This window comes from Tachyglossus aculeatus, chromosome 16 (assembly GCF_015852505.1).
Source record: "Tachyglossus aculeatus isolate mTacAcu1 chromosome 16, mTacAcu1.pri, whole genome shotgun sequence".
Classification (NCBI taxonomy): domain Eukaryota; kingdom Metazoa; phylum Chordata; class Mammalia; order Monotremata; family Tachyglossidae; genus Tachyglossus; species Tachyglossus aculeatus.
Genome location: NC_052081.1, coordinates 26,336,876 through 26,408,964, shown reverse-complemented (window position 1 = coordinate 26,408,964; position 72,089 = coordinate 26,336,876). Strand labels below are relative to the sequence as shown.

General features: G+C 42.4%; 1 protein-coding gene across 1 annotated transcript; it reads right to left on the bottom strand.

The window, feature by feature from the left end:
- Window positions 1–18,611: 18,611 nt before the first annotated feature.
- FAM204A (family with sequence similarity 204 member A) lies at window positions 18,612–55,712 on the bottom strand. The gene is made up of 8 exons (XM_038758415.1): window positions 55,587–55,712; window positions 51,716–51,957; window positions 49,816–49,903; window positions 49,658–49,691; window positions 49,324–49,423; window positions 41,068–41,157; window positions 20,953–21,059; window positions 18,612–18,934 (listed from the first exon to the last, which is right to left on the bottom strand). The coding sequence occupies exons 2-8, from the start codon at window positions 51,950–51,952 to the stop codon at window positions 18,883–18,885; spliced, it is 708 nt and encodes a 235-aa protein (XP_038614343.1). The 5' UTR covers window positions 51,953–51,957; window positions 55,587–55,712; the 3' UTR covers window positions 18,612–18,882.
- Window positions 55,713–72,089: the final 16,377 nt, after the last annotated feature.

The window sequence follows — 72,089 nt, the reverse complement described above, 5'->3', positions numbered from 1 at the left end:
CAGAATCATAGAGAATGGAGACGAAAAATGTGGTGACACCTCTATGGTCTTGCTGCACATTCTTCACCATGCAGCTTGAGAAACGATCTCCATTGCCTGCCTGTTTAAGATAATTACAAGCGGTTCTTCCCTGCTGGCTCTGTTGAAGCAGAAAATACCTCATCATTTACTTCAGGCTTAAGAAGAAAGGGAAAAAAATCTGGAATATAAACACCATTTTTTCTATACATTCAAAGGCAGGGCGGAGGGTTGGAGTTTTGAATAATAAGCCCGAGTTGGCAATCGAGCTAATAAGTATGAAGTCACTGGGGCGAAATCTCCCCCCTCCCGCCCCCCTGCCCCACATAGCTGGGAGCAGAAGGGGGTGAGGAGAATTTTTCGTTCCGATGTAGGTAAACAGCCTTTTATTTACATACAGTTATTTTCTTTTTCAAAATATAGTCAAGGAGTTTCTTGAGTTGCTGAAAACGGGAGGAGAACATATCTGATTTTTTAAAGAAGATTTAGCCTGAATTAAATTTACATTATTCTGAGAGATCGGTGGCTATCTTGGGCTTAATGTTGGAGCAAAAAGCGGTGGATGTGATTAGCAGTTGTGTGAGCACTGTAGATGCAGGCCCTTTCAGAATCCCAACCAGAGCTGGGAAAAGAGAAATCATTAGAAAAGTTAAAAGTGATACAGTTTTAGCGTGCCATTTCCAAATATTTTGTTGTTGTTGAAAAGGGTAACACTTGATAGCCACTGACAAATCCGTTCAACCTCAAAAATCATGCAGAGGTTTGAACATGGAGTTCCACATAACAATTTTCCTGCGCTAGATAAGAGTAGCACTTCCAATTTGGATGCCATCCCAATGAAATAGCTGAGGCAGGTCTTAATGTCTGAAAAAATAAAGGGCGGTCCTTTAGAAGGAATGAAGTACTATAACCGAAATCTTCATTTGGGTGAAAAGAAAGGCTAAAACATTACCTAAGAGTTCAAGATTACAACATCAGGAGGATAGAAAATAAATCCATTCTAGTGGCGAAACATCAGAATCCATAATCCTTTCTCAAAGCCCTTTTGTTATTATAATGTCCTACGAATCATGCTTTTTTTAGAAGGAAAACACTTAGATGTAAGAGGTTTCTTTTACTTGAGCTAAAAGTAGTTTCACTGTTTTAAAGATTTTAATTTTCAGTAACCAATAGTATTTACCATGTTAGCTCAGCGTTAGCTGAAGGAGAAGGTTATAACAGTCTCAATAGAGACTGTTGAGAGCGATCACCACAGACCAGTTGTTATGACAACTTGAGTTCTAAAAAGTTCTTAAGTTTAGTGGGGCATTTTTTTTGGGGGGGGGGATTAATATGAAACTTTTCTTCAACAATCTTTTAAGCTACTGATAATCTAAGTGCACACTGCTGTATTTGCTGAGACTTTCCTTTTATGATGCTATGTGAATTTTCAGAACCACTTTTATGATGCTATGTGAATTTTCAGAACCAACTATTTTTCTTGGGAAAAATCAAAAACAGAGAAAGAGAGATCACTGCACTCATCAAAAGACCTTGAGGTAAAGATGACTGAAAGCATGAAATACCCAGTCTTTTCCTCCCTGATGTATCATTTGTTAGCTGCTAAGAGCTTTATCTGGTCTGTTTCGACTTGTGTCTTGCCAAAAAGAAATTTCTATTATATTTTCCGTTCTCCAACACAGGCTCCTGAAAAATTTCCTATACTCTTCTTTCACTACCTCCTAGCTTGCTTTCTTCACTCTTCCCAGTGAAGAAACTCACTCTTGACTCTTCGGTCCCCTTCCCCATTGCAAGTACTTTTCCTCCTTCATGGAAATCCACCCCCACTTTTAAATCAGTGTGGCCTAGTAGAGAAGCAGTGTGGCTTAATGGAAAGTGCAAAGAGATGGAAGTTAGAGAACCTGGGTTCTAATACCAGTTCTAGCCACTTGCCTGCCAGCACAGTTTTGGTTTTCTCAGTTGAATCGCTGCTCTTATACTTGTTCCTGTGGCAGGTTTGCAATTTGTATCCAACTCCATGAGACTTGGAAACTCAGGGGAGCAGCCTGGCCTAAAGGAAGGAGGAGGAGGAGGAAATCCGGATTCTGTTTTTGTTCAGTTCTGGTCAGTCAGTCAATCAATCAATGGTTTGAGTGTCTAGTACGTGCAGAGCACAGTGCTAAGCGCTTGGGAAAGTACAATACAAAAGAGTTAGTTGACATTTGCTCTGCCTACGAGAGGGAGCTAGTATTTCCAAGCTGTTAGTACAGTGCTCTGCACACAGTAAGCTCTCAATAAATATGATTGACTGACTGACTAGCTCTAGTCTTGACTCTGCCATGAGCCTGCTGTAGGAACCTTAGGCAAGTCACTCAACTCTATGTGCCTCAGTTTCTTCACCTGTAAAATGGGGATTAGCCTGTTCTCCCTCCCACTTAATGATAATAATAATAATAATTATGGTATTTGTTAAGTGCTTACTACATGCCAGGCACTGAACTAAGCGCTGGATTGTGAGCATCATGTGGGACAGGGACTGTGTCCCAACTGATTCTCTTGTTTCTACCCCAGCACTTAGTACACTGATCGCCTTAGAGTAAGCACTTAAATACCACAATTATCATTATTATTAAGGATGGCAGGAACTGTCATTTCCATCATATCATCTCTCCAACAGTCAGCATATATAGTAAGGTGATGCGTACACAGTTAACTAGCAGCCCACCGGTACAGCGCTCTGCATGCATTGTGAGCTAACAACAGTGCTCTGCACAAAGTAGACATGCAATAAACACTGACAAAGTTGGTGAAGATGACGAGGATGTCTATGAGCTCCCCTATGCTCTAGAGGAACACACTCCAAAAGAACGGCTTTGTGACTGCAGACCAACGCACTGATCAGACTGTGCTCTGATTATACTCCTCTAAACTAGAAGCTCCTCCTCTAGCCTGAAGCGTTGCCTCTAATAATAATAATAATGGTGGTATTTGTTAAGCTCTTACTATGTGCAAGGCGCTATACTAAGCACTGGGGGAGATACAAGCAAACCAGGTTGGATATAGTCTCTGTCCCACATGGGGCTCCCAGTCTTAAACCCCATTTTACAGATGAAGTAACTGAGGCTTAGAGAAGTTAAGTGACTTGCCCAAAGTCACACAGCGGACAGGATTAGAAACCAGGTCCTTCTGATTCCCAGGCCCGTGTTCTGTCAACTAGGCCACATTGCTTCTCACCAGCCTGTGAGCTCCTCATCTTGACTGTAAGCTCCTTTCGGCAGGGAATATGTCTACCAACTCTGTGTATTTTACTCTACCAAGCCCTTAGTAGAGTGCTCTACACAGAGTAAGTGCTCAGTAAATACCACTGATTGATTGATCTGATGGGAGGTGTGAGGGAAGAGGAAATCAGTCACATATCAGCCTATACCCAGGAAACCCTAACAACCAAAAGATTTTGACAGCAATGCAAATTCAAACAGGGGGGAGAGGGGACCCCTGCAGTTGATTGTTGAAGACCCTCCAGGCCAAATATACTGATGAATACGCATACTCATCAGAGCATCTTAGCTGTAATCTCTCTCCTCATTTCCAACACAGAATTAGTACATCAGTGATGTACTGGCAGCAGACACACCAGGATAGATGAAACAAAACACTAAAACGACATAAAGTCAAAAAACAACGATCGGTAAGTATGGGGCTGTGGCTAGAACAGCAGAATTGCAGGCTCCTTGTGGTCCAATCAATTAATCAAATGGTATTTATTGAGCACTTACTATATGAAGGGCACTGTACTAAGCACTTAGGAGAGTACAATACAACAGAGTTGGAGTCCGCAGGCAGAACTGCAGTCAAAATGAGTGTTGCAGTGTGGCCTAGTGGAAAAAGCACAGGCTTGAGAGTCAGAGGATCTGGGTTCTAATCCCAAAGTCTGCTGGGTGACTTTGGGTAAGTCGCTTAACTTCTCTGTGCCTCAGTTTCCTCAACTATAAAATGGGGATAAAATCCTGCTCCTTCCTACTTAGATTGTGAGCCCCATGTGAGACAGGGACTGTGTTAGAAAAGTGCTGGACACATAGTAAGCGCTTAACAAATACAAGAATAATGATAATGATAATGAAAGCGATGATATAATAATAATAATAATAATAATAATAATAATAATAATAATAATAATAACCACAGAGGGCAGAAAAAACACTTTAAGGACACGGTGAATGACAGTCTCAAAAATGAAGCAGAGTTTTGAACCGTTGAGGTACCATTGCAACCGACAAAGCAAATAAAAAAGGGACAGGGTGAGTAGAAATCAGGGCAACGTTTGTGCTCTGAGAGCAATAGTTCCATGGAGATGGGGATTTAAGGAAGCAGAAGTCAAAAGCAGATGGGAATGATGTGGGACAAATGCATCACTTTAGACTGTCAGTATGTTGTGGGCAAGGAATGTGTCTGTTGTACTCTCCCAAGCACTTAGTACAGTGCTTTGCACACAGTAAGCACTCAATAAATACGATTGAATGAATGAATGCACCAGCGCAAAAAGGATCCATCCTTACTTGTAGACGGTATGGGGTAGTGTGTCAATCCTGTATCACCTTTTCTGATACATTCGCATGTATGGATTGGACTTTACGGTCAGCAGCAGCATCTCTGAAAATGAAATGTGTGTGTGTGTGTGTGTGTGTGTGTGTGTGTTGTGTGTTCATGTGTGTGTATGTGTGTGTGTTTTGCATGTCATACAAAAGCCCACATTGGCAGAATAAATGTGAGGCAGAGATGTAGCATATTTGGACACAACTTCCTCTTTGTTTCACTTCCCTTCCATACAGCGTTACAGTGCAACTGATAATAATAATAATGCTTTCTACATGCCATTCACTATGCTAAGCACCAGGATAAATACAAGATAATTGGATCAGACACAGTCCACCAAGGAAATAACCTGTATTATTTGGGGTCTTAAGCTTGACCAGCCCTTGATGGTTTTGATGGAGTATTACAGGTAAGTAAATCCCTCTTTCCTAGCTCCCTTTTGAGGTGAGATTAAGTAATCAACAAGGAATGGTTCTTAGAGGAAGGTCAGCCCCAGTTGGCTTCAGACTTTCAAGATGCTGAAGAAACCCCTGAGCAAATAAGCAAAGAAGCTATTGAACTGGGAAGACCACCTTATTTAGAAATGGCTAATGTGGATTTTGATAAATTTATCACAGCTTATTCCAAAGTATCTTCCGATGAGGATCTCAAGGATCACCTATAGTTAAAATCTCAGGATTAAATTGTCTTGCATCAATTTTCAAGAAAGTGGATACACTTGTAAATATGATTGAGGAAGAAAACCCCTAATGAAGAGAGCGTAAAGGGGCATAGAAGTGGTTTAGAAGGAGTAAGCCTGTTTAAAAATTTTAAGAAGAGAAGACTGTTGAAACTAAATTGCACATATTCTACACTAAACTAAAAAATCACTACAATCAGTAAAACAAGTTTTTTTTTGGTCCTGCAGCCTCCTGTGAATATTCCTCAATTACAACTCCTGATTTATTTGCTTTAAATTGTCTTACGTGGTTTGGTGAGATCTATCATTACACGATATAATAAAAGAATTTCAAATTACTGTTATACCCCAAGTTTGCTCTCTTCATTGGTTCCAGGAAAATATAATGTTAAGAAGAGAGTGCTAAGTGACGTACATTTCAAAGAGAAATAATGTATAGTGCATTCATGCATTCCAAAAATTCAAAAAAAAGTATTAAAAGAAAGATAAACACAGTAAAAAGCACACCAAAATAACAGCGCAAATATATTCCAATCATGAAATATTTTTAAATTAAATTTTTGTGTACATATGTACATGCAAGTGTTTAATTTTCTAAGTGTTTTCACATCCTGTTCAGCAAAAAGCATCTGATGCTAATATCTAAAAATGTCTGGGCTAACAGATATGCCCTTGCCTACTCTGTGCCCAGATTATTTTTCTAAAACATACTGCACACTTCTCCTCACTCCTCAGTAACATCCAATGGTTACTCATTCCTCCCTGCATCAAGCAGAAACTCCTGACCATTGGCTTTAAGGCAGTCAATCTGTTCTCTCTCTTCACAATATGGTCAAGGGGAGATCAAATAAAAGCTCCCTACATCTCTTGCATTGTTGGTGATTATACCTCTGAGAGACCCCTAGAACTCTGGGACAATTGGAGATGTTTTACGGTCAGCTAAACCTTAGGGTTTAGGGGTCTTTCCACTGCAGTGCTTTAACAATCTCTTGAGGGAGAATGGGCTCGGGGGTGGAAAACAGGGGCATATCCAGGGAAAGCTTGCATTCCCATTTTTTATGATATTTATTAAATGATTACAATGTGTCAAGCACTGTTCTTTATTTGTACTGATGTCTGTCTCCCCTCCACTCTAGACTGTGAGCTCACTTTGGGCAAAGAATGTCACTGTTTATTGTTGTACTTTCCCAAGCACTTAGCACAATGCTCTGCACACAGTAAGCTCTCAATAAATATGATTGAATGAATGACTGACTGTTCTAAGGGTCGGTCTACAGGCCCTACAGGCCTACAGGCCCATGCTCTTTCCACTAGGCTACAATGCCCCTATGCAGGATGAAATACTTTGCAGATTCAGAACAGGGGTCTGGTCTGACAATAAGTCTTAAGAAAATGGAAATTATATGGCACCCTACACCTGGGAAAGCTTCCCACAAGCAAAGGATTTAAATTAGGATGTAGTGTTGATTTGCAGTTGTTTGCAAGCCTCCACGCCACACAATCTTAAAGAGATGAATTTACCTTTCAGAATACATGAGAATTGAGCCCACATTTTCTTTAAACTCTCATTTCTTGAGCATTTAAGAACTGATGCCAATGATATGGCTTTTTTCCTTCAGAACTTTTGAGTGGGTAATGTGTAAGAGTAGAGATTTTTTCCAAATGGAAAAAAAAGCTTCACTTCCAGGTATTCTTTCCTTGTCAAAGGTTATTGGGTACAATATTTGTTTCCCGAGTTCCATATCATTAAATTCCTATACGCTGAAAAATATGATCCTAGCAATTAGCTGGGTAATCACAGCATCATTTGTGATTGCCAGATTTGAAAACCAAACTTTGCTGAGAAAGAAGCTTGCCAGTTTTCTCTGTTATTTGGACTGAAAGTTGAGGGTGAACCAGAAGGTAGCAGTGAGCATGAATACTGCGGAAACAAAACCCACTAATGGTCTAAACAAAGGCCATTCTAATACTATTCTTCCCTCCGAATTTGATTATTTATGGCCCTAACTTGATGGCCTGCAGGGCACTGCAGCTCTACTTTAGAGCAATTATTTCCGGGCCGTAACTTGGAGGCGTGGGGACTGTAGAACGTTCTTGGAAGATGATTTTGTCAGACATTAAAGTTCAAAGCTTTCTCAATAAGATTAACATAACCTTTCGCTGTCTTGATTACCTCAGTCCCAATTTCACTTCCAGTTGTGTTCCCCACCCCATAAAACAATAATTCAGAACAATATAAAAAGGCAGATGATTTTGAATGGAAAAGGGCAGCCAAGGACTATGGTTGCCTAGCAACCACCAGACACTGCATTTTGCTACTTCATTCTAAAAAAGCCAAAATGGTGGGAGCGATCTTCTCCTGAAGCTCTCTCTGTTGGACAGTGCAAGCACAAGTGACAATTCTCTCTGGGCACAAATCCTGCCATTTTGATCTTTTCTGCTTAAAGTCGGGTAAAACACCAGTTAATTTATGAAGACTCTGATGTGCATATGTACAGAGGAATACTAATATTCAACAGAGAATCGTAGCTATAATTTATCTCCCCCTTTCCAATTTGGAATTAGTACATCAGTGATTTCCAATATCCCCACGAGAATTCTAGCAACCCTCTTCTTGGTTCAGAAACCAAGGACCTTTTCTTTCCTCAATAAAGGGCTTTTCTGCTCAAATTTAAATGATGGGAGCACAAACAATCATGCTTTTCAGTCAACCTGTCCTCCTATTTGGGATAGAAAGTTCTGTGAAAATGGCATTTTAGATTTATCGCCCTACACCTAGATCACACCAGCAGATGAAACCCAGGAAATCAGTGGCACTTACTGTGTGAAAAGCACTGTACAATTCCACAGGGATTCCAAAGCCTGCCTACAAGAAGTTTATGGTCTAGAGAGGAACTCACAATCAATCAGTCCATCAATGGTACTTACTGGGCACTTACTGCATGCAGAGCACTGTACTAAGCGCTTGGGAGAGTATGACATAACGGCTGGTAGACATGGTCCCTGTCCACCGCTTACGGTTTAGAGGGAGGATTAGAAGATTCACCACTGCTTCTCAGGGGAGCTTCACAGAGCTGCAAGAAAAAGGAAAAGGTGAATTTGGAATGAAGCATCTCCAGAGAGAGGCTTGAATTTCTGGGCCAGGACTCCCTGAGCACTACAGTCAAAGGGTTTCTCAACATGCCTCTTAAAATCATGGAATCATGTGGCTTCCAAGTTTCTAGGCACATCTGAATTTCCTCCAAACCAGGATCCTCCTACCACAGTCTCTGACTGGGATTCAAGATCGTTTCTGTATAGGGCTCCAGGGGATTCATCCAACGGAAAAATGTTACTGAGATACTTTCCACCAGTTGACTTTCCTTGGTAAAGATGGAAAAGCTCTTGGTAAAGATCTTCCTTGGTAAAGATGTCCAAGGACATCTTACAGGCTCTCTGGAGAGTAAGAGCCTGGGAAGTGCACAATAAATAAATGGGGATGAGGAATTGGTAAAACTGCTTCAATGGTGAACTTTAGTGTTAAATAAGTTTAGTTTCCTGTTGCCCTCAGTCCATTTTCTGCTTTCCTTCAACTGAATATGAAAAACGGAGATCTTTGAGATGGCTAGCCTGAGGTAAAACATTCCTAGAGTGAAAAAAACCCCTTACTATTCAACGTGGTGCCTCTTGATATGATGTGTTCTTACTGCATATTTCTTCCAAGAAGCTGTAAGCATTTAACTTTGCTTATTGAACCGGGTTTTCTGTTATTTCTTCAAGAACATCATGCGCAGCGCTAAATAAGAAACACATCTTACTTAGTCATTTATGACTCCACATTACCCAGCAAGCAATTACCCTTAGAGTCGAAGAATGTACAACTTGGAGATTAGGCAATATACTCACTTTTTGATGCAATGCCAAAATCCACAGATGAATAGGAATAGACATCAATAATTGTAGCAGCTGCAGCTGTGTCTCAACGTTCAGTTCGATGAACAAGTATTAACTGGACAGACACACCTTCACAAATTAGAGGTGGGAAAGCATTATCTCACTCCTGGCCACTGAGTGACACCCTGTTGCACCTACTCATTCATAAGAAGTTAAGGGTGGATTACAAAGAGCAGAATTCCATCGAGAGATGGGGGTGGCTACAGATATCCAAGCTGGCTGAGGGAGAAAAGTTTGACGGTGAGTGTTTGTGGGTGTGTATTTGTGTATGGGAGGTAAGCAAGGGGGCATGATGGTGGAAAGAAAAGGAAGAATGAAACACCGGAATCAACTGACCTTTTCCCCACTAACCTTCCTCCTATCAATCGACTATTTATTGAGCGCTTACTGTGTGCAGAGCACTGTACTAAGCACTCAGGACAGTACAGTATTATAGTTGGTACACATAATTCCTGCCCACAAGAAGCTTTACAGTCTTGTCACCCACTCCTTCAGGGTGCATTTTTGCTTCTATAATGCATTCTAACATAGCATTCTAACTCAAGGCATAGCCATATATATATATTTAAACCAAATTGTTCACATAATCTCAGTTGTTGCAATATTCACCATCTTTGTATTGTGGGTAAAAAAACGTTGAATAACTTTATCACTTTTTCCCAGACTTTAAAAGCACAGACACAAATGTGTTTAATTGGACAAACTATAAACCTATGCATTTTAATGAAAATTAAAAGAAATTACCCGGGACACTAAAATACCATAGGCAAAGAGAACTTGAATCTAAATTTTAGGAAAGGGAAAAAAAATTCTCCCAGTCTTAGACTCTAAGCTTGTGGTGGGCAGGGAATGCGTCTGTTATAGTACCGTGTGGTACTCTCCGAAGAGCTTAATACAGTGTCCTGAACACAGTAAGAGCTCAATAAATACGATTGATCAGTTGGGAATGAGCTATGTACCGGCCCAAGTAACCAGCACACTGTTTGACCAGATAACTCTTTTATTTTGGTATTTGTTAAGCGCTATGTGCCAGGCACTGTACTAAGCGCTAGGGTAGATACAAGCTCGTTACGTTGGACACAGTCCATGTCCCACATGGGACTCATAGTCTCAATCCCTATTTTACAGATGACATAACTGAGGCACAGAGAAGTTAAGTGACTTGCCCAAGGTCACACTGCACAAGTGGCAGGACGGGATTAGAACCCAGGCCCTTCTGATTCCCAAGCCTACTCTATCCTCTAGGCTAATCTGCTGCTTTGGTGAAGAAGAGGCTTAATACAGTGCCTGGTACATAGAAAGCGATTAACAAATACCATAAAAAAAGCTTGTTGTGGGCAGGGAATGTGTCTACCAACCCTGCTGTTTTATACTCCAGGAGGTGCTAAATAAATACACTGCAAACCCGGCGTGGGCAGGGATTGTCTCTCTTTATTGCTGAATTGTACTTTCCAAGTGCTTAGTACAGTGGTCTGCACACAGTAAGCGCTCAATAAATACTATTGAATGAACAAATAAATACCATTGATTGATTTGTCAACACCCCGGGTTTCTTTTAGGAGTGAAATGCTCAACGCAATGGTGTGAATTTGAATTGCACTTAGATGACTTTTCTCTATGTGCCTTTGGCTCAGGATAGGGATCGTCTGAATTGTCTTCCAGATATTCTGCGTCAATGCTTACCTTGGATGTTATTAGATGTCAGCATGGCTCAGTGGAAAGAGCCCGGGCTTTGGAATCAGAGGTCATGGGTTCAAATCCCAGCTCCGCCAATTGTCAGCTGTGTGACTTTGGGCAAGTCAGTTAACTTCTCTGTGCCTCAGTGACCTCATCTGTAAAATGGGGATTAAAACTATGAGCCCACCTGTGGGACAGCCTGATCACGTTGTAACCTCCCCAGCGCTTAGAACAGTGCTTTTCACATAGTAAGCACTTAATAAATGCCATTATTATTATTATTATTATACTTAGATGACTAGATACGATCATTTTCTTAGGTAGAATTCCCAATATCTGAGAAATAACAAGTGGCAGGATTTCCATTCAAGGATCTGAAAATATGATCGCTTTTATCTGGTACTTAATTCAACCAAACCCTAATTTTGATAGACTTCTGAAACAAGTCCCAAACATTTTCTAAAAGTGAAACAATATTGCATATTAGAAAGGATGAACTTGAATTGAAAAAAGTGATGGTCAATGATGTGTTCATTTGGTAAAATAAAAAGAATGGATATTTTATACCCAAATATTAGTAAATATTTCAGAGTCAGTGCTGAGACTTTAACAGAGTGTAAATTAAAGAGGAGCAGTGAGACCTAGGGGAGAGAATACGGGCCTGAGAGTCAGATGACCTGGGTTTTAATCACGGCTCTGCCACTTGCCTGCTTTGTGACCTTGGGCAAGTCACTTAACTTCCCTGTGCCTTAGTTGCCTCATCTGTAAAATGGAAATAAAATATCCACTCTTCTTACCTATTAGACTGTGAGCCCTGTGTGGAACAGGGACTATACTCAAATGGGCTTAGAATGTATTCCCCAAATTTGCTTATATTGTATCAACCACAATGCTTAGTAAGATGTTTGGCTTACTATGTAAGCACAAATTTAAAAATCACACTTTATTATTATTGTTGTCAGTAATAATGATAGTAATAAAGCCCAAGTGAGCAATTGGCCTGAAGAAATCCAAAACATTGCGCTTATGCCCAAACTTTTATTCATCTGCCAGTTTTTTAAAATGTGGGTTTTTTTCCAATATAGAACAGTAAATAATTTGCTTTCAAACAACATGAAAAGTACTTGCCTTATATTTTTCATGGTCAAACAAGACGTACTATCACCTGTTCTTCCAAAATACTTTTAGCACCTAAAAGAAAATCACTCCAGATATTCCACAGGCAAATTTGATTATTTCAATTATCAACCTGATATCTTTTCTACATAGTAAAAATTTATCTTCAGGAGTTGAATCAAAATGAAAGCTTACTGTACAGATAGATTTGTACAGGGAAGCAGCACGGCCTAGTGGATAGAGCGCGGGACTGGGAATCAGAAGGACCTGGATTCTAATCCTGCCTCCGCCACTTGTCTGCTCTGTGACCCTGGGCAAATCACTTAATTTCTCCGTGCCTCAATTTCCTCATCTGTAAAATGGGAATTAAGACTATGAATCCCATGTGGGACAGGGACTGTGTCCAATCTGATTAGCTTGTATCTACCCCAGAGCTTAGCACAGTGCTTGACACAAAGTAAGCGCTTCACAAATATTATTATTATTATTATTATTAAATCATAGAGATTAAGGATAAAACAATCGCTTAAGCAACAGATTCTTTACAAATCCCATTTTCTCAAGTAATTCGTACTAATCTGCCACTTTATATTTGCTATTTTAAGCCAATATTCAAAGTAGACAACCTTTAATCTTCACTTCTCCTAACAAATATTTTTTTCTGCATCTGGACGAATGCATTTACAATACGCAGCTTGAAATTTACGATGAGTTGTACAAACCTGTTTAGTTACTGATTTACGATCTTGGCAGAGGTATTTAACTCTGTCATCAGAACTGATTATAGATAGCTCCAGATTTCCATATCCAAACTCCTCCCTGAGTGAAAGAAATAGAGTGCTCTGCAGAAAATCAGAAACATCCTCGGGGTACCAAACAAGCATGCTTTGCAAACTTTAGTGCTCAGAACCGGAGCTGTAAAGTTGGAAATTGCTATTCTTTTGTGAGTTGTTTTAGCCTGAAGTCTTTTCACAGTAAATCACAGTTACATTAATGCTATACTGATGGCCTGAAACATATTAATCTCAGTTAACAATAACTGTCATTTACATTACTAATTTAATTCGGGCATTCTGGTGGCTGTAGATTTACACTTGGAAGCTTCAGGGAAGAAAGTTAAATTCCGAAGCATTTATCCTTATTTTCACTACGAACAGTGTCAAGAAAAATTATGAATATTGCATTATTGTTTGCAATTTTGGCATTCTCAGATTATTTCATCTATTTTACTGGGTACTAGCTTTGAATAATACTTATAGATTAAATATGGCCAATTGGTAAAAATGGCCATGGTTTCGAATCATCAGTATTGATTGAGTCCAAGTGCTTAGTACAGTGCTCTGCACACAGTAAGGGCTCAAAATATATGATTAAGTGAATGAATGAGTGTTTATTGTGTGCAGGGAATTGAGAGCATACAGTAAAAGTAGATGACTGTGAGCTCATTGAGGGCAGGGAATATGTCTGTTTATTGTTGTATTCTCCCAAGCGTTTAGTACAGTGCTTTGCACAGAGTAAGTGCTCAATAAATATGATTGAAAGAATATAGTCCCTGCCCTCAAGGAGTTTGCAACCTAACAAGAAAGGCAGGCTGGCAAGGCTTGCGTACATAAGTGAAATAAGAGAAAAACTCATTTGTGCCACTAGCATTACTAAAGATAAGCAAACCATGAATAAACCAAAAATTGAATATCCCAGCTTCACCGCTTGCCTGCTGTGTGAACTTGGGTAAGTCGCTTAACATCTCTGTGCTTCCTCATCTGTAAAATGGGGATTCGATCCCTGTTCTCTCTCCCGTCTAGACTGCGAACCCCATAAGGGGCAGGGAATGGGTCCGACATGACTACCTTTTATCTACCTCACTGGGCAGCAGCGGTATGGGAAAGTGTCAAGTGATCGAAATGTTGATCAAAGACAACGGCAGAGACTTGGGTTTTTAGCAGAAGCAGCGTGAGAAGCATTGAGAAGCAGCACGGCTCAGTGGAAAGAGCACTGTCTTGGGAGTCAGAAGTCATGGGTTCTAATCCCGGCTCTGCCACTTTGCTGTGTGACCTAGGGCAAGCCACTTCTCTGTGCCTCAGTTCCCTCATTTGTAAAATGGGGATTAAGACTGTGAACCTCACGTGGGACACCCTGACTACCTTGTATCTACTCCAGTGCTTAGAACAGTGCTCGGCACATGGTTAGCACTTAACAAATACCATCATTATTATTATTACTCTTACTGCACAGAAGGCAATCATAAACCACTTCTGTATTTTTACCCAGAAAACTCTATGGATTAATGGCCATAATGTTGCTGTGAATCGGTAACGACTCATTGATTCAATCGTATTTATTGAGCGCTTACTGTGTGCAAAGCACTGTACTAAGTGCTTGGGAGAGTACAATATAACACCAAGCAGATACATTCTTGCCCACAGTGAGCTCACAGTCAAGGAGGAGACAGACATTAATATAAATATATTACATATATGTACATATATACATATATTAGAACAGTGCTTTGCACATAGTAAGCACTTAAATGTCATTATTATTATTATTATTCGACAGCAATTAAAGGTGACCCCCATTAAGCTCAGAAAGACACAACTATGACCTCTGGCCAACTTAATACACAGAACTGAACTAGAATTAAAATCAAAATTCAGGGCAACCCAGTGGAAAGGAGGGGGTAGAGAGGCTCCCAATCAGAAAAATGGCTAATGTCAATGTTTAATCAATATTAAAATTGGAAACAATAAGAATGGAGAGATTCAGAGGCTGAGATTTGTCACTGTACACTTAGGGATTAGCGGAGAGCTGACGAGAGCTTCTAACATGTGGCTGGGGCCAAATCCTCAGAAACCACAGCCACCCTTTCTCTAAAGCTTTTCCTTGGGGAAGGGAATGGAACAGGTTTAAAACTGAAATAAGTCCAAATGAGATCACCCTAAAGCCTCTTTCACCACAGGTACTGGCAGAGAGAGATTCCTCGCAGCAAGAAGGAAATCTGGCAGTGGTGAAAGCCAGTGAGAGAGAAAGGGGGAGGGAGACAGAGAGATAGACACCAAGAGACAGAAACAGAGACAGAGAACTAACCAACGAGGCAAACAGCACATTAAAACTTGTCCTCTAGGACAATCCCATAAGAAAACTCAACTCTGTCCCCTTGGACTGGCTGGATTTGGGTCAGTTCTCCCCTTATGGCAGAGAACCAGATAAGGCAAACTCCGATAACCTTTGGGAAATGGAGGCAAACTAGACTCTTTATTCCTTGGGTCATGAAGTTCTTTGCTTTTCTAATAATAATGATGGAATTTGTTAAGTGCTTACTACGCGCCAGGCATTGTACTAAGAGCTGGATTGGATACAAGCAAATCGAGTTGGACACGGTCCCTATAATAATGGCATTTATTAAGCGCTTACTATGTGCAGAGCACTGTTCTAAGCACTGGGGAATTTACAAGGTGATCAGGTTGTCCCACGTGGGGCTCGCAATCTTCATCCCCATTTTACAGATGAGGAAACTGAGGCCCAGAGAAGTTAAATGACTTGCCCAAAGTCACACAGCTGACGAGTGGTGGAGCCGGGATTTGAACCCATGACCTCTGACTCCAAAGCCCATGCTTTTTCCACTGAGCCATGCTGCTTCTCTATCCCACATGGGGCTCTCTATCCCTATCCCACGTGGGGCTCTCAATCTCAATTCCCTCTTGTACAGATGAAGTAACTGAGGCACAGAGAACCGAAGTGACTTGTTCAACGTCACGCAACTGACAAGTGGCGGAGCCAGGACTAGAACCCAGGACCTTCTGACTCCCAGGCTCACTGAGCACTGAGTAGTCAGCTTGCCCTCTTTCAATCAGGGCTGTGTAGAGGGGTTTTTAAAAAACATTGCCTTGGCTCTGACCTAGCCATCGAACAACAGACACGTTTTTAAAATCCCTAAATCTACAGTAGTGGTAGTAATGGTTTCGGTGATGTTCTTTTGCGCACTCTCCCCAGCTGATGAGGGGGTCCTCTGGGAATAGCAACCCTCACCCCATAAGACTCCCAGGATTTCTCTTTCCGAGCAAGCCTTAGATACCATGGACCACGAGGTTCTAAGCAGCTGCCGAGGGCTCATTCATTCGTCAGTCGCATTTATTGAGCACTTATTGTGTGCAGAGCACTGCACTAAACACTTGGGAGTACAATGTAACCATAAACATACTCCCTTGGCCTTTCTCCACCAATCAAGGGTATTTATTATTAAGCACTTACCGTGTGCCGAGCACTGTACTGGTCAATCACGTTTATTGAGTGCTTACTTTATGCAGAGCACTGTACTAAGCACTTGGGAGAGTACAATATAACAAGAAACAGACATGTTCCCAACCCACAACGAGTTTACAGTCTAGATGGGGAGATAAACTACACAAATAAATTACAAATATCTACGTAAGTGCATAGAGAAGTAGCGTGGTTCAGTGGAAAGAGTGTGGGCTTTGGAGTCAGAGGTTGTGGGTTCAAATCCCAGCTCCGCCAAATGTCAGCTGACTTTGGGCAACTCAATTTCTCTGTGACTCAGTTACCTCATCTGTAAAATGGGGATTAAGACCGTGAGCCCCACCTGATCACCTTGTAACCTCCCCAGTGCTTAGAACAGTGCTTTGCACATAATAAGCGCTTAATAAATGCCATCATCATTATTAAGTGCTGTGGGATTGGGATTGGGGGGCAAAATAAGGTGTTTGGGAGAGTACAATGCAACAATTTTTTTTAATGGTATTTTTTAAGCACTTACTACGTGCCAGGAATTGCAATAAGCATTGGGGTAGATAGGAGCAAATCAGCCTGGACACAGGCCATGTCCCACAATGAGGCTCACAGTCTTAATCTCCATTTTACAGATGAGGTAGCTGAGGCATAGATAAATTAAGTGACTTGCCCAAGGTCACCCAGCAGACAAGTGGCGGAGCTGGGATTATAACACATCCTCTGACTCCCAAGCCCAGGCTCTTTCCACTGAGCTCCGCTCAAGTGAGTGGGGAAATCAGGATTTAGTAAGGGAAGGGCTTTTGGAGGCAGTGAGCTATTAGTACATCTTTAGTAGGAAGAGATTTGGTCTGTAGGGTATATGAATGGGGAGGGAGTTTTGTGCCAGAAGGATGATGTGAGCAAGGGGTTGGTGGTGAGACAAATGATTTCAAGCAGCGTGGCTCAGTGGCAAGGGCAGGCTTGGGAGTCAGAGGGCGTGAGTTCTAATCCCGCCTCCGCCACTTGTCAGCTGTGTGACTTAGGGCAAGTCACTTAGCTACACCATCTATAAAATGGTGATTAAGACTGTGAGCCTGATTACCATGCAGGTACCTCAGCGCTTAGAACAGTGCTTGGCACATAGTAAGCACTTAAATACCATTATTATTTCAAGATACAGTGGGTACATTGGCATTAGAGAAGTAAAGTGGTCAGGTTGGGTTGTAGAAGGAGATTGGTAAAGGTACGATAGGCATGGGAAAGCTAACTGCCCAAGTGCCCTAAATCAGGTGGTAAAGGATTTCTGTTGGATGTGGCCATGGAGGATTCTGATGAGTGTGGATTGAATGTTTCTTTAAAAAAATGAATCTAGGCCGCAGGGTAGAGGAAAGGGAGAAGGAGGCAGCCAAGAGGCTGATGCAGTAGTTGAAGCGGGATGTGATGATAGGTGCTCGGATCAGTGTGGTAACATTGTAAATAGAGAGGAAGAGGTGGGTTCTAATAATGTTACGAAGGTAGAACCGACAGAATTCGGTGACAGACTGAATATGTGGGATGAATGAGAGAAATGAGTTGAACAATAATGCCAAGGTCACAGCCGTGTGAGACAGGGAGGATAGGGGTGTTATCTGCAGTCATGGGAACATCTGAGGGAGGACACGGTTTGAGGGGGGAAGAGGCGGGGTTCTGTCTTGGGCACCGTTAAGCTTGAGATACTGGCGGGAGATCCGAGAGGTATCTCGAAGGCAGGAGGAAATGTGAGATTTCAGAGGAGAGGTCGGGGCTGGAGAAGTAGATTTAGGAATCATTACCAGCAGGTGAGTAAATCCACCATGGCTAGCGTAGTCCCACCACAATCCCCAGGGCCATGGGCTTCCTCCTGTGTGTCGCTGGCATCCTTCGTCCCCAAGAAGAGCAGCCACCACAAAACCTTGGGAAGACTATGGCGGCTGCTGCGGCAGCAGTTGTGTGACTGGACTCTAAGTTGCGAGGAGCCTGAAATTCTGCTCCTCTGGTACAGTTCCCTACTGTTCTTTGTGTTTTAGCTTCATGTTGTCTTGGTACTCTGTTTCATCTCTCCTTACGTTTCTGTCCCCAGTGCTCTTTCCCCCTTTTTATTTTTAGGTTGTGAGCCCCCCTAATGGACAAACCCCACTTATATCTTCTTTCCCAATCCTTAGTACAGTGTTCTGCACATAGTAAGTGCTAAATACATACTATTACTAGTAAGTGCTGGGAAAGAAGACAAGAAGCCTGACCCTCCAGGAGGCACTCAATCTAACAATAAAGACATGAGGGAGAGAGTGACAGACACAAATGGGAAGAGCTACTGAGAAAAGATAAATAAGGGAAAGGTACCATGAAAAAACGGAAAATATGAGAGTCAAAGAAATAAACACAAAATTTTAAAACTTTATTTGACATTTCTGAATAACTAAATTTCACAGATAGCAGTTTAGTATTATTTCAAGGATTTTGGTAGACTATGACAACATTCACAGTTATTTAGGAGATTTAAAAGACAAGGAATTAAAAACAAACCTTGTGTTTAGTTTCAATAACTACCATCTACTTACTTTCACAATGAAGCTGACTGCATAAGGACCCGAAACAATAAAAGCTGCTTCTAGTATGTAGTTCTATTAGAAAAATACTTGATTTAGTTACATATATCCCATGTTGCTTTTGGTTTCCCATCTCTTCTTTGCTTCAAACCTACAAAAAAAAGCACAATGATTCCGTATTAGCAAGTAATGCATTTAAGAACCACTACTAATATTTTAAAACGTAGTACCTGCTAAATGCTTTCTATGAGCCAAGCACTGTACTAAGCACTGAGGTAAATACAGGATAGTCAGGTGCTCACAGAGTAAGAAGAAGGGAAGACAGGTATTAAATTCCCATTTTGCAGGTGAGGGAACTGAGGCCCAGAAGTTAAGTGACTTGCTCAAGGTCACACATTAGGTCAGCTTCGGAGCCAGGATTAGAACCCAGGTCATATGCTTTTTCCATGAGGGATCAGAGTGTTTTCCTTTTGTTTCTAAAATACTTTTTGTTACTCAAGTTAAATTTGCAGAGTCCTATTTATTTTAAAAACCAGAAATATTGGGAAAGAATATGAAAAATGGAGATTGAAATGAAAACCTCAGTAGGGTGCAGCAGAGGCACATAACAGTGGTCAAATCTGCATGGGTAAAGTATATGTTGGGGGAAAAAATGTGATTTGGGGTCCCATATGCCAAAGGCCAACATAAGGTGAAGGACATATTACTTTATAATGCTGGAAGAACCAAATGTTGTGTGTGAGCTGGGGTCAGTCACTTCACTTCTCTGTGCCTCAGTTACCTCATCTGTAAAATGGGGATGGATAACAGTGTGAGCCACATGTGGGACAGCGGCATATGTCCAACCTGATTTACTTGTATCTACCTCAGTGCTTAGAACAGTGCTTGGCACACAGTAAGTGCTTAACAAGGACCATAATTACATTCATTCATTCTATTGTATTTATTGAGCACTTACTGTGTGCACAGCACTGTACTAAGCACAACACAACAATGAACAGTGACATTCCCTGCCACAATGAGCTTATAGTCTAGAGGGGGGCAGACAGACATCAGTACAAATAAATAAAATTACAGATATGTAGAGAAGTGCTGTGGGGCTGAATAATAATTATTATTACTGCTACTAAGTGGTTGGGAGAGTGCAATACATCTTCCAACTTTACTGTATAGTACTTTCCAAAGCACTTACAGTGCTCTGCACCCAACAGGTGTACAATAAATACCATTAATTGTCCGGTTACAACTCAATAGAGTAGGTAGACGCAACTTCTGCTCACAGGGATGTCACAGACCAGATGGGAGACAGACATTAAAATAAATTACAGACATATATATAAGTGCTGTGGCCTACAATGAAAATCAGAGTGCTACAGGGTTATGGACCCAAGTGCACAGTCACCACAGACAGAGGGTAAATGCAGAAGTAATGCAAAAGGGGAAGAGAGGAACAAAAAAATGGGTAAGCTAAAACTGAATTACTTCCCCTCTAAAGTGCACAGTCACCACAGACAGAGGGTAAATGCAGAAGTAATACAAAAGGGGAAGAGAGGAACAAAAAAATGGCTAGGCTAAAACTGAATTACTTCCCCTGAGCAGCATGGCTCAGTGGAAAGAGCCCGGGCTTTGGAGTCAGAGGTCATGGGTTCAAATCCCAGCTCCGCCAATTGTCAGCTGTGTGACTTTGGGCAAGTCACTTCACTTCTCTGGGCCTCAGTTCCCTCATCTGTAAAATGGGGATTAAGACCGTGAGCCCCCTGTGGGACAACCTGATTACCTTGTAACCTCCCCAGCAGCTTAGAACAGTGCTTTGCACACAGTAAGTGCTTAATAAATGCCATTATTATTATTATTATTATAAGGGCAACTCAGAGTGGCCAGCTGGAGAGACTGAAGCTGGCAGTTGGGGATTCTGAGGGCCATCCAGTCAATTGTATTTATCGAGCGCTTACTGTGTGCACAGCACTGTACTAAGCGCTTGGGAGAGTACAATATAACAGACACACTCCCCTCCCACAACAGTTTACAGTCTAGAGGAAGCTTACAATCAAGGAAATCCATGTGAAAACTCATTCTCATTTTGGTCCTCCCAGGCCGCCTTGCGGATGGGCCTCTCCAGATTCTTGAGCAGATTAAACATTAACCGAACTAAACTCCGCGGTGACTTACCCCCACGCCAGTTTCTTCTTTTTCCGAGCCTCCTGGGAGGCTTCAGCATCTTTTTTGGCTTTAACGAAGTTGCGGCAAGAAACGGCTTTGGCGATTTTGACCCCGAGCTAAGAAAAGCGAGAATGGAATGTCATTCGGGAACAGCCCGTGTCAGTTACTTTAAACCAAAGACGAGAGGACTTCAATTATTCAGCTCAATTACGGTAATGGTTAAATTGATGTATTTTGCAAACTTTTCTAAGAAAGGGTGCTATCGTATCTTTCGCTGAGTTTAAATGAAGGATAATGACAAGAGTTACATGCTTAATTTATGTTTTAACTGCTTGTAAGATTTTGATCCTTAGAGTCCTGGATAAGTCATAATTTCTCACTTCATTTCCTTCCTCTCCCTTTTGGGGAAAAGCAAAGATTAAGTTAAAGATCACTGGGCGGATAGGTTGGTGGTGAGTGAAAAATGATATAAAACCCAGAGTGGCTGAATGGCGAAAGACAGGCCCAGTCATCATCCAAAAGAGGAAAATGAATTGCTTGCTGGGAAGGAGATAGGAGAAAAATAAGGTTGAGAGGTCAAGGAGAAAATGGTCTTAATTCAGAAGTGGGAGATGGGTTACCCTATGCACTGGGATCTATTTAAGCACTTAATATTCACCCCACTCACCACCCCTCAGCACTTAGGTACGTAGCCACAATTTATTTAAAATTGAGAGAAGCAGCATCACTTAGTTGGACGGAGAACACAGTACAACAGAATTGGTAGACACATTTCCTGCCCATGACAAGTTAACAGTCTCTGTTTATTTTGGATCTTTCCTGGATTCTACCAACCAACTCTGTCGTATTCTATTTCCCAGAGAAGCAGCATGGCCTAGAAGATGGATTCTAATCCCTACTCCACCATCTGCCTGGCTTTGTGATCTTCCCTTAAAAGTATTTAATGAGCGCTTACTGTGTGGAGAGCACTGTATGAAGCACTTGGGAGAGTACAATATAACAATAAACAGACACAGTCCCTGCCCACAACGAGCTCAGGGTCTAGAGGAGTAACTTCACTTCTCTGGGCCTCAGTTCCCTCATCTACAAACTGGGGACTAAGACTGTGAGCTCCGAGTGGGACATGGACTGTGTCCAACTGGATTAGTTTGTAACTACCCCGGTGTTTAGTACAGTGCCTGGCACATAGTAAGCGCTTAACAAATACCATAAAAACTAAACAAATGTCTGTCTCTCCCTCTGGATTACAAGCTCCTTGTGGGCAGGGAACCTGTTGACCAACTCTGATGTACTGCACTCTTCGAAGTTTAAGGTCAGTCACCAGTGTTCCACACAGAGTAAGAGCTCAATAAATACCAATGATTCTGACTGAGTTGGGGATGGCCTCTTCTCTTTGGGTTGAACAACAACAATGTTATTTGTCAAGTGTTCACAACGAGGCAAGCACATGTTAAGCCCTGGGGCAGATACAGCAGGTTGAACTGTACTTTCCAAGTGTTTAGTACTATGCTCCGCATGCAGTAAGCGCTCAATAAATGCATATGAATGAGTGAAGGAGCCAAAGCCCCTGGATCTCTGATTCCCCAGCCCACCTTTCGTGAAGACTCCCCTATGAAATATAATCCAGACAAATAGAAATGGGCTAGTTTAGAAATAGGGAAAGAAAAAAAAAAACAAACGGAAATACCAGGAAGTAAGGAAAACGCTCAAATGAAGTAGGGCCACCGACGAAACGAATCTACTCACTAAAATGAGATTAATCGGAATTTCTTCACTATAGCAAAGTCTCCCAAACAAGGTGGCAGACTTCTGAAAAAATCCTTCCCAAACTAGGATTTTAAATCGAAAAAAAATCAAAGAAGTTGTCTTGTAGGAACTCTATTTCAGCAGAACAAAGTGAAATCAATTCTCAGATGACTCAGGGTTATGTTCCCGAGGAACCCTGCATGAAGGAACAATACCTTGAGAATAGCGAATGTTTATTCTGGCATCACAATATAATTTACCCAGAGAGACATTCGGTGTTGGAAGAATGTTCTCCAACTCCCTGACAGTGTGAAAATGAATAATGAAAACACAACTTAGGGGACTGCAGTCCAAAATGCAAATCGTAAGTCATTCAAATTATTTAAAGCTTTCCATAAATCAGTCAATAAGTGGAATTTATTGAGTGCCTACTGTGATATTTGTTAAGCGCTTACTATGTGCCAGGCACTGTGCTAAGTGCTGGGGTAGAGACTTGCAGAACACTGCACTTAGCACTAGGGAGGATACAGTATGATAGGGTTGGTAGACGGGATCAGTTTTTAGTCAAAAGTGGGGAGACAGACATTAAAATAAATCACCCAGAGGGGAAGCAGTAGACTATAAGGATATGTTCAAAGTGTTGTGGGGCTGGGATGAGTATCATTCATTCAATCATTTTTATTCATTCAATCGTATTTATTGAGCACTTATTGTGTGCAGAGCACTGTACTAAGCGCTTGGGAAGTACAAGTTGGCAACATATAGAAACGGTCCCTACCCAACAGCGGGCTCACAGTTTTACTGAGCGCTTACTGTGTGCAGAGCACTGTACTAAGCGATTGGGAATTACAAATCGGAAAGTATCAAAGTGCTTATGGGGTAGCCAGCCAAGTGCACAGTCAATGGTGAGGGGGAACCAATAGGGGAAATAAAGCCTTAGGGATTAAAATCAAAGGTCTTAAAATCTCGGCAATCTACTTAATTTCAAGCATGTAATTTACAGTTTGGATTTCTCTCCCAACATCCTGCTGCTTCTGATGGACAGTGCAGAGTGTTTGGAGCGCTTGCTAGAGATCAAATGGACCAAATGGAAGCACGAAGGCTTCTTTTTCCAAATTTCTACTTCACCCACCCTCTCTACTCTCCATCAACTCTGCCGACAGACTGCCTCTCTGTCTGCAATGGATTCTATAGCACCAGTGGGCACTCCAGAAACGGTGTCGGAAGGAAAGGAACGATCGATGGGGGAGGAAGAAGCGTGGCCTAATGGATAGGCGCACAGGCTTGGGAGACAGAAGGACCTGGGTTCAACATCTCCCATTCTCCCTTTCTCACCAAGGAGTAAGAATTGGTCTGCTCCTCTCCCCACTGTATCACTTTAGCCCTCTCTTACTCCTTCCTTCTCTTCATTTGAGCCCCAAATCGCCCATCCTCTACAGCTACTAGTTGTTCATTTTTTAATCACCTTCTTAGGCCCAGCTCTGCCTTTCTTGCTGATTTTCATGTTTTTCTCACCTTCCTACTCTTCATACTCCTCCTCCTCTGCTCCTCGGGACTCCGACCTCTATTTCCTAGCTGGCCTGGATGGGTTCGCCTCACTCCCTCCTCTAGGAAATGCTATTCCGTCCTCAGTTTTGCCAAGTTCTGAACCTGATGCTCTTCCTACCTCTGTGACCGCTCCTTCTCAGTTCAGTCTGCAGGCTTGTCTAAGCATCTCATCCTCTAAACTGTGGGCGGTTCACCCTACGCTCACCCTCTTGGGGAGCTCACACTCCCAACAGAGTCAGTGGCTCCCTCTTTGCGGGTGACTCCCACTTGAAGTAGCGTGGCCTAGTGGAAAGAGCCCGGGCTTGGGAGTCAGAGGACGTGAGTTCTAATCCCGGCTCCGCCACATGTCTGCTGCACGACCTTGGGCAAGTCACTTTACTTCTCTGGGCCTCAGTTCCCTCATCTGTAAAATGGGGAATTAAGACTGTGAGCCCTATCTGGGACAGGGACTGTGTCTAACCCGATTATCTTGTATCTACCTCAGCGCTTAGAACAGTGCTTGGCACTTAACAAATGCCACAATTATTACTATTATCATTATTATTATCTCTCAAGTCCTTACATCTTTTCTGACCTGCAGTCTCCTACCTCCTGTTCCCTCCAGGGCACCTCCATTGACTGCACACAGTAAGCACTCAATAAATACGACTGAATGAATGACTGAATCACCTACATATCCAACTCAACATGGTGACAACATAACCATTCACCTTTCCCTGTAAACACACCTCTACCAATATTCCCCGCTCGATCAATAAATAATACCATCATCCTCTGTGTCACAGAGGCCCGCAGCCTCAGTCTCATTCTCGAAGTCGCGCTGGTTTTTAACTTTTCAATCAATTCCAATGCTAACGGAATTAATGGAACTTCTAAACACGTTCTCTGGCCATGTAATGTCTGGCAATTAATCAATACTTGAAAATGTCAGCAGCTGGATATTTTGGATAAACAGTCATTACAAAAATTGTACAGATACTTGGCAAAAGATGCTTTCTAAAGAAAGGACTTGAACCATCATTATATTTTTCACACCTATTAAGAGCTAAAAGCCATTCATGTCTAAAAGTACCCTGAGATTAGGATTAATGGAAGGGAACTTCAGGTTAATGTTATTACGGTATTTCCATTTATCCTGCGGTGCTTCCTATCCGTTCTCAAAACTGGGGAAGCAGCGTGGCCTGGTGGAAAGAGCACAGGCCTGGGACTCGGAGGACTTGCTTTCTAATCCCGGCTCAACCGCGAGTCTGCTGCTTGGCTCTGGGGGAAGCAGCTTCTCTGTGGTTCAGTTACCTCATTTGTAAAATGGGGATTAAACCCTACCTACTCCTTCCTACTTAGACTGTGAGCCCCACATGGGACAGGGACTATGTCCGACCTAATTAACCTGTACCTTCCCCAGTGCTTACAATGATGCTTGGCACATAGTAAGGACTTAAAAGGTACCATAATTATTAGTATTATTTGGGATTCCTGGCCTCCGGAAGTAAAACTATCCTTGAGTTTGAGGACGATGCTGACAAAAGTAAAATGGAATTTGGTGGGGGGGGGTGGAATCCCCTAACTACCCTGTATACGTTTCCATGACAATGCAGTCGGGCACCTTTCCATCTCCCTCGCCATTTAGGGGGAGCACTGCTGAGACACCAGTGATTGAGAGGGGAATGGCTACTTCCAACTGCCAGGAAGGCAGGCCCTGGACTTGTTTGTGCAGTAGCAGGGTCTGCTTGTGCTGAGTTAGCCAAACTCTCTCCTCGGCTCTCCATTTCCCTACCGCACACACTGTGAGACGGCAGGCGCTGTGTGCAATCTGTGGTCCCCGAAGCGCTTAGTACAGTGCTCCGCACACAGTAAGCGCTCAATGAATACAGCTGAATGAAGACTATCTCTGAGACATCCACAACGAGACACACCACCTTACCTTTTTTTTAATGGTATTGATTAAGCACTTACTATGTGCAAGGCACAGTACTAAGCGCTGAGACTGGTAAGAGTGCATCAGGATGGACACGATCACTGCCCCACATGGGGCTCACACTCTTTATCCCCATTTTACAGATGAGGTAACTGAGGCCTAGAGAATAATAATAATAATAATAATTACGGTATTTGTTAAGCTCTAACTGTGTGCCAAGTATTGTTCTAAGTGCTTAGAACAGTGCTCGGCACATAGTAAGTGCTTAGCAAATACTATTATTATTATTATTATTATTAATAAATATGATTTGAATGAATGATTCACCAGGGCTGTTCCTCCAAACACCTGAACGTAACCATGGCCAAACAAAGTTATTAGTGAACTACTTTCTCAACTGATGTCCAGAAGCAGCATGGCCTAGAGGAAAGACCGTGGGCTTGGGCATTACAGGACCTGGGTTCTAATCCCGGCTCTCCCACCTTTTTGTTGTGTGACCTTGAGCAAGTCACTTCACTTCTTTCTTCCTCAGTTTCCACACTGCTTTCCCAGTTTCCTCAACTCTAAAATGAGAATCTAAATCCTACTCCCTCCTATTTAAGACAGTGAGCCCCTTGTCGGGCGGGGATTGTGTCTTACCTGATAAACTTGTATCTACCCAAGCATTTAGAACAGTGCCCAACACTTGGTAAGTGCTTAAATACAATAATAATAACACTTCTATTGTCTATAATCCTTCAAAATATCAGGCTTTACTAGAGATTTTATTCCTAGTAATGTGACTTGTTGGTACCATTTATACGGGTCCTATATGGGAGCCTCTTGGAAACAGCTTCCCCAACTCTAAGAGCATACAATCAATCAATAGTATTTATTGAGCGCTTACTATGTGCAGAGTACTGTACTAAATCCTTGGGAGAGTACAACAGAATTAGCAGACACATTCCCTGCCCATAATGAGTTTACAGTCTAGAGGGGAATTGTGCATTGTCCCAAGAGAAGCAGCGTGGCTTAGTGGAAAGAGCACGGGCTTGGGAGTCAGAGGACATGGTTTCTAAACCCGGCTCAGCCACTTGTCTACTGTGGGACCTTGGGCAAGCCGCTTAACTTCTCTGTGCATCAGTGACCTCATCTGTAAAATGAGGATTAAGACTGTGAACCTCACGTGGGACAACCTGATTACCTTGTATCTACCCCAGTGCTTAAAATAGTGCTTGGCACATACTAAGTGCTTAACAAATGCCATACTTATGAAGTCCTTGGGAAAGGTAAAACATAGAAGGGACACATCCCCCGCCCACCTGGAGCTTACATTTTAAGGAAGGATGCAGGCATAAAATATTTGCAGCAGAGTCATTAAAATAACTGAAGATAGAGTTGAATAAACATATACATAGGTGACGAGAAAGGGTATAATCACTACAGGAGGTTGATGGGAAGACACAATTTGGGATGCTGGGAAGTAACTGGGGAAGGTTTCCTGGGGAGGTAGGATTTCAGGAGGACTTTGAATGGAAAGAGAGTGAAGGCCTGCAGAATTTCTCCAGGAAGAGTTTGAGCAAACGAATGGAGGCAGGAGAGTCCAGAGTGAGGGGTCGTTAGAAATTTTATTTGGGTGCTTTTTTTTTTAATGGCATTTGTTAAGTGCTTACTTTGTGCCAGGCACTGTTCAAAGTATGTCAGGTGAGGAAAACAGAGAGGGAAAATGGGTAGATTGGAGGAGAGCTCTGAAGCCAACTATGAGTATTTGTTAATGTGCAGAAGCAAGAAGCCAATAGAGGCTTTGGGAGAGCCAAGTGACAATTCAGGGAGATGACCCATGCACATACATGATCTAGTCTGTGAGCTCTTCCTCTAGTTAGAAAACTTCTTGTGGATAGGGACTGCATCTACCTACTCTATTGTATCATATTCTCCCAAGTGCTTAGTAGATTGCTCTGCAGCACAGAGGAAACACTCAACAAATACCACTGATTGATTGAGGGTGGGGACAAATAGACCCAGGGAGCAGGCTGGCCTGACTACAGTTTATACCACAGGGACCACGCTCTACCCACTAGGCCACGATGCTTCCCACTCCGTTCTGTGTCGCCTGACTTGCTCCCAAAGCAGCGTGGCTCAGTGGAAAGAGCCCGGGCTTTGGAGTCAGAGGTCATGGGTTCAAATCCCAACTCCACCACTTGTCTACTGTGTGACTTTGGGCAAGTCACTTAACTACTCTGTGCCTCAGTTATCTGTAAAATTGGGGTAAAAACTGTGAGCCCCCCGTGGGGACAACCTGATCACTTTGTAACCTCCCCAGTGCCTTGTACATAGTAAGCGCTTAACAAATACCATCATCATTATTATTATTATTATTACCACCCCAGCCCCACAGCACTCCTGTACATATTGGTAATTTATTTATATTACTGTCTGTCTCCCTCTTTAGACTGCAAGCTTGTTGTGGGCAGGAAATGTGCCTGCTATATTGCTATAGTGTACTCTCCCAAGCAGTCAGTACAACGCCCTGTAAATGGTAAAGCACCCAAATATGACTGATTGATTAGGGGAAGACTGGAATGTAGAGTTGGGGAGACTTGGATAGTTAGAAGGAAGAAAGGGAGGAGCCGGGGGTGAGGTTGAAGATTGCAGTGAGAAAGGAGAATTCTTTCTGTAAGCTAGAGGGGAGTCTAGTCGTCAGTGGTTACAGGTACTTGTGTGTGTGTGTGTGGGGGGGGTCATTAAAAGAGTAGGTGGGAGATTGCCTTTCAAGAAACGGCAGGGAAGCAAGCCAGATAACCAAGATTTCACTGTGTTTATAAAGAAGCAGAGTGGCTAGGCATGGGACTGCAAGTCAAAGGAGGGGGTCCTACTCCTGATTCTAGGCTTACTAGGCCGAGATAAAAGGCCGGAGGGAGGATAAAAAAGAGATAGCAATCAATTTATTTACTGAGCGCTTACTCTGTGCCGAGGACTGTAGTAAGTACTGAGGAGAGTACACTCTAACAGGGTTGGTGGACACGTTCCCTGCCCACAAGGAGCTTATTCATTCATTCATTCAATTGTATTTATTGAGCGCTTACTCTGTGCAGAGCACTGTACTAAGCGCTTGGGAAGTCCAAGTTGGCAACATATAGAGACAGTCCCTACCCAACAGTGGGCTCACAGTCTAGAAGGGGGAGGCAGAGAACAAAACAAAACATATTAACAAAATAAAATAAACATGTACAAATAAAATAGACTAATAAATACGTACAAGCATATATACATATATACAGGTGCTGTGGGGAGGGGAAGGAGGTATGGCGGGGGGGTGGGGAGGGGGAGAGGAAGGAGGGTGCTCAGTTTGGGAAGGCCTCCTGGAGGAGGTGAGCTCTCAATAAGGTCTTGAAGCTTACAATCTAGACAGGGGAGACACATATTATAAACTATGGATATGCACATTAAGTGCTGTGGGGCTACGGGTGGGGTGATTTAGAGTGCAACTCTAAAGACAAATGTGATGTAGTGGAAGAAGGAGTTGGGGAAATGCCGGCTGAGTCGGGGAAGGCCTCTTGGAGATGTGATTTTAATGAGGCTAAGCAATACCCTGTCGGGAATACTTCAATGATATTCCTCTAATGTCTGTAAAAAAAATACCTTTGAGTAGTGAATAGTGGTTCAACTTAACAGGGAGCAAAGTAAATGCTTTGGAAGGGGACATGACTTTCCGAACACTCAGGGCACCATTTAGTGTCTTACAATAGTGCACTGAGAAGCAGCGTGGCTCAGTGGAAAGAGCCCGAGCTTTGGAGTCGGAGGTCATGGGTTCAAATCCCAACTCCACCACTTGTCAGCTGTGTGACTTTGGGCAGGTCACTTAACTTCTCTGCGTCTCAGTTACCTCATCTGTAAAATGGGGATGAAGACTGTGAGCCCCCTGTGGGACGACCTGATCACCTTGTAACCTCCCCAACACTTAGAACAGTGCTTTGCACATAGTAAGCGCTTAATAAATGCTATCATTCTTATTATTATTATACTGAGAAGCATCGTTGTCTAGTGCATAAAGCACGGGCCTGGCAGTCAGTAGGACCTGGGTTCCAATCCCAGCTCCGCCACTCGCCTGCTGTGTGACCTTGGGCAAGTCACTTCATTTCTCTGGGCCTCAGTTCCCTCATCTGTAAAATGGGGATTAAGACTGTGAGCCCCACATGGGACGTGGACTATGTCCAGCCTTCCACCCCAGTGCTTAGTACAGAGCCTGGTACATAGTAGCGCTTAAATCCTATTATACTGAAAGGAGCAGTGCACTGGTGATCTGAAAGAGTTAAGGATCCTTTCCAATTAACTAACTTCCTACCAGAAAAAAAACACATTTTCAGCCTAATGGTCCCAGAGACTAAAGTTATAATTAAACAGTAATAATGCTTTTTTGGTAAAAATTTTAAAGAAATAAAGGAGTAAGCCAAGACTTCACAACACGTAATTTAAATCAAGTCCACTCAGGGATGCATATCCAACCAGATAGACTATTTTCATCGTTAATACGTTAAAATGCCCGTGCCACACATTAAGGTCTTTTTCCGTTTTCTAATTTAATTTAGCAGGCTAGCAATTAAATTCAGTGAAATCTCCCAAACCAGGATTTCTGGACTTTGGAAGGTATATTCTTGAGGCGCCCAAACCACTGCATATCTCTGTGTGTCTGAACATGTAACCATTTGATTTATACAGCTTGGCATGGCTTTATACTCTAAGAGCTTTAAAGCTATACATTTCTGGCAAAATTAAATTCAGTCCAATTTACCCAGCACCAGAGTAAAGATTTGGGGCCTTTATCTAGCTATCTAATTTTATATATATAATATATATATATCTATATTCCTTAAACACCCTATAAACTTGTTAGAAAGAGAGCATTAAAATAATTTCAAGTACCTGCATGAGTGGACTCCTTGTTTTATGAACTATGTAAACAGAGCCAGTCCCTTGGGTACATAAGACAATGAATTCAAACAGATGCGTTCCTTTAAAAGGCCAACGGTTGATTTGTGTTTTACTTCGGCGCATCCGGGAAGATGCTTCAAAGTAATATTTTCTTATTTCAACAAAAGCACTTTTAAATGACACACCTTGACGGTTAATAGAACGTATTAAACAAAGGGCCCATTTGGTTGATGACAGTGATAGACAGGCTTAAAATGGCCGGCCTGTATTTTCCTTATTCTTCGGAAGTAATAATAATAATGGCATTTATTAAGCGCTTACTAAGTGCAAAGCACTGTTCTAAGCGCTGAGAGAACTGAAATGGCTGGATGAGATCCTTGAGTCAAATGTTTTCCAAGGCAACACTGTCAAATCCCAGTTTCCGGACGCCAAGTAGCCATGTCGGGAATACATGTTATGCATGTTTAATTCACACCAAGGACGCCCCTCCCCTCTACCGAACCCCCACCCCCCCACCCCAAGATGTGCCCCTTCACTCCTCCCCCTAGAACCCACCAAAACAAAAAAAATCACAAAGTATGCATGGCGCATGGCTTTTGGTTTAGAAACCATTTCAGGTCATCAGATAACTCAACGGCAATACAATGTTGGAAGAAAAAAGAAAACATGAATAAACACACACAAACACACAAATTCTTGTGTAGCTAAAGTATCAGCATTTTCCATATAGAACATCCAATATTTTGCTGCATTTTAATTACGGTGTCTAAACATTATCACAAAGAACTGCAAATTGGTCAGAGCATGCAGTAAGGAAAATTAAGCTCTAAAGGCTTTTTATCACCATATTTCAGGAACCAAGGGTGTAAAATGTTCTAATTTGGGATATATTAAAAGCCATAAAAGGTCTTTCAAAAAGATTAATGGTACTTTGCTTGGATTTAAGATAAGGGCTTTAGCTGGTTGGAAAAGCAGGGCCCCGGCTAGACCCCTTGAGGCATTCATCTTTACAGCCACTTGGAAGATTTGTAAAAGCGTCTGCATAACCTCCAGCAAACGCACTGCGACATTTTTTTAATTCCTTTCAATTTTACAGGTTTAGAGTGTGTAGAGCATATTGGGTAGTAAAACAGATATGATGGCTCATCCTCGTAGCAGGACAGATCTGAAAAGACAAACTTGGAAAATCGGAGTGCGTTGCTCGGTGGTATAATCTTGCCATGGCCAAGTTCACCGATAATCATTTTAAATATCTGACTCTAACAGTTTAATCAAGCACAACTGCAAACTCCTTACCCATTTCACAAAATGTTTGACTCGAGTCAAATTACTACCTTGTCACAAATTTCTGAAGTCTCCCCTCCCCCTGCCCCGTTTTGAACACTTTCAAGGCACTTATTTAAAAATACCAATTATCATACTTTAACTTTTTATGGAATAATAGGCCTCTATGAAAAAATATTTACGCCCAGCTCCTTTGTTCTTTAATTAAATGAAAACAGATGTTTTCCGAAGTAAAGCGGAACCATTACTGGAGTACTTAAAGTGTTAAGGTCTTTAATTTTTATATCAGTTTGGTCTACAATTCCTGATTGTCTTTACTCAAGCTCAACATTAATGTCAAGCAAGTTACCTAGGAGACGAAAGAGATCAAAGAGACAAAAAAAACCCCTCAAATGTCTGATTAATCAAGCCTGCAAACAGCTTATTTCTTTTAGCCTGCATGCAAGTATGAAAATGAGATTCTGGAAGCCGTACATTGTGCAGATTTGTTCATTCTTATCAGAACAAAGCCAGTGGCAGCTTATTTCATGGATCATTGGCACTGTCATCAGTGCTACATAGAACGGGTGACAGCTCCTCATTTTGAGGCTTGAGCAAAATTAGCAAAAAGTCGGCACAAATTAGCCTCTCATCTTTTTAGTAATATGACATTATTCATTTACTTTTTATCCAATTTTTCATTTTTTCCTTGTCAGCTATCCCTTTCTAGTGTTTCTTGCAGGGCATCACAAAACACATGGAAGAAAAAACAAACACGCAAAGAAACAGCTAAAGTGCAAATCACCTGGAAAGTTCAGCCGGCGAAATAGGACACCATATCCAGTGAGTTACCCCGCCGCATTTCTCCTGCAACTCTTGGAACTTTGCACTGATGTTTAACTTGGAATGTCAAAGGGTAAAGACCTTTCGTGCAATCAGTAGAGACGGTTTCCACAAAGACTAAGATACGGAGGGTTCGTTCAGAACCTGCCTCCGTCACTTCACGTTCGAATGGATTACACGTTACGTGAACTCCAGGAATTTTTCAACTCCCACACAGGTCAAACGCCATTCCTGAATTTCACTGCAAAAAGGCAAAGCTTAAACACTGTCTCTTTTTCCCCCCTTGGCAAATAGATCATCTCTAATGATTTCAGCGTGGGTTCTAGCAAGTCATTTCCTCTCATCTGTAACCAGGTGCCACCCAGGCAAAACCTTAAAACTCATTACACCTTTGGATCACTTCCGAGTTCCCGTGTATGTACGAATGGATCCCGGTCTTCTGCGCCAACAACTTCACGGTGATCAAAAGCCAAGCCCGCTAGAAACAGAGCACCAGTCTGCATTTTGCCATTCGCCCATCCTGAGGCCTTCTCCCATTAAGGAAAACGACAAGATGTGTGGCAGGCGCCTACGTTTGACAAGAGACGACACGAGAATGAATATACATCAAAACGTCGGTAACCAGTTTTTGGACCACTACGCCCGGTTGGTTTTCATAGTCTGCACTCCTGCTTTGATTTCACGGAGAAACAGTCTGTGTAGCCTGTTGGAACGATGAGTCTTAAAAAGTCAAATCGTAGGTTGATTACCCCATACCGTAATGAGGAGAAAGAAAAGATGCCTCTATTTAGACTAGAGGCATTTACATGCAAGCAATTTCTCCATTCGAGAGAAAAGAAAGCATTAAAAAAATTAACCATAAGCCGTTAGATGTTTTACACAGTCCCCCTTATGAGAAAGACACTTTTAAAAAAAGAACTGTAGTACTGTTTTCAGCAATTTCTTTATCTCTGTTCTTCTAAGTAAGAAAGCTTATTAACAAGCTTTGAACCTAAAATCACATTTACAATAATGTGCCATCAACAGTTTTATAAGCTAATTAGAAAAAAGATTAATTAATGACTGGCTGCTAATAAAATGGCAATCATGAAGAAAGAAACCAAGGGTGCTAAGCTTCAACTACCACCAATTAAGAGCTAATTACAAACAAATTATATATGTGTTTTGCTGTGGGCTTTAATTTACTAAAATGGTTTTAATTAAAAGAGAAAACATGCTGATTAATTGAACTGCAGAAAGAATCTACAGTATAAACTGTGCTTTGTCTGTCTAATTAGACTTGTAACATCTGAAATCTTTTTTTAAGGTTTGTTAAAGCACAGATATACATAATTAAGAGAGGGCATAAAGATTGCTATTCTAGGTGATCACCAATCATATACCGAAGGTCGAAATAAAACAAATCTAATGAAATAAGGTGTTTGCGAGTATCATCACTAAAAACCTGAAAAGAAAACCTCTCAGGGAATGAGAATGCCACACTTATTTTTCTGCCCTGAAGATAAGGGAATTCCTCCTCTGTTTGGTTTTCCAAATGCTGTTACATCTTACAACAAATATTAGCCAGTCTCCACTTCCCCAACTAAATATTCACCCAATAAATCTTGGGGTCAAAAAAGTGACTGACAGAATTGCCTCAACTGAAGTTTAAAAACGGAACCACCCTCTGTAGTCTTAGAGAACCACACTGGAGGATGACAATCTGGTGCATATTTAAATCAAAAGTGTCAGCAGGTCGACCTGGTCAATGGAAAATAAAAAAAACAATAGAGGTGAGCACAGAAAGATGAGCAATGGCTGGTGTTCCATCTCCTATGGAAGATGAAGCTATAAAACTGAAAAGCTTTGACCCTATGAATTGCTCATGCTATTATTGGCGCCTGTCGATGAGGTTACTTAAACATTCCTTCCACTTAATGTACACTTAAGGAAAATGTTTTTAAACATCTCTACTGTAACAAACATTACTTTGCAACATTCATAAGAATAGATAATATCCATCTAGCTTAAATTTAAGATGGCTGCATCTATACTTTCGCATTAACACTCGAAAGGATAGGAAGTTTCTCAGCAGGTGTTTGCAGACATTTCATGTCTTTGGATATTCTGATTATTTAAAATCAGATTATTTTTAGACCCTTGGCATGTAAAATGCCAGTACTATATTCAACAGATCACTATCTGTTTTATTACCCAAATAACCGACAAAATAGTTTTTGCCCTCCCCCTTAAAGGAAAAAAATGACAAGCAATTTTACATTTTCAATGTGGCTTGCGCTAAATGCCGTTTTACTGCAGATGCCCAACGTTTACCAGATGAAAATGCAAAGAAGGGAAATAATGAAAGGTTTCCTGAAGGACTTTCTCAATACATTTATGGGCTTTACAGATGAGTTTTATCAGCTTCATACAGATAACAATAATTGCGATATTTGTTAAGCACTTACTATGTGCCAGACGCTGTACTAAGTGGTGGAGGAGCTACAAGACAATCACATCAGACGTGGTCCCTGCCGCAAACGGGGCTCGCGGTCTAATGTATACCAATTACCTCAGCTAGAAATAAAGGTGGACAGAACATAAATGTGTTTGGGTACATCTGTGGAGTGAATGGTTCAAAGCAATCATTTGCTCCATCATAAACTGCAGTTTTCTAATCCTGAAAAGCTTTCCTCTATTTATAGTTACAGATTTCCCCTTACTAGAATGCTAGGAGCAGTTCATAACGCATTGTTCGACAATACTACTCTTCCGGAAAAAAACTGAATAACTTCATCAATCATTTGGTACTCTACAATGTACAGCAACCAGAATATCTGGACAGGTAAATCTTTGGTCAAAATTATTTTTCCAAATTGTGGGCGTTTTTGCCTTCGGGCTCAGATACTCCCAGGTAATCCAGCACCTCAACAAAAAGAACAATTACACAAATGTGGCACAATAGTTGGAAAGATGGAGTTATGTCCAGATAATCCTAGGGAAATATAAACCAAACAAAAGCCCACATTCCATTGCTAAGATGAAGCAAATTCTGAGGTTTCTAGCATACTGAAAAAGACAAAACTTTCTAAGGGAAGAAAAACGCAGAACGTTTTGGTGGTGAACAGATTTCAATTTATGGAAAAGGCATTCTCCAAAGGGAAATCCCTACCAACCTAAGAATATTCACATCTTTAAGCACAGATTATGGCATCTAAGATGAGATGTCAACTTGTCCTTTAAAGATGATCTCGAGTACACCAAATCAGCTGGATATACCCACAGATTGAAGATTCTCGCACCAGAATGTACAGTTCAACTCTTCTAAATATGAATAGCTGTCAATATCGCCAAAAGCATTAAACTCATTTCTGAATCACTCATGATGCATTTTAGTGAGAACGACGTGTTTTATGAGTACATGCCAGTGCAAAATAATTACAAATCCTTCCTTGTTCCTAGCTTTACCCAAAGTCTGAATGCTTTATTATAAAGAACTATGTTACAGGCAATCAAGTCAGAAGGTCTAGTGGGCATTTCCCTGGGCACTTCAAAATGACAACATTATTTCATTTTTCTCCTCAGTATCCATTTTGGAGTTGCCTTGGTTAGCTCATCTATAGATATTTCGCTTCGCAGCAATCAGATTGAACATTTTATCGTGAAATATTTAAGTATGAAGCCATTGCCTGGGTTGCTCTATGACTTGGAGCAACATGGTTTTAAAATATGAAATGTTTTAGCATATCATTTCTCCCACAGGTTTTAAAACATTCCCAAACATGGCAGAGGACTGCAACCAAATTGTGTGCCAGAGTTTTAAATACACAAGCGCACACACACACACAAATGAAGTAATCTTATTTGGCTTTTCATACACAAAACCTTATTCAGAATATGGAAAGGAAGCTCAGCTTTGGGTTTTAATCTACCTGCATTTCTGTGAATATTAGACATCTCCAGTCAGACATGTCTCAGTGTGTATGTTACAAACCAATGGCACCGTTTTCTACTTTACCGCGCCAATCCCCCCGAGCAAATTTTAGTTCATAAACTGCACTAGCACCCTAAAGCAACCTCTCAGCAAACCTCCACAATAACTCAAGCTTGTAAAAGTGTGACTGACTCACTCAGGCGGTTGAAGCTCAACTGTTCAGTTGCCAAGCCCCGGCTTGGTTCTGTACATTCCAGGGACAGAATAAGGTTGCAAATGGGATACTTAATAGACGTTCCTTTTTGATTAAATGTAGGCATCACAACATTGTGGCCTAGTGGACAGAGCACGGCCCTGGCAGTCAGAAGATGTGGATTCTAATCCCGGCTCTGCCACCCCTCTGCTGGGTGACCACGGGCAAGTCATTTCGCTTCTCTGTGCCTCAGTGACCTCATCTGTAAAATGGGGATAAAGACTGTGAGCCCTGTGTGCCTCTCTCATCCTCTCCTGCTCTTCCACCATGGCTCCTTCAGTGCCATTGACTCCCACTCTTCATTCTGTCCCATCCCTCTAGACTATCTTCTAGACAGTCTTCTAGACTGTGAGCCCTTTGGGTAGGGATTCTCTCTATTCATTGCCAAACTGTACTCTCCAAGTGCTTAGTATAGTGCTCTGCACACAGTAAGTGCTCAATAAATATGATTGAATGAATGAATGTGGGACAGGGACTGTGTTCAACCTGATTATCTTGTATCTACCCCAGAGCTTAGTAGAGTGTCTGGCACACAGTAAGAGCTCAAATATCTTTAAAAACTACAAACCAAAAGGCAAGTGAAATTGGATCTCTCAAGCTTACCAGTGGTTTCCAAAACTAAGGAGAAGCTTGACTTAATGAAGACCATATCGGAGAGCTCCGTAAGGCATTACAAGAAAGAATCGTAAGAATTAGATTTTCTTTGCTGCCCAGCTTACTTTCTGCAACAGAATGTGTCTACGGTTACTACAGCAGCATGGTTTAGTGGATAGAGCATGGAGCTGGGAGTCAGAAGGTCATGGGTCTAATGCCATTTCCGCCACTTGTCTGCTGTGTGACCTTGTGCAGGTCACTTTACTTCTCTGGGTCTCAGTTTCCTCATCTGTAAAATGGGGATTAAGAGACTGTGAGCTCTGTGGAGGACAGGGATTGGGTCCAACCTAATTATCTTGAAACTACCCCTGTGCTTAGAACAGTGCCTGGCACATAGTAAGCACTTAAATCCCATTATTATTATTACAGAGACTACCACTCACTCCATTTTTTCAAGAAAGGTTGCTTCAAGAATGATAAATAAGACACACAGTTTACCTCAGAGGTTTACATGTGAAAGGAAGGATGACCCCCAAATTCCCTGATGCAAACACTGCAAACCCCAAACCTATGACAATGCAATTAAGGATACAAGCATGCGAACTTCAGTCATCCCCCAGACCAGATTATGCACAGCCCTAAAGTCAGCAGTGATTCAAGGGAATCTGATTGCACAAAAAAACAAAACCAAAAAAATCTCGCCCTTGCTGTACTCCAATGATAGCACACTGACAGCATTGTTTTGGCATTCCCTGTGTTGAAAGAAGAGGTTTTCATGGCATAGTCTCAGCCCTGGCTTTATTTTTGGCTTCATTTTTTCTCAGTGTGTCACAGGCTTATAAATGTTAGACATCAAAAATTAATTTCACTTATTATGGCAGGAAAAGGCTTTAAACTCTGGGATCTGTGCCTCATAGCACAGACTTTATCGGTGGGTCCCAGTCACCGCTTCTTGAAAATGGTATTGAGTAAAAGCCAATACACCTGATTTCAAAAGCATGCTGCTCGTGAACAGTTGCTATTCCCACCATACAACTTTTCAACCTCTTGCTTTCAAAAAACCCCAATCTACTATTTTTTTTCTTGTATCCTCAGGTGATTAGAACTCCACACATTAAACCATTTATCCAAGAATGAGCTGATCCTGATAAGGTAACTCCCACAGGTCCCGGAATCAGAACAACCTGGGTTCTAAGCCCGGTTCTGCCACGTGTTGGCTGTGTGACCCTCGGCAAATTACTTCACTTCTCTGTACCTCGGTTACTTCACCACCTTCGGCCGGTGCCTAATTAAGATGGGATCAGTGTCCTTTCCGAATTTGAAAACTTGAGAGTAATCATTTTCTGGATGACGTTCTATTTTTAGATGAAACTACAAATCAGCCCAAATTATGGGAATTCAAGTCATAATCCTTTAATCAGAAACTGAATTGAAGTTTTGAAATGGAGTACCACTCTTGTATAAGGATAAAATAAACGCATAAAATAGGTTTCAGGTCTACATTTGCAGTTCAATACTCCACATGAAAATTAAAATTGTTGCCAAAATAAGCCTATGTTGGCCTTACAAAATAACAGAAATCTGACGTCAACTTCATTGACATTTTGATAAAACCAATTCAGGGGAATGGAACGTATTCAGTCATCGTTATGGAATTCACAACGCCTACCTAAAAGGCCCACGTCCTACAACAGGCCTTCCCTGACTAGTTCTCAGCACTGAGGTCATAACAAACCCACAAGTAATCTCCAGCACTCAGGCACTTACATAATTACTTCTTTTGACTTCCTTTGAAAAAACGTCATGGCCGTTTCCCCCATTTGGAATGAAGGCATCTCGTGGGCAGAGAATGTGTCACCGCTTGTTCTATCCAGTGTATTACATTACTGGGGCCCTGAGAAAGACTATTGCTTCTATTAAAAATAGTCACTTCAATTTCACTCATGACAGAATCAAAGAAATACGCAAATAATAATTGAGATGTAGCTTGGCCTTGGGCAAATCACTTCAGTTCTCTGTGCCTTGGTTAGCTCATCTGAAAAATGGGGATCAAGACTGTGAGCCCCATGTGGGATAGGGACTTTGTCCAACCCAATAAGCTTGGATCTACCTAATGCTTAGTACAGTGCCTGACACATAGTGCTTAAATACCATAAAGACAAAAAGTAGGGTTTGAAAGTGAGTCAACAGAGTCTGTTTTTCCACCAATTGGTTAAATCGTTTATCTATCATATTCATTGAGCGCTTTCTGTATGCAGGACCCTGTACTAAACATTTGGGAAAGTACAATACACAGAGTTGGTAGACACGTTCCCTGCCCACAATAAGCTTACAGTCTAGAGGCAGGAACTAAGAAGTTGGACATAGCATCCCCGGATTGCATTTCTGTGGAAGTGCAATACCATTTTATTACACTTAGTAGCAGTAATTATAATAATAATAGCGGCATTTATTAGGCACTTACTAGGTGCCAAGCATCGCACTAAGCACCACTCTTTGATGGAAGTGGTCACTGAGTGATGAACTGCAAACTTTGGGGAAAGAGAGAAAGAAGTTAAAAGCACTTGAGCATCAGTGATATAATGGGAGGAAATGGGAAGGTCAAGCAGCAGTAGAAAAGGATACGGCCAGGTGTGTAACCCAGAGGTTGTGTTCCTCGTGACCTCACAGGTTTCCGCTGTAGAATTCATAGAGAGTTTGGAGTCACAAAAATGTGTAAACCGCTCTTTCTGATCTGCGGCCCCAAACCTCCAGACAGCTGTGCACTGTCAGAAGCCTGTTCCCTCAAAATCCACAAAAGCATTCTATGAAAAACGTGTAGTGAAAACAGACGTGAAGACAGAACTGGATAGATGGGGAAAAGAAGGCTAATTTTTCCTGTAATGGAAATAGATCCCTGTTGGCCAATGCTGCTATGTGAAAAGTGAAAGAATCATTTCAGAAATGGATGTGTCGAGGTGGCTTTCGGGTTCAAAGTCACCTATTTTTAAAAAGTTCCAAGGTGAAAAAAGATGAGAAGGGATGAGGAGAGGCAAGAGAGCAGAAAAGCCTTAAGAGGACTTGCTTATAACATACTGTTTTAATAGGAGACACATGCAATTAATTTCTACAAGACAAGATTTAACCAGTTGAACTTACCTCCCGAGTGGCTAATCTGTTACTCAGCTCCTCAGCCTTTTCAATATCCCCTTCAGCCACAGACTTGTCTATGCTGACTTCAAGGCCTGACTGGAAAGCACAAAAAAAAGTTAAACCAGAGGGCAAAAATACTCTAGAGATTTGCTAGGAAAAACAGTGATATGATTTAATCTCCTTAAAACATAGCTCTCAAAATAAAATTTCCCTACATTTATTACCTGAAGACATTTACTTTGAGGAAGAGAACATCCATAAATCCCTTGGGGCCAACATAAAATCTGTTTTAAGACCGAAGCAAACATTCATGGAAATGTACCGAGAACTGACGAGTGCACGAGTTTCGCTTTACGTGCAGAATTCATTCAATCATTTTTGTTGAGTGCTTACTGTGCGCAATGCACTGTACTGATCGCTTGAATGCACCCAGACTAGAATAAACAGACTACAATGCACAGAGAAAGAAACACCGACGAAGGCTCTTTAGCACTAAAGGAAGAGCAATTTTCCCCAAAACCTGGGGACCCAAATGTGGGATGGGCTTCTCCACTTCAGCCCGGTTCTCCAGATCATTTCCAGCCTCTCTGCTGGCCAGAGTCAATAGAATAGGACAGACTTTTTCCAGGCTCAAAGGGCATCCCTCCTCTAGCAAAAGGGTATGCATCACTCTGCACCCTTGAAAATTTCACATCTCCCCTTCACTTTAAATTTCTGCCATCTGCCTTTCAACAAATTCTCCAGGCTTGCGACATCAAGCCGTCATTTGGCAGAAAATCCCGGTGTTCATCTAGCCTTCGTTGCCCTACCCGGTTTAAAAAAAGACAGCTCGGAAAATGTGTAGCGTCACCTGAGAATATTGGGGAGACATCGCTTTTGACTTCATTCTGTCGGAGCTTCCAGTCTCCCCCAGATGCGGGATTTCCCCACTGCATGGCACACACAAGATGAGCAGTCTGTCACCACCCCTCTCCCCGTTTGTTTCGACAAGCCTCCAACAAGAAAGGGTGGGGTGCCGGGGGTTGGCTAGGCTCTGAATCCAGGCAGCTGGCAGGCCTGAGCTAGCACCATCGTTTGTGGGGCAGAGGTTGGGGGGAGGAAGACCCACTGCATAAGAACTCCTCCTCTGGAGGGCTACTGACCTTAAACCATCCCTTCTCTTCAACCGATAAATGCCCCTCAGAGGGACATTCTGATCCCCCATTGACCACTGCTGGGCAAACAGCTAACAACCAGCCCTGAGCGGTTCTACATCCTTTAACAGGGAACGAGACCCTGAGGTTTTAGTTCATTTTCAATTTTTACCAATTTAGGGACTATAACAGTCTAGCAGCATGGCCTAAAAGCAAATGTAATAATAATAATAATAATAATAATGGCATTTAATAAACCATTACTATGTGCAAAGCACTGTTCTAAGCACTGGTGAGGTACAAGGTGATCAGGTTGTCCCACGTGGGGCTCAGAGTCTTAACCCTCATTTTACAGATGAGGTAACTGAGGCCCAGAGAAGTTAAATGACTTGCCCAAAGTCACATAGGTGACATCTGGCGGAGTCGGGATTTGAACTCCTGACTTCTGACTCCAAAGCCCGTGCTCTTTCCACTGAGCCACGCTGCTGGAAGTCAGGACACCAGTGGCTTTAGGTTGAAAGCTCCTTGACAAAAGAGACCAGTGTATTTTACCTTCACTCAATTTTCCCAAGTGCTTAAAGTGAAGTTCTGCATCTAACAGACATGAAATAAAGACTAGAGGTAAATCGGTTCTAAGACTTGAAGCAAATCATTTAACCTCTCCAAGCCTCAGTTTCCTATTCTGGTAACTCGGGGTATTACGTGTTTCTCCCTACCTCAAAGTAATAATAATAATAATAATCAATCAATCAATCAATCAATCGTATTTATTGAGCGCTTACTATGTGCAGGGCACTGTACTAAGCGCTTGGGAAGTACAAATTGGCATCACATAGAGACAGTCCCTACCCGATAGTGGGCTCACAGTCTAAAAGGGGGAGACAGAGAACAGAACCAAACATACCAACAAAATAAAATAAGTAGGATAGAAATGTACAAGTAAAATAAATAAATAAACAGAGTAATAAATATGTACAACCATATATACATATATACAGGTGCTGTGGGGAAGGGAAGGAGGTAAGACGGGGATGGAGAGGGGGACGAGGGGGAGAGGAAAGAAGGGGCTCAGTCTGGGAAGGCCTCCTGGAGGAGGTGAGCTCTCAGCAGGGCCTTGAAGGGAGGAAGAGAGCTAGCTTGGCGGATGGGCAGAGGGAGGGCATTCCAGGCCCGGGGGAGGACGTGGGCCGGGGGTCGATGGCGGGACAGGCGAGAGCGAGGTACAGTGAGGAGATTAGTGGTGGAGGAGCGGAGGGTGCGGGCTGGGCAGTAGAAGGAGAGAAGGGACGTGAGGTAGGAGGGGGCCAGGTGATGGAGAGCCTTGAAGCCCAGGGTGAGGAGTTTCTGCCTGATGCGCAGATTGATCGGTAGCCATTGGAGGTTTTTGAGGAGGGGAGTGATATGTCCAGAGCGTTTCTGGACAAAGATAATCCGGGCAGCAGCATGAAGTATGGATTGAAGTGGACAGAGACACGAGGATGGGAGATCAGAGAGAAGGCTAGTGCAGTAGTCCAGACGGGATAGGATGAGAGCTTGAATTAGCAGGGTAGCGGTTTGGATGGAGAGGAAAGGGCGGATCTTGGCAATGTTGCGGAGCTGAGACCGGCAGGTTTTGGTGACGGCTTGGATGTGAGGGGTGAACGAGAGAGCGGAGTCGAGGATGACACCAAGGTTGCGGGCTTGTGAGACGGGAAGGATGGTAGTGCCGTCAACAGAGATGGGAAAGTCAGGGAGAGGACAAGGTTTGGGAGGGAAGACAAGGAGCTCAGTCTTTGACATGTTGAGCTTTAGGTGGCGGGCGGACATCCAGATGGAGATGTCCTGAAGGCAGGAGGAGATGCGAGCCTGGAGGGAGGGGGAGAGAGCAGGGGCAGAGATGTAGATCTGGGTGTCATCAGCGTAGAGGTGATAGTTGAAGCCGTGGGAGCGAATGAGGTCACCAAGGGAGTGAGTGTAGATAATGTTTGTTAAGGGCTTACTGTATGTCAAGTACTGTTCTAAATGCTGGGGTACACAGAAGCTAATCAGGTTGAACACAGTCCCTGTCCCACAGGGGCTCCTAGTCTTAATCCCCATTTAAAAGATGATGTGACCGAGGCACAGAGAAGATATGTGACTTGTCCAAGGTCACGCAGCAGACAAGTGGCAGAACCAGGATTAGAACCCAGGTCCTTCCGACTCCTCTGCCCATGGTCTATCCACTAGGCCATGCTACAGGAGCCTGGAAAAAAAAAAGCAATGGATGTGGAAAGTGCTACACATATTCTAAATTAGTGTATTAAAAAAATAAAAATATTAGAAATGTTCTGAGCACTATTATTGCCACTCGATGTTCAGCTCTAATGAAAAAATGCTATTTTCACATAGGGTAAAACAAACACAACTTCTACCTTCTACAAAAAAAATGCACTAAACCATCAAATTATGAAACCATAACTTATAATGACAAAATGTTTTGATAGGGGAAACACAAATGCAGGTGCTGGCAACTCTACCTTCTGGCAGGGCTTAGCTACAATAAAAGTATCTGATTACCCACATAATAAAGGAATCATTTTGAGAATTCTGCAATAAAAATAAGGTGAGATCTTAGAAACTAGTCACAGACTATCCGCAGTGCAAATCCATTTGTCAATATCTGAGGGTTGTCTAGCAAAATAAGGTCTCCAATTACCAAGTATACTGAATTACATCAATGGAAAACTACTCAAGGCATTTTCAAATCAAAATTAGCAATTCCATTTATTCAGAAACTGCCACAATTTTTCAGTTATAATTGTCAATTACAAATGACTAATAAAAATCAAAGAATTGCTGCCATTTCAACAATTAGAAAAATGCCGAGAATACAGAGAACCCCTAAGGTCAGCACCGAGAAAACAGCAAGATTACATTTAAAAATACCTGTCCTCTGCCCTGGAAATTAGGTGACAGCAGTATCACCAACCCACGTGATTTATATGAGAGCAGCATTTTAGCTTGGCAAGCTTCCCAAGAGAGACTACATGAGAGCAGCAAAATTGGAAAGTTTTTCACCATTCTACAGGGCTGATGAAACAGGATGAAAAGGAACCGTTAGATACGTTAACAAATGTGTTTTTCACACTAGAGAAATGAGGGATGGGGAATACATGAGTTATGTCCAAACAGCTCCATAAATTTTTATTATCCCCTCAAATTAAAGAAATTGAGCATAGCATAGCTCAATATTCATCGGCTTACATCTGTTGTAAGCTTTTTATCTTTGTGCCTTCCAAGTGGGCATTCTTTAAATTTCTCTATCCGGGGTGGAGGTAGAAGTTTAGCATCACCAAAATTTTCAGGACAGCAGAAAATGAAAAAAGCGAGTGTGATCTGATGGCCCATGATTACACTATAATCTACCCAAAAGTGAAATTTAATATGTTTTCCACTTCCATTTTACTTAACCTTCCCTATGCACATGAGTGATTTCACTTGCAAACCTGAGACTACCATGAAACAGCTGAAGCCTGGATTAGCACTAAAGACATGATTTGGATCCATTAACTACTGTAATGTGTTTGAGGGCAAAGATCATGTCTACTATTTTACTCTCCCAAGAGTTTAGTGTAGTGTTCTACACACAGTAGGCACTTAATAAATTAATACATACTATTGATTGATCGTTAATGTTAAAATAAGTTTGTGGCATTACAGGGAGCTAGGAGTTATCAAGAAAATAGTTACAAACTCCAGGAAAGCCTCATCTGAATTGATCCTGAAGTCATTTGCCGTAACAATTTTAGAAAAAAAAGTCAAATAAGCCCAAAACCTCCACATGATTTTAGTTGTACTATTCTACACAAATTACAACTTCAGCTCTGCTTACTAAATGAATTACTGCTTTGGGCCAAACACACATTTTTTTTTTTAATAGTATTTGTTACTTGTACTGAGCACTGGGATAGATACAACCTAACCAGGTTGGACACAGTTCATGCCCCATATGGGGCTCAGTCTTAATCCCCCTTTTACAGACGGGGTAACTGAGGCTTATTAGTGAAGTGACTTGCCCAAAGTCACACACAGCAGACAAGTGGCAGAGCTGGGATTAGAACCCAGGACCAGGCTGTTTCCACTAGGCTATGTTCCTTCTCCCACAATCAGCACAGAGGGTTTTAAAAAGTCTACCCCTAGTAATTCATGATCATAGCCCTACGAGGAAAACAAATAAAACCCACTTATTCAGTCTGTCACCAAATTCTATATGGACTACATTCACAGCATCATCCTTGCCACCTCCTGCCTCATCTCGCTACTCTCCGAAAACAACCCGGCCTGCACACTTGGCTCCTCTAATGCTAACCTTTCTCCCTGTACCTCCATCTCACCTATCTCCCCGCTGACCTCTCGCTCACATCCTGCCTCTAGCTTGGAACACCCTTCCTCTTCACAGCCGATGGGCAACTTCTCTCCCCCAACTTCAAAGCCCTCTTGATGAAGGCACATCTCCAAGAGACCTTCCCTGACAAAGTCCTCCTTTCCTCTTCTCCCACTCCCTTTTGTGTCACCCTGACTTGCTCCCTTTATTCATTCCCTCTCCCAATCCCACAGCACTTAGGTAAACATCTGTAATGTATTTATTTTATATTCACATCTGTCTCCCCCTCTAGACTGCAAACTCCCTGTGGTCAGGGAATTGGGTCTGTTGGTTATATTGTACTCTCCCAAGCGCTTAGTACAGCTCCCTGCACCCAGTGAGCGCTTGATAAATAGGACCGACTGTCCCTTTCTCTCCATCCAAACTGCTACCCCATTCCTGGCTGACCTCCCAGGCTCCTTTCTCTCCCCTCTCCGGTCCCTAGTTAATCTATCGCCCGGGTCATTTTTCTAAAGAACTCTGCCTATATCTCTCCACTTGTCAAAAACCTCCAATGCCTTCAAGGCCCCTCTGCATCAAACAAAACGCCTATCAGTTTGAAGACACTCAAAAGGCTCCTACCTTGCTGTCTTACCTCCCTGTTTTTCTACAACATAGCCTGCTCGCTTCGCTATCTAAAGCCAACCTACTGACTCTGCCTTGATCGCATCTATCTCGCCAAAGACCCATTGCCCACGTCCTACTCTGCCCAAGAACTTCCTCCCGACTCTTATATCTGACAGACCATCTTCATCTTCAAGGCCCTACTAAGTTGACATCTTTTCCAAGAGGCCTCTCCTAATTCCTCATTTCTCCATCCTACTGGCCTTCACTTCTAAGTCACCTATGTTCTTGGGTCTCTACCCCTTAAGCAACCTGATACTCCAACACATATGTATCTATCCTTTTCTCTGCCATGCCCCCAATCTGTAATTTATGTGTGAATATCTGTCTTTCCTATTAGACTGTAAGCTCCTTCTTTTTACAGTATCTGTCAAGTGCTTACTGTGTGTCAGGGCACACAATTCTAGGCGCTGAGATAAATACAGGCTAATCAGGTTGGACATAATCCACGTCCCACATGGGGCTCACAGTCTTGATCCCCATTTTACAGACGAGATAACCGAGGCTCAGGGAATAATAATAATCAAAATTACGGTACTAAGTGCTTGCTATGTGCTAGACACTGTACTAAGTGATAAGAAGGACACAAGTAAATTGGGTTGGACACAGTTCCTGCTCACAGACTTAACCCCCATTTTACAGATTTTACAGATTTGATAACTAAGGCACAGAGGAAGTAAAGTGACTTGCCCAAGGTCATGCAACAGAGAAGTGGTGGAGCTGGGATTAGAATCCGGGTCTTCTAACTCCCAGGCCAGTGATCTATCCACTAGGCCAAGCCGTTTCTCTGGGTAGGGAACGCGTTTACCAACTATGTTGTACTGAACTCCCAATCCCTTAGTTCAGTGCCCTGCGCACACAGTAAGTGCTCAATAAATACTCTCATTGATTGGACAGCAACAAATACTCTGGCTCTGCCATCTTCCTGTGTTTCACCTCTGTGCCTCAATCCCATCATTTATAAAATGGGGATTCGATACCTGTTCTCCCACCCGCTTAAGATTGTAAGCCTCATGTCGGACAGGGAATGCTTGGGATCTGATTATCCTGTATTTACCTCAGTGTTTGGTAGACTGCTTGGTACATAGGAAGTGCTTAAATACCAAATTCAGAAAACATTTTTTTTACATTGGGAACTCTCTGAGGAACAGGGACTGTATCTACTTCCCAGCTTAGTGTTCTTTTCCAGTGCTTAGCACAGTGCTCTGCACACAGTTAGGTGCCTAATATCACTGCTACCACAATGACAATAATAATTATACTCTTATTACCAAAGCATCACAGAAGCAGTCTCTGTTATTTTTCCTTCCTTTTTTCCTCTTCCTTTCTTTTTCATTTTTTTTTACAGTATTTATTACATGCACTATTCTAAATACTGGGGTAGGCACGAATTAATTATGTCAGATACAGTCCCTGTCCCGCATGGGGCTCACAGTCTAAGGAGGGAGGCAGACAGGCATTGAATCCCCATTTTACAGATGAGGAAACTGAGACCCACTCTCCATTCATTCACTCAATCTTATTTATTGAGCGCTTACAGTGTGTAAAGCACTGAACTAAGCGCCTGGGAGAGTACAATATAACAGACACATTCCCTGCCGACAACTCCCTTTCCCTCCTCTTCTCCCCAGTCCAACAAATATGTCCACCCTGATTATCTTATCTCTACCCCAGAGCTTAGAACAGTTCCTGACATAGTATGCACTTAAATATCATACTAATGACCCAACCCCAAATTTGCTGCTATGACCAAAATGAAAAAGTGGGGCAGTCCTGGACTCATGTGATTATTCCTAGCATTCCAAAATGGAGTGAAGGTGAATAAGACAATGTATGCAACGGTGCTTTGAAAGCCTTGGAACACAAGGGTTAAATAACACTAAGAAAGAAAAATATTACAGGGAAAATATACGCAAACATCCAATATGTGCTTAACCCAAAGATGCTACTCACTACTACATATTTATCTTGCCAGACATTAAAGGCAACCTACTAACAGGCTGATATATTAAACTAGAATCGAGATTGGAGTAGCCAAGTTCAGCACCTCTAAGTTTTTTTCTCCAATCTGGAAGTCTGTATTAAAACAAAGACAGTATGTCCAAAGAACATGATGATGATCACCTTCTGAAGATGTTTATTGTGTATGAGGGGTTCAAATCGATCATTTATTCCAAAATACTGTGTTAGCTCCTTCCACTGGTCTTCACTTGAAGACTGTTGACTGTCAAAGAAAAAAAAAATTGGTCATTCACAAAAATACAACTACTGCCTTTAATTTCATTATTGACGTGAAAATTTGAGGTTTATTTTGATGCTACCACAATTACTTGCAACTTTTGAATTAGCAATATTCACCCCGAAAAAGACTGGGGTAGTTTCAAATATATGTGTGTATTTATAAATGTATGTATATGTATATGCAACATATATAAATAACTATTTGACATCTACCTACCTCCCAGCCACTTCTTCATTATTTTTCAATTGATCTGAAAATAATTAAGAGTTTGCATCACCACTGATATTTTCAGCTGAATTCTTAAAAGAAATTTTTATACTCACAAACGAAATGCATCTCGACATTTTCACTCCTAATTAAAAGATGACACGCACCTCTCCCATGTTTTCTTTTTCTCCTTCTATATCTTGGAATTGGTTGATTTTTCAGTTCAATGTATTTTTTCTGCAGGTCTCGAAATTTCTGTTTTTGAAGAAAACACCCCCCATCCCCCCAAAAAATCATGAAAGCGAACACCTTCAAAACAAATCTATCACTTGAGATTTTGTTGATCTGGGAACCTCATTCACTGTTTCTCCCAGAAATATGCAAGAGACAAAAAAAAAGTCACCAAAAATAAAAGAGTCTTCTAACATAGCTTCCCAGAGGATAGAGCAGGAAATAATATTCAGCACGCTTAGTTTTTTGGCATGGAGTTTTCTGCTCTTATCTTGTGTGAGAGGGAAAAATATTCCCCAAAAGTCTTGAAACTCTCAAAGGTCAGACCAGGAAGCCTGGCCTGATGCACTAGACTGCAAACTCCGTAACAGATGGCAAACTTCTTGTGGGAAGGTATCCTGTCTGTAATTGAACTAAGTGCTCAGTAGAGTGCTCTGCACACTCTAAGTGCTCAATAAATAGCACTAATTGGCCCAAAAGACCATCCTACCTGGCTCACCAACCACAGATCGATTTAACCAGCCCAAAATCACTATTCTGACTTGGTCCTCCCCATTTCATGTATCACCTCTTCTGAGACCAACAGAGGCAAGAGGGTTTCTTCTGTCCGGCCAGCAAAGTGCTGAAGTGCGCTATTTTGAGCCTGCCATGCCCTCTTGAAGTCTTCAGGAAATTCTGAGTAAGTACATGACTAGAAACTCATGCACGGCTTAGTGGAAAGAGCCCGGGCTTGGGAGTCAGAGGTCATGGGTTCTAATCCCAGCTCTGCCATTTGTCGGCTGTGGGGCTTTCGGAAAGTCACTTCACTTCTCTGGGCCTCAGTTACCTCATCTGAATAATGGGGATTAAGACTGTAAGCTCCACGTGGGACAACCTGATTACCTCGTATCTACGCCAGCGCTTACAATAGTGCTTGGCACATAGTAAGTGTTTAACAAATACCATTATTATTATTATTATCCCTGCTCCCCCAATGCTCCCCCCAGACCAGAGGTTTCAATACCCTCACCTTCGGCACGGAATATTCATTCATTCATTCAATCGTATTTATTGAGCGCTTACTGTGTGCAGAGCACTGTACTAAGCACTTGGGAAGTACAAGTTGGCAACATATAGTGAACAGTGAAGAGAGCATGGGCCTGAGAGTAAGAAGGTCATGGCTTCCAAACCTGCCTCCTCCACTTGTCTGCTATGTGATTTTGGGCAAATCACTTCACTTCTCTGGGCCTCAGTTCCCTCATCTGTAAAATGGGGATTGAGTCAGGGACTGTGTCCAACCTGATTTGCATGTGTCCACCCCAGCACTTATATTATTATTATTATACAGTGCCTGGCACACACGGCAAGCGCTTAAACACCACAATTATTAATTATTATTATTATCATTTAAAAAGGGTACTGGGGTGTTCCAGAATAAACTAAAACTATAATAATAATTGTGTTTTTTGTTAAGCGCTTACCATGGGCCAGGCACAGTATTGGAATAGGGAATGTGGGCAGAGAATGTGTCTACCAACTTTGTTTATATTGTATTCTCTCAGCTGTTTACCACAGTGCATCCTCTACCACTGGAGAGGATACAAGCAAATCAGGTTGGACACAGTCCCTGTCCCATGCGCTTAGTACAGTGCTCACCACATGGTAAGGGTTCATTAAATACCATTGAATCCTATGCCCACAGTAGTGCTCAATAAATACCCATAGCAGAACACAAAAGGATCTAAAAGAATGTAGAATCGCCTGATTGCAAAAGCCATGATTCCAAACAAGACAAAACTTCAAAATACGTGCACAAAAGCGAGGATTTGTATTAACACAAAATGAAGTACCACCTACATTCCACATATCCGAGGACACTCCAGGTGGACATTCTTCGCAGACGATTTCTGCACTTGTTTCTGCCGTATTTTCAGGTCCGCTTACGGGTAAGCCAGACAACTCGACTTCTTTTGTCACCTCATCTTCTTTCTCTTCCTTTGAACTGAGTTCACAGTTACCCAAAGTGGCTTCGTCCTCGGAACCCAGCTCGACATCGCTTTCGTTCAACCCGGGAGGTAACAGTCCACTCCACATTCTCGCTATTAAAAGAAAAACAGACATAAACTTAACACTCTCCATGGTAACGAAAAGGAAAAAAAAAAATTTCCACGTGATTTATTCAGGTTCTCAAAAATCAATCTGATGTGCAGAAGCCCATTCGGTCTGGGAAGTTCATTTTTGAAACCTGAACTGAATATAGCCCAAAACAATATAAGCGCATTTTTATTTGATGAATAAATGCGAGTGATTCAACCGATTTTGATGAAATGTCATCTGAATATTTATACAGATTAATAATTTAGCCATCATGTTTGAAGAAGCAACGTGGTCTAGCGGACAGAGCACAGCCTGGGAGTCAGGGGGACCTGCAATCTAATCCCGGCTCCGCCACTTGTCAGCTGTGTGACCTCGGGAAAGTCGCTTCACTTGTCTGGGCCTCAGTGACCTCATCTGGAAAGTGGGGATTGAGACTGAGCCCCGTATCGGACAGAGACCGTGTCCTTGCTGATTTGTTTGCATCCACCCCAGCGCTTAGTACAGTGCCTGGCACGTAGTTAGGGCTTAACAAATATCATTATTATTATTATTATTATTAACTCAAGCAGGATTCACACAGATGTCAGTAGCACGAGCCCTTGACTGCCCACCCCCCGCCTTACTCTGGCCTTCTGGGGCCCGCCCCATCCCCAGGAGGACTTTGGGGATGAATTTCTAATCTACTCACCTTCTAGCCCCCAACACCCTTTAGTGTTTATCTCCCCCAAGTCGACTGAAAGATCCTGTAAGGACAAGGATTTCTTGAGCACTTACTGAGCGCCGAGCACTGTAGTAAGCGCTTGGAAGAGTACAATATAAACAGAGTTGGTGGACACATTTCCTGTCCCCAATCCCTGCTATTTCTTGAGCGCTGACTGAGGGCCGACCACTGTAGTGAGCGCTTGAGAGGCCACAATATAAACACGGTTGTTGGACACATTCCCTGCCATTTCTTGAGCGCTGGGCACTGTAGTAAGCGCTGGAGAGACTACAATATAAACAGTTGGTAGACAAGTTCCCTGCCCCCAATCCCTGCTGTTTTCTGAGTGCTTACTGAGGGCCGAGCACTGTAGTAAGTGCTTGAGAGACCACATAAACACAGTTGTTGGACACATTCTCTGCCATTTCTTGAGCGCTGGCCACTGTAGTAAGCGCTTGAAAGACTACAATATAAGCACAGTTGTTAGACACATTCCCTATTTCCTGAGCACTTACTGAGGGCCGAGCACTGTAGTGAGCGCATGAGAGACCACAACATTAACACAGTTGGTAGACACATTCCCTGCCAGCCAGATCTACATCTCTGCCCCTGCTCTCTCCCCCTCCCTCCAGGCTCGCATCTCCTCCTGCCTTCAGGACATCTCCATCTGGATGTCCGCCCGCCACCTAAAGCTCAACATGTCAAAGACTGAGCTCCTTGTCTTCCCTCCCAAACCTTGTCCTCTCCCTGACTTTCCCATCTCTGTTGACGGCACTACCATCCTTCCCGTCTCACAAGCCCGCAACCTTGGTGTCATCCTCGACTCCGCTCTCTCATTCACCCCTCACATCCAAGCCGTCACCAAAACCTGCCGGTCTCAGCTCCGCAACATTGCCAAGATCCGCCCTTTCCTCTCCATCCAAACTGCTACCCTGCTCATTCAAGCTCTCATCCTATCCCGTCTGGACTACTGCACCAGCCTTCTCTCTGATCTCCCATCCTCGTGTCTCTCTCCACTTCAATCCATACTTCATGCTGCTGCCCGGATTATCTTTGTCCAGAAACGCTCTGGGCATATTACTCCCCTCCTCAAAAATCTCCAGTGGCTACCAATCAATCTGCGCATCAGGCAGAAACTCCTCACCCTGGGCTTCCAGGCTGTCCATCACCTCGCCCCCTCCTACCTCACCTCCCTTCTCTCCTTCTACTGCCCAGTCCGCACCCTCCGCTCCTCCACCGCTAATCTCCTCACCGTACCTCATTCTCGCCTGTCCCGCCATCGACCCCCGGCCCACATCATCCCCCGGGCCTGGAATGCCCTCCCTCTGCCCCTCCGCCAAGCTAGCTCTCTTCCTCCCTTCAAGGCCCTGCTGAGAGCTCACCTCCTCCAGGAGGCCTTCCCAGACTGAGCCCCTCCTTCCTCTCCCCCTCGTCCCCCTCTCCATCCCCCCATCTTACCTCCTTCCCTTCCCCACAGCACCTGTATATATGTATATATGGTTGTACATATTTATTACTCTATTTATTTATTTATTTATTTATTTTACTTGTACATTTCTATCCTATTTATTTTATTTTGTTGGTATGTTTGGTTCTGTTCTCTGTCTCCCCCTTTTAGACTGTGAGCCCACTGTTGGGTAGGGACTGTCTCTATGTGTTGCCAATTTGTACTTCCCAAGCGCTTAGTACAGTGCTCTGCACATAGTAAGCGCTCAATAAATACGATTGATTGATTGATTGATTGCCCCCAATCCCTGCTACTTCCTGAGCGCTGAGGACGGAACACTGTAGTAAGCGCTTGAGAGACCACAATATAAACACAGTTGTTAGACACATTCCCTGCCATTTTCTGAGCGCTGGGCACTGTAGTAGGCACTCGAGAGACTACTCTATAAACACAGTTGGTAGACACATTCCCTGCTATTTCCTGAGCGCCGAGCACTGTAGTAAGCGCTTGAGAGACCACAATATAAATACAGTTACTGGACACATTCCCTGCCATTTCTTGAGCGCTGGGCACTGTAGTAAGCGCTCAAGAGACTACAACATAAACACAGTTGGTAGACACATTCCCTGCTACTTCCTGAGCGCTTACTGAGGGCCGACCACTGTAGTAAGCGCTTGAGAGACCACAATAAATACAGTTATGGGACACATTCCCTGCCATTTCTTGAGCGCTGGGCACTGTAGTAAGCGCTCGAGAGACTACAATATAAACACAGTTGGTAGACATGCTCCCTATTTCCTGAGCGCCGACCACCATATAAGCGCTTGAGAGACCACAATATAAACACAGTTGGTGGACACATTCCCTGCCATTTTTTGAGCGCTGGACACTGTAGTAAGCGCTCGAGAGACTACAACATAAACACAGTTGGCAGACACATTCCCTGCTATTTCCTGAGCGCTTACTGAGGGCCGACCACTGTAGTAAGCGCTTGAGAGACCACAATATAAATACAGTTATGGGACACATTCCCTGCCATTTCTTGAGCGCTGGGCACTGTAGTAAGCGCTCGAGAGACTACTCTATAAACACAGTTGGTAGACACGTTCCCTGCTATTTCCTGAGCGCCGAGCACTGTAGTAAGCGCTTGAGAGACCACAATATTAACACAGTTGTTGGACACATTCCCTGCCATTTTTTTTAATGGCAATTTATTAAGCGCTTACTATGTGCAAAGCACTGTTCTAAGCGCTGGACAGGTTACCAGGTGACCAGGTTGTCCCACGGGGGGCTCACAGTCTTCATCCCCATTTCACAGATGAGGGAACTGAGGCCCAGAGAAGTGAAGTGACTTGCCCAGAGTCACACAGCTGACATTTCTTGAGCGCTGGGCACTGTAGTAAGCGCTCGAAAGACTACAATATAAACAAGAGTCGCTAGACACATTCCCTGCCCCCAATCCCTGCCATTTCTTGAGCGCTTACTGCGGGCCGAGCACTGTACTAAGCGCTCAGGAGCGTCCAAAGTCCCGTCGGGGCGTCGCCCCCACAGCCCCCGTCGGGGCGCCTCAGCCGCCCGGCTTCCGGCCTTGCGCCGCCGCCATCTTGGGACCCCCCCAACAACGCGGCCTCCCATTGGCCGCGCGAGCCGAGCCAATGAGCGCGGAGGACGCGGCCGCCCGGTTGCCATGGGAACCGGCCCGGCCCTCAACTACCGCGATGGGGAGCGCTGGCCCGGGCGGCCGGAATCAACCAATCAATCAATGAATCAATCAATCGTATTTATTGAGCGCTTAGTGTGTGCAGAGGACTGTACTAAGCGCTTGGGAAGTACAAATTGGCAACATCTAGAGACAGTCCCTACCCAACGTTGGGCTCACAGTCTAAAAGGGGGAGACAGAGGACAAAACCAAACATACCAACAAAATAAAATAAATAGAATAGATATGTACAAGTAAAATAAATAAATAAATAAATAGAGTAATAAATACGTACAAACATATATACATATATACAGGAATCAATCAATCGTATTTATTGAGCGCTTACTGCGTGCAGAGCACTGTACTAAGCGCTTGGGAAGTCCAAGTTGGCAACATATAGAGACAGTCCCTACCCAACAGTGGGCTCACAGTCTAAAACGGGGAAGGCTGCTGGGGATCCCCAAAATAATAAGAAGAATGATAATAATAATAAAAATAATAATAGCATTTATTAAGCGCTTCCTATGTGCAAAGGACTGTTCTAAGCGCTGGGGAGGTTATAAAGTGATCAGGTTGTCCCATGTGGGGCTCACAGTCATAATCCCCATTTTACAGATGAGGTCACTGAGGCCCAGAGAAGTGAAGTGACTTGCCCAAAGTCACACAGCTGACAATTGGCGGAGCCGGGATTTGAACCCATGACCTCTGATTCCAAAGCCCGGGCTCTTTTCACTGAGCCACTACATTACTCTATTTTTTTATTTATTTTACTTTTACATATCTGTTCTATTTATTTTATTTTGTTAGTATGTTTGGTTTTGTTCTCTGTCTCCCCCTTCTAGACTGTGAGCCCACTGTTGGGTAGGGACTGTCTCTATATGTTGCCAACTTGTACTTCCCAAGCGCTTAATACAGTCCTCTGCACACAGTAAGCGCTCAATAAATACGATTGATTGATTGAGCCACAATATTGGGCTTTGGAAGATTCATGAGGTTTAACCAGATCCCGGGGGTGTGTCAGGAGAAACTTGTCCATATCTGAGTAATAATAATAACAACAATAATAATAATGGCATTTGTTTAGCGCTTACTATGTGCAAAGCACTGTTCTAAGCGCTGAGGGGGATCAGGCTGTCCTCGGGAGGCTCACAGTCTTCATCCCCATTTTACACATGAGGTCACTGAGGCACGGAGAAGTTAAGTGACTTGCCCAAGGTCACACAGCTGACAAGCGGCCGAGTCGGGATAAGAACCCATGACCTCTGAGTCCCAAGCCCGGGCTCTTTCCACTGAGCCACGCTGCTTCTGCACTTCACTTCTCTGTGCCTCAGTTCCCTCATCTGTAAAATGGGCACTCGATACCTATTCTCCCTCCTACTTAGATCAGCGCTTAGAACAGTGCTTCGCACATAGTAAGCGCTTAACAAATACCATCATTATTATTAAGAGCCCCATATGGGACAGGGACTGTGCCTGACTGGATCCCCTATTTTCCCCAGTGATTAGAACAGTGCTTGACACATAGTAAGTGCTTAACAAACACCAGAATATTATTCTACCATCATCATCATTATCGATATTTGTTGAGAATAAACAGGGTACCAAGCTCTGCACCCTGATGCCCATTAGGTACAGAAAACCATACAAGATTTTGGTGAATATTCAATAGTTGTTCCTGTCCTCAAGGAGCTCACCAATTCATTCATCCATTCACTCAATCGCATTTATTGAGTGCTTACTGTATGCAAAGCACTGTACTATGCGCTTGGGAGAGTACAATATAAAAATGAATAGACACATTCCCTGCCCACCATGAGCTCACAGTCTAGGCGGGGAGACCGCATGGCATACGGGATAGAGTACAGACTTGCGAGTCAGAAAGTCACGGGTCCTGATCCCACCAGTGCCGCTTGTCTGCTGTGTGACCTTGGGCAAGTCAGTGTTCTTCTCTGGGCCTCAGTTACCTCATCTGTAAAATGGGGGTAGACACTGGTAGCTCCACATGGGACAGGGACAGTGTCCAACCCGATTCTCTTGTGCCTGGCACACAATAAGTGCTTAACAAATACCACAATTATTACTATTATATAAACAAAGATATGTACCGGTGTAATAGGGGAGAAAGCATCAGTGGCAGTAATAGTATGCTTTAAGGGCTTACTGTGTGCAAAACCAGAAGAGTGCTTTGCACAGAGTACGCGCTTAATAAATGCCATCATCATCATTATTATTACTACCATCGGGGAAAGATTACATGGGTGGGAATTAGTCAGCCCCAAGCGTCTCAAGGATCTCTCAATTTAGGTATAAAAGAAGTGAGGGGCAATGGCCACAGACTTATAAGAAGAGACAAAGCAATAAAAACACTGACAACATAAAAGACAAATACAAATACCCAAAATAAAAGCCAAAAAGTGTTTATTCATTCAATCATATTTATTGAGCGCTTGTGTGTTCAATGTGTTCTCATCCCAGCCCCACCTCTGTGCCTCGGTTTCCTCATCTGCAAATTCAATCAAGCAATCAACAGTATTTATTGAGCACTTACTGTGTACTAAGTGGTTGGGAGAGTGCAGTATGATAGAGTTGGTAGATGCATTCCCTACCTATGACAAGCTTAAAAGCAAATTATATACCTGTGCTGCCAAACCACCACCACTCCAGAGCTAAACGCCATAGCCCGTACCACGGCTCCACCATAGACAACCACCACACCTACATACTGACACTATCACACAGCCTTCCCCCCTACCATCCCAGAAACTTCCGCTCTCCCCCTCATCTGTCTACCATAATCTGTTTTTGGTGTGTGTTTCTTCAGTTCATGAAGCTTGGAAACCACTTCCTTCCACGCTCGCTGAGGTTTAGAAAGCTCAGAGAAAACCACCACGTCCCACCGCTATGGTGTATTTTGGGAGGCAGTAGAGAAAAAATGAATCAGAGAGCCAGGAGGTTTGAGTTCTATTCCCAGCCCTGACCCTGCCATGTTGTAGAACTTCAGGTAAGTCACCTAAACAGTTTAGGCTCATTTCCTCATCTTTGCAATGGGGATAGCAATGCCGGCTTTTCACTGTCTCACTGAGTTATTGTGAAAATGTGAGATAATTGATGTGAAAATGCTTTGAAAACTTAAAAATAAAGAAGCCGTGGAGAAATTCAAGGAATCATTATTCAGTTTTGCTGACATAATTGGACATTATCTAACGTTATTGGACTGTAATAATTTAATACAATCAGAAATTATCCTAATCGGTTTATGAAAATGTCAAGGCAGTAAAATGACTTCTAAATCAATGTATTCATTTGCTGATTTTTTGACTAAAACACTCATCTTGCAAGGAAATTTCAGGGTATTACTATTAAAAATAGAATTTCGGGTCTCATGCTTTCTGCCTAACTTCTCCTACAGTGAAACACTCATTAACGTATTCCTCATGTTTTCCACAGATTGCTTATTTCTTCATGGTAACAGTTCCATCATTAGCACCTTTCTCAAAACTCATTAGTTTTCCCTAAATTGCACCCTCTTTTTATCATCCTCTGAAAAATATTCCAATAAAGTGTCTAGGTACACCAAATTCTGTTATGCCACTTGTTTTCATTATATGATGTGGATTGAGCAGAGAGAGAGTATTAGGAATCAATCAATCGTATTTATTGAGCGCTTACTGTGTGCAGAGTACTGTATTAAGAATTATGAAATATTCTTCTCATAAGACAAGCCTGCTCTGATACAGCATGATCCACAGGTAGACACCAAAAGATTAAGTGTAGGAAGAATGGTTGTGATCTGATGTTCCTGTGCTTCCCAGCCTCGGCATTGCTGTTCTGTATTTAGGTATCTACAACTTTACAATATTTAATGCAGAAAAACAGCACGGAGTGGCAAGCACGAAAGGCATGCTAGTGGCGGAGGTAATAGTGATATAGAAATTTGTGTTAATCAATAAATAAATCAAGGATATTTATCGAGTGCTTACTATGAGCGCAGCACCATACCAAGCGCTTGGGAGAGGATGATACAAGAGAATAAGCTGACGTGTTATGTTCTCTGACTGAGAAGCAAGGAGAAGAATCAGAGCACGCTATCTGTGTCTCAGAAGCATACTTGGATCCGTGACCGTTGGGCATTTGTTTTTTGCCCCACTCTCAGCCCCACAGTACTACAGTGCTCAGTGTTTAGAACAGTGCTCAGCACTTAGAACAGTGCTTGGCACATAGTAAGCACTCAACAAATACCATAATTATTATATATCTGTAAATGTTACATTATAAATCATTTATTTCTGATATATATAATAATGCTAGTAATAATAATTGTAGTATTTGTTAAGCACTTACTATGTGCCAAGGACTGTACTAAGCAGTGGGGTGGTTACAAGCAAATTAGGTTGGACACAGTCTCTGTCCCACATGGAACTCACAGTCTTAATCCCCATTTTACAGTTGTGGTAACTGAAGCACAGAGAAGTTAATTGACTCTTCCAAGGTCACAGAGCAGACGTGTGGCAGAGCCTGGATTAGAACCCAGGTCCTTCTGACTTCTAGACCAGTGGTCTTTTCACTAGGCCATAAACAATTAATGGTATTTACTGAACACTTATGTGCAGCACACTGTACTAAGTGCTTGGGAAAGTACAATAAAACAGAATTAGCAGACACGCTCCCTGTCCATAACAAGATGACAGTCTAGAGGAGGAGACATAATAAATAATAATAATAATTGTGGTATTTGTTAAGCACTTACTATGTGCCAGACACTGTACTAAGCGCTGGGGTGGATACAAGCAAATCAGAATAGACACAGTCCCTGTCCCATGTGGGGTTCACAGTCTCAATCCCCATTTCACAGATGAGGGAACTGAGACCCAGAGAAGTGAGGTGACTTGCTCAAGGTCATAAAGCAGACAAGTGGTAGAGCTGGGATTAGAACCCACGACCCTGACTCCTAATCCCATGCTCTATTCACTAGACCACGCTGCATCTCTAAATAAGTAATGAATCAGTAAGTAATTTATAATACACAATTTAAAGATATGTACCTAAATGCTGTGGGATTGGGTGCGGGGCGAATATCAAATGTCCAAAGGTCACACACAGATCCAAGGGAATAGACAATGGAGAAGGGAGATCGAGTTGGGGAAAAGAGGGTTTAATCAGGGAAGACCTCTTGGAGGAGATGGGAACTTAATAATGCTTTGAAGCTGGAGAGACTAGTGGTCTGACACATCTGTGTTACCTCAGTTACCTCATCTGTAAAATGGGAATGAAGACTGTGAGCCCCACGTGGGACAACCTGGTTACTTTGTATCCACCCCAGTGCTTAGAACAGTGCTTGGCACATAGTAAGTGCTAAACATATACCATTATTACTATTATTATTAGCTTGGTGGGGAGGAGTTCTAAGCTAGGGAGAGGACTGGGAAGGGGTGGAAGGCAAGATAGACGGGTGTCCTTTCTAGGATAGAGTGACCGTGATATATCCCAGTATTAGATGTATTAGTATTACTATCTGTTTCTAATAATAATGGCATTTGTTAAGCGCTTACTATGTGCAAAGCACTGTTCTAAGTTCATTAATTGTGTTCTCCCAAGTGCTTAGTAAAGTGCTTGACACACAGGAAATGCTCAATAAATACAACTGACTGTACAATGGCTTTAGACTCTGGCAATCGATCAGTCGTGTTTATCAAGCACTTATAATAGTAATGATGGCATTTATTAAGCGCTTACTATGTGCAAAGCACCGTCCTAAGCGCTGGGGAGGTTACAAGGTGATCAGGTTGTCCCACGGGGGGGCTCACAGTCTTAATCTCCATTTTACAGACGAGGTCACTGATGCACAGAGAAGTGAAGTGACTTGCCCAAAGTCACACAGCTGACAATTGGCAGAGCCGGGGTTTGAACTCATGACCTCTGACTCCAAAGCCCGTGCTCCTTCCACTGAGCCACGCTGCTTCTCTAATCAGTGGTATTTATTGAATGCTTATTGTGTGCAGAGCACTGTCCTTAGCAATTAGCAGGGCACAAATGAGTGGTAATAAAAATAATCCTGGCATCTGTTAAGCACTTATGATGTGACCAAGCACTGTTCTAAGCACTGGGGTAGATAAAACAACAACAACAATAATAATGGTATTTGTTAAGCACTTACTATGTGCCAAGCACTGTTCTAAGCGCTGGGGTAGATACAAGGTAATCAAGTTGTCCCACTTGGGGCTCACATTCTTCATCCCTATTTTACAGATGAGGTAACTGAGGCACAGAGAAGTTAAGTGACTTGCCCAAAATCACACAGCTGATAAGTGGCAGAGTCAGAATAAGAACCCATGACCTCGGACTCCCAAGCCCATGCTCTTCGTGCTAAACCACGGTGCTTCTGGAGTTAATCCGGTTGGACATGGTCCCTGTCCCACATGGGGCTCACAGTCTTAATCCTCGTTTTACCAATGAGGGAACTGAGGTACAGAGCAAGGTCACACACCAGACAAGTGGCAGAGCCAGGATGGAATTCCTAGCTTCCAGTCTAGGGCGAGGAGACAGAAATCGGAATAAATTTCGGATCGGGGGAATGTCAAGATGGAAGTTGTTCCGCAGAGGGGTTTGGTCTAAACGACAATGGCGCTAACGAAGCGTCCCTAGAGAAAAAGTGTCCATATGATCAGCCATGAATTCTTCCCCTCTGTGGGGGACGCACACCGGAGGCCCAGTGACCCCGGAAGGTGTAGCTAAAGATAATTCCACCTTCAGAGCAGTCTACTTATAGGTAAATACCTCTCCTTTATAGGAGGTATTTTTGTGTGGTAGTGGCTGTTTACGGGAGCCATTTGAATTGAACTTTAAATGAAAAAAGGCCTATCTCTGTAAGTGGTAATAATTTTAGTCATCTCACTGTGGCTAGGGGTTGTGGAATTCATTAGCACAGATTAACATATAAAGTGGGTGAGATATCTAATAGCAAACGCAGAGGTTTAGGGACCTTAATTCATCACTGAATGAACAGCGTGTACAGTATTAGGGACTATGAAATTTTTAATTTACACAAAGTGTCCAAGAATATAGGGAATGAATTTAAACCCACAACAGATAATGGAGCCGTGGCCTGCCTAGCTGGCGAGTTGAATTGTTTTTCCACTGAGTGAAGAAAGCTAATTATCCCAAGCACAAGGAGACTGCTAAAAATAATAAGATTATAAAGAATAATTTGCCGATATAATTACAACAAAATTGGGTACACACAATCGTCAGATACATGTATTGCTTGACCTGGGTGAAAAAGTGAAACAAATCCTTCTTCTATAGGCCTCCCTCAGTTTGTTTTTATCATCTCTAAGTGGTGTTTACACAGGCAGAACAATTTGCATGTGTAATGCGGCTATACAAATTGACAACAAGTAAATTATGCAAGGAAAGAATTCAGACCCAAGACCAGCCTATCGCACCAAGCCGATTCATTTTCAAGAATCACTGAGACGTGAACCTCATACACCAACCGCTTCCTGACAATCCTCAGACTTATTGTCTCCTAAAATGTCATTACGGCTATTATTTATGAAGCTAATTCATTTATTAATATATATTTAACTCCGACTTGTCGTGTACCTTAGTGGGCTTTCCGCACAGGCGCACGCACGCTGCGTATTTTGGAAGAGATGAAAGAGTTTTGCCCGTTTTAATGATCCCCGAAAACTGCTATAGAGTCATAGAATGTCGTTTTATTATCTACCAGCGTTAATATCTTTTTAAAACCCTTTAGCTTAAAGCCATCAAAATAGAAAGGGCCAATGACATATTTGAAAGATGGTACGGAGGACGATGGGTAGAATTTTCTAATCGAATAGGTCAGCTGACCGTTGAGGCCTAATTCAACTGAGAAAGATGGGTATATCTGTACTTTGTCTCAAACTGCAGGCTGGCGATTTTCAGGAAATAGGAGATCTGTAATTTATTGACCAATTTCCTCTGACCAAGGAGGCCTACGCCGGACAACACGCTCAGGGTGGCAGAAAAATAATAATAATAATTATAATACTTGCTAAGCGCTTACTATGTGCCAAGCACTGTTCCAAGCGCTGTGGTAGATACAAGTTAATCAAGTCGGACACAGTCTCGGCCGCACATGGGGCTTACAGTTTCAATCCGCATTTTACAGATGGGGTAACTGAGGCCCAGAGTAGTTAAGTGACTTGCCCAAGGTCACACAGAAGACATGTGGTGGACCCAGGATTAGAAACCATGACCTTGTGATTTCCAGGCTCATGCTGAATCCACTGCACGTGCTACTTCTCAAGAAAAACACCATAGATTGTAGCTTATCCGCTAAACCGTAAACTCACTGTGGGCAAGGAACGTGTCTAACCAACTGTGTTGTATCGTACTCTTCCAAGCGCTTAGTACAGTGCTCTGCATATAGTAAGTGCTCATTGAATACTATTGATTGATAAGGAGGCTTCTCAGAAGCAGCATGGCCTAGTGAATAGAGTCAGGAGGATCCAGGTTTTAATCCTGGCTCTGCCACTCATCTGCTGCGTGACCTTGGGCAAGTCACTTGGTTTCTCTGGGCCTCAGTACCCTCATTTATAAAATGGAGATTAAGACTGTGAGCCCCATTTGGGACGTGGACTGTGTCCTACCTTGTATCTACCCCCTGCGTATAGTACAGTGCCTGGCACATAGTAAGCACTTACCGTAGAAACAAAAACATAAACAAAAAGAGACTGAGATAGGCCAAGTTGACTTGCATTATTCCAATGACAACAGTGGAATATATATAAACAGTTGTTTTTTATGAGATTCATTTCCTTGAGACGTCCAGTAAATGATTTGTAGATCCAAAGGGCCTCCCTCACGTCCTGCCAATGAAAGTCAGAGCAAAGCAGAATCAATCAATTAATCAATCAATCGTATTTATTGAGCACTTACTTGTGCAGAGTACTGTACTAAGCACTTGGAAGAGTACAATACGAGAATAAACAGACACATTCCCTGCTCACAACAAGCTTACAGTCTACAGAGAGAGGGATCTTCAGATCCTCAAGGAGAGCAGCAGACAGGCAGAGCAGTCAGGGTCATCCTGATGGGGGTATGTAATAATAATAATAATTATTATTATTATTATTGAGTTATTTCTTAAGCACTTACTGTGTGCCAGGCACTGTACTAAGCACTGGGTTGGAGACAAGCAAATGGTATTGGACACAGTCCCTGTCCCACATGGAGCTCACAGTCTTAATCCCTGTTTTACAGACAAGGTAACAGAGGCACAGAGAAGTGAAGTTACCCAAGTTCTCACAGCAGACAAATGGCAGAGCCAGGATAGGACCTGGTTAGGACCCGGCTAGATTAGCATGTGAAATTAGTATATGAACTGTGGATGAAATATCTGCTGAGATAGTTCAAGGAACAGTCCTCTTAAGGCGTAGGAGAAGCTCCTACAGCTATTACTGGTTCACGTTGAGAAGCAGCATGGCTCAATGGAAAGAGCCCGGGCTTTGGAGTCAGAAGTCATGGGTTCAAATCCTGACTCCGCCAATTGTCAGCTGTGTGACTTTGGGCCAGTCACTTAATTTCTCTGTGCCTCAGTTACCTCATCCGTAAAATGGGGGTTAAAAACTGTGAGCCCCTCGTGGGACAACCTGATCACCTTGTAACCTCCCCAGTGCTTAGAATAGTGCTTTGCTCATAGTAAGCGCTTAATAAATGCCATCATTATTATTATTAAAACGTTTGTGCCAAAGCATATTTTTTTACAGAGAGAGAGAGAGAAAGAGAGAGAGAGAGAGAGAGAGAGAGAGAGAGAGAGAGAGAGAGAGAGAGAGAGAGAGAGAGAGAATCAGGATCATTTTAAGCATAGCAGCTTGGCTACAGGAATATACATCTGGTCGACCTTGCTATCTTTGCCCGATGTCACATGGGAAAATGGGATGGGAGGGGAAGACGGCATCATCAATTCTTTTCAGATCTCGGGAATTAAAAGCAGCTCTATTCCAGCCAATTCAATAAGCTTCATTTCGACTGTTTGTCGATTGAGCCATGAGGCCTAAAAAAAATAAGAGCCCGGTGACGATTAACCAATCCGCAGGAAGGATGTTGAATAAGCCTGAGCAGTGAGCTGGGGACGGCATTGTCATTTACAGAATATGCGGTCTGAATTATTTCAGTCCTTGGGCCTCATTTTTGACTTCAAGATCATAACGAGGCAAAGAAAAATGCTATATCCTAAGTATACTTTACTGACAATGCTGACTGAGCGGACGAGAAATGAAACGAATCATTTTAAAAGATGGTGTGTTTAAACCATAAAAATAACCAGAAATGTTAAAACAAACTTATAGGCTTCCAAAGCAAGCATCCAGAATTTTTCAGTAGAAAATGAAAAATCAATTTTTTTCTGCTTTCTCATCTATCTTACGTGCTCACTAATTAGTACTATAAAAATACAACAGCCAGACAAAGCATTGCTGACTATAATTGATGATTGCTACAGACGCTCAAGAACCAAAACCAGATTAAAAACTGTTGAAAAATTTCGTCTATACATGATTTCTTTGGCCCTTCACGCCTGTGGTTCTGAAACAGCTGCTAACAAGCATTATTGAGGAGGATAAAAAGCCAATACAATTAAATATTTCTCTATTCCAAACCCTAATCTAAATTGGCACAGAGAATCAGACGGTATTAGATTATCATTTGGTTAACTGGGGGAATCTATAGGGCTTTACATAGGCTAGATGAGTTTTTATGGAAGAGTAGAATGGAAAGCTAATTTGTTCATTAGAAAAACTCCAATGTACTAAACAGGGCAGTGACATTCTACCTCATGTAGTCTAAGCACCGGGGAACAGAGTGGCCTAGAAGATAAAGCATAGGCCTGGGAATCAGAAGGACCTGCTTTCTAATCCCAACTCTGCCACTCGTCTGCTGTGTGACCTTGGGCAAGTCACTTCACTTCTCTGGGCCTCAGTTTCCTCAACTGCAAAATGGGGATTCAATACCTGTTCTTCCTCCTACTTCGACTCTGGGCCCCAAATGGGACAGGGACTGTGTCCAACCTATTAACTGGTATCTATCTCAGCACTTAGAACAGTCCTTGACACATAGTAAGTGCTTAACAAATATTGTACACAAAAATGATAAAAAGGCTTACCTGGCACTAAAAAAGTTAACTTCTTGCTCTATAATCTTACCAGTAAGTCGTACTTATTGAGCTCTTACTATGTGCAGAGCACTGTACTAAGTGCTCGGGAGAGTACAACATAACAATAAATAGGCTCCCTGCCCACTATGAGCTTACAGAAAAGCTGATGGTATTTATACTTAGCAAAATTAATCACATGGCTAGAGAAAGTTTTCCCAACCTTTTCACCGACCAGAAGTCCTAATATTGAGGGCAGAGAATATGTCCACTAAATCTGTTGTACTGTACTCTCCCAAGTACTTAGTACAGTGCTCTGCACGTAATAAGCGCTCAATAAATACCAGTGATTAGACTCTTTAATCCTAGCCACTTGCAAAAAGAATAACTAAAGTAGAAGTTAATAGCCATTGCCTAATGGGGTATGAACCATTAATTGCACACATTGAAAAGCTTTGTAGTAATAGGGAACATGACTTCGGTAATAATATCTGGGATGCCCATGGTTTAATAACATAAATATGCAGCCATTTGAGTTGAAATTGAGACATATAGCACTGAGACATGTTAACCCACTAGTTGTACAGGATTTCGTAAGGAATTCAAAAAGTACTTTCTCTCCTCTTTCCAATCTATAATACAATCCGCGGCCCAGATCATCTTCCCAAAATATCACTCACCTCATGTCGTTCTCCCCTCTGTAAAAAAAAGTGTAATGGCTATTCATTTTTCTTCATGAGCCAAAAACCTAGGTTATTGGTTTCAAAGTCGTCCTTCAGCTCTCACCTTCTTACTATCTGCTCGCTAGCCAAGGTATTCCTTCATCTGCCTATCGGCCCATCAGGGGTATTTGTTGAGCACTTTCTGGGCGCAGGGCACTAGGAAGGGTAGAACAGTGTTGGCAGACACGTTCCCTGCCCACAAGGAGTTTAAGTGACCCCATCCCAAGTGAACCTTTTTATTGTCCCGCACCCTGGCCTCTCCTACCTTCAGTACCTTGCTTAGACTCTTCCACCTCCCTGAAACTTCCTACCCGAGTCCCTAACTCTTCCCACCTTCAAACCCCTCCTGAAATATCATCCAGGAGACATTTCCTGATTGATTTCCTTCTTCCCAGGTCACATCATAGAGCACAGGCCTGGGAGTCAGAAGGTCATGGGTTCTAATCCCTCCTCCTCCACTCACCTGCTCTGTGACCTTGGGCAAGTCACTTTACTTCTCTGTGCCTCAGTTGCTTCATCTGTAAAATGAGGATTGAGACTCTGAGCCCCCTGTGGGACACGGTCTGTGTCCAATCCGATTTGCTTGTATCCCCCCCAGCACATAGTACAGTGCCTGGCACTTAGTAAGTGCTTAACAAATACCATTATTATTATTATGTTACTGTTGTTATGTTATAACAAATACCACAATTATCATTATTATTATTGTTACCGTGTAATCTCAGTAGCCACCTTAGCATTTTTGTGTTCCCAAACACGCAGGGTACTAATGAAAATACAGATTTACACACTATTCTATTCTATTTACACACTCTCTAGACTGTAAGCTCGTTGTGGGCAGGGAATGTGTCTGTTTTATTGCTGTATTGTACTTTCCCAAGTGCTTAGTACAGCGTTCTGCATATAGTAAGTGCTCAATAAATACATTCAATTGATTCTGTTTATGCACTTATCTTACATGGATCCATTCTCTTTTTAGAATAAGTTGGGTGTTTTACCTCCAAACTATAAATATTGTTTTGTCTGTCTCCCTTGTTATATTGGTAAGCTTCCTGAAGTCAGGGACCTTAATGCTTATTTCTACTATACTCTCCCAAGAGATTAGGTAGAGTGTTCTGCATACATTAGGTCTTCGATACCTGTAATCAATCAATCAATAGATTGATTACAGAAATATTCCGAGGTTGAATTAACTAACCCTGATAAAACCACAGAAAAGTCATCCACACCATCAGGTACTTACAGAGGAATTTGGCTGACATCAATCAACCCATCAATCAGTGATATTTATTGAGCACTTATTCTGTGCACAGCACTGTACTAGGCACTTGGGAGAGTATGCGAAAGCAGAATTAATGGACACGTTCCCTGACTGTGCCGAGAAAACAGGGATACTGCATTTTTCTGTCTTTTCATTATTTCATTAAAAGATGCAAAATCGCAGAATTTTAAAAGAAATTCTGATTAACCTCCTTGTGTACAGAGATCACATCTACCAACTTTGTTGTGTTGTACTTTCCCAAGCTTAATATAGTGCTGTTCACACAGTAAGGGCTCAATAAATACCATTCATTGTTTGAATGATTGATTTCAAATTGTACTTTCCAAGTGCTTAGTACAGTGGACTGCACACAGTAAGCGCTCAATAAATATGAGTGAATGAATGAATTTCAGGTACATTCTAGGTCAGAGCAATTATATGACTCGGGGAAACATCCACACTATTTGCTGATTTACCTCAGAACATTTCTGCCCCACCCCAATTTTATGTCTAAACATTGTAGGTAATTCAATTTCTCCTTCACTCCCTCTTCTCCTTGACACCCACTCCCTAACTACCACTACCACTATTCCCAGCAGCTTTCCTAATCCCCGTTCTGTATCCCAAACTTATCCTCCCCCTTCCTTCTCCCCAGTCTCTTAATCAATCAATCAATCAAATTTGTGGAGAGCGCAGTACGAAGCACTTGGGAGAGTACAATATATCAGAGTTGGTAGTCATTTTCCCTGCCCTCAATGAGCTCCCTGCACTCCAGTACTTTTTTCTTTGTTTGAACTATAACAAAAATAATACTAATGGTATTTATTAAGTGCTTACTATGTGCACTGTACTAAACACTGGGGTCGATACAAGCAAATTGGACTGAACATAGTCCCTGTTCCACAGGGGACTCACAGTCTCAATCCCTATTTTACACTACCATTATGTGAGGCCCTTTTATAAATGGGCCAAAAAGATTACATTAATCAATTAATAATATTTACTGAGTCCTTACTCTTCCCCCTGTACATGTTTTTGAAGCTCTGTCCAAAACTGCAAAAATAGAGTGAACCATATGTTAAGCATATCATATTTTTTCCCAGACCTGCCCACTTAATTTGAAACTGGCAGATTGTTAGGTCTCCAATCCTTTGGAACATTGTACAAACCTCAAAGTGCAATTTGGCTTCCAAGATAGGTCCAGAATAGGCCAATCTGGCAAGTGTCCTGTCGACGTGATTTCACGCTTTGTATCTTGTGTCCCTTATAAAAAACAAACTCACCATTTTCATGAGATTGTATAAATTGAAATAATAATAATAATAATAATAATAATAATAAACTCTCTGGTATCCTGAGAAGTTGTTTTTAAGGCAGGGGGGCAGAAGGGAGACATTTATGTTGCTTCACAAATCCCCTCCTCCCCGGTCAGAGGAGGGGAGATAGCAAGTATCAAGGATTCTCACACACAATTAAACTTTGGACTACATCACATAAATGAGGAAGGGAGGAATATAACTCCTTGATCCTTGGTAAAGAGCTATGAACTTTCATAACAATAATTATAGAGTAGAAGGCAAGGAGCTACAATTTTGACAGGCCTAGTTAAGTGCTTTCAAACATGTGTCATCTCAGCTCAGTGGGAAATATCGTTCAGCCAATCACAGACTTGTCTAGAAAAGTTACAAACTCAGCACCTTAGGCTCTCTTGTCCTGACATTTCTGGAAAACAAAAATGCTTTTTGGTGATTGATGCTTTCATTGGATTTATGCCAGAGCCCAAGTTCCAGGGAAAGCAAAAAAGTGCTTTCTTATCACTCTATTGGAAACTGGAGGCTTAAGCACATGATGTTGCCTAGTGGATAGAACACGGGAGTCAGTAGGGCCTGGGTTCTAATCCTGGCTCCCTAGTCGGCTGTGTGACTTTGGGCAAGTTGCTTAACACCTCTGTGCTTCCGTTCCCTCATCTGTAAAATGGGGATTAAGACCGGGAGCACTATGTGGGACAGGGACTGTGTCCAACCTGATTATCTTGTATCTACCTGAGTGCTTAGAACCATGCCTGTCATGTAGTAAGTGCTTAAAATATTATCATTATTATTATTACAAGCTGACTTGGGATCTTGTCTGGGCCTCAGATCCTTGGGCTGGATGACAAGGATGTGCCTTACTGAAGGCAAATCTCCTCCAAGAGGCCTTCTTTGACTAAGCCCCCCTTTCCTCTTCTCCCACTCCCTTCTGTGTGGTTCTGACTAGCTCCCTTTATTCTTCCCCCATCCCAGTTACATAGCACTTATGCACATATCTGTAATTTATTTATTTGTATTGATGTACAGTGCAAGCGCTTAGTACAGTGCTCTGCACATAGTAAGCACTCAATAAATATGATTGATTGATTGATGTCTGTCTGCCCCCCTCTAGACTGTAAGCTCATTTCGGACAGGGAATGTATCTGTATATTGCTGTACTGTACTCTCCAAGGACTTAGTTACAGCACTCTGTGCACAGTAAGTGTGAAAGAAAGAAGGAAAGAAAGAGAGAAAGAGAGTGAGAGAGAGAGAGGAGAGAAAGGAAGGAAGGAAGGAAGGAAGGAAGGAAGGAAGGAAGGAAGGAAGGAAGGGAGGGAGGGAGGAAGGAAGGAGGAAAGGAGGAAAGAATGAAAGCAAGAAAGAAAGAAAGAGAAAGAAAGAAGGAAAGAAGGAAAGAAAGAAAGAGAGAGAGAGAGAGAAAGAGAGAAAGAGACAGAGAAAGAGAGAAAGAAAGAAAGAAAGAAAGAAAGGAAAGAAAGAAAGGAAAGAAAGGAAAGAAAGGAAAGAAAGAAAGAAAGAGAGAAAGAAAGAAAGATTAAGATCTATTCTCCGGCTGGGGGAGAGGAGTGGACTGAAAGAAAGGATAAAGGGCCCAGACTGAGCCCCCTCCGTCCCCCCCGCACCTTCCCTCCTTCCCTTCCCCACAGCACCTGTATATATGTATATATTTGTATGTATTTATTACTGTATTTATTTATTTTACTTGTACATTTCCTATTTATTTTATTTTGTTAATATGTTTTGTTTTGTTCTCTGTCTCCCCCTTCTAGACTGTGAGCCCACTGTTGGGTAGGGACCGTCTCTATATGTTGCCAACTTGTACTTCCCAAGTGCTTAGTACAGTGCTCTGCACACAGTA

Excerpts from the sequence above, each read along its gene's own strand:
- FAM204A (XM_038758415.1), bottom strand. The coding sequence starts at position 51,952 with ATGTGGAGTGGACTGTTACCTCCCGGGTTGAACGAAAGCGATGTCGAG. Across the intron at positions 49,424-49,657 it reads AATGAAGAAGTGGCTGGGAG|TCAACAGTCTTCAAGTGAAG; the intron begins GTAGGTAGATGT and ends TTTCTTTGACAG. Across the intron at positions 18,935-20,952 it reads AAGAAGAAACTGGCGTGGGG|GTTTGAAGCAAAGAAGAGAT; the intron begins GTAAGTCACCGC and ends TTTTTTTTGTAG.